Source organism: Rhinopithecus roxellana, chromosome 19, assembly GCF_007565055.1.
Source record: "Rhinopithecus roxellana isolate Shanxi Qingling chromosome 19, ASM756505v1, whole genome shotgun sequence".
Taxonomy (NCBI): Eukaryota; Metazoa; Chordata; class Mammalia; order Primates; family Cercopithecidae; genus Rhinopithecus; species Rhinopithecus roxellana.
In genome coordinates, this window is record NC_044567.1 from 10687719 (window position 1) to 10747048 (window position 59330).

The 59330-nt window shown below is 53.0% G+C and overlaps 2 protein-coding genes across 2 annotated transcripts; both read right to left on the reverse strand.

Annotated features, from left to right (window-relative positions):
* Window positions 1-12705: 12705 nt before the first annotated feature.
* On the reverse strand, window positions 12706-35241 carry LOC104670403 (protein monoglycylase TTLL8-like). Its single transcript, XM_030923318.1, is given in 13 exon segments — window positions 12706-13482; window positions 14187-14610; window positions 15676-15919; window positions 16875-17023; window positions 24105-24267; window positions 24270-24290; window positions 27696-27830; window positions 28298-28412; window positions 29615-29743; window positions 31795-31868; window positions 32657-32795; window positions 33368-33459; window positions 35178-35241. Coding segments are annotated over 13 exon segments (2526 nt in total).
* Window positions 35242-40732: 5491 nt separating this feature from the next.
* On the reverse strand, window positions 40733-58421 carry LOC115892048 (membrane protein MLC1-like). The gene is made up of 9 exons (XM_030923320.1): window positions 58260-58421; window positions 57855-57956; window positions 55503-55607; window positions 54909-54980; window positions 51850-51966; window positions 47669-47725; window positions 45403-45525; window positions 42732-42893; window positions 40733-40807 (listed from the first exon to the last, which is right to left on the reverse strand). The coding sequence occupies exons 1-9, from the start codon at window positions 58419-58421 to the stop codon at window positions 40733-40735; spliced, it is 975 nt and encodes a 324-aa protein (XP_030779180.1).
* Window positions 58422-59330: the final 909 nt, after the last annotated feature.

The following is a 59330-nucleotide window of genomic DNA, read 5'->3' on the forward strand; positions in this document are numbered from 1 at the left end:
CAGTTCAGAACCGCACATTATTTGCACCAAGAAACATTTACAAAAATTAACCACCTAAAGCAATTAATAACCATCTAACGATGAGCATTCCTCCATCTGACGTGCACTCCTGCACCTGATGACATGTGTTGGTGAAAACCTGGCATTCCCTGTTGCAGTTAATAGACTCCTGCCCCCTCTTACCACTGCAGGTCGATGCAGGTGTGTAGCAGCAAGTATAAGACACAAAAGGCATAAAGATCACAAGGGAAGAAGTGAAATGGAATTTATTTGCAGGTGATGTGACTTTGTAGAAAACCCAAAGGCATCTACAAATTGCCAGAACCAAGAGGTGAATTTATCAACACATTGGGACACAGTGTCCATGTACAAAAACCATCACATTTCCCACATTTTAGCAACAAACAATTGGAAAAATAAAATTTCAAATACTATTAATAAAAGTATCAAAATGTATTTGTAAAATATACTTATAAAAGTATCAAAAATCAACCAAATACCTAGGAATAAATGTAATGAAAACTATGCAATAATATTGCTTGGAGAAACTGAAAAATACCTAAATAAATGTTGACATACATCATGTGCAGGGATCAGAAACCTCAATATTGTAGGATATCAATTCTCCCCAAAACGATCTATAGATTTAATGCAATCTCAATAAACATCCCAGCAGGTCTTTTTAAAACCTAACATGAGACTGGACGCGGTGGCTCATGCCTATAATCCCAGCACTTTGGGAGGCCGAGGCAGGTGGATCACAAGTTCAGGAGATCGAGACTATCCTGGACAGCATGGTGAAACCCTGTCTCTACTAAAAATACAGAAAACTTAGCAGGGTGTGGTGGCGCGTGCCTGTCATCCCAACTGCCCAGGAGGCTGAGGCAGGAGAATCGCTTGAACCTGGGAGGCAGAGATTGCAGTGAGCCAGGATCGCACCACTGCACTCCAGCCTGGCGATAAAGTGAGACTCTGTCTCAAAATAAATAAATAAATAAATACTTAACATGAAAATTCAGGCCCGGTGTGGTGGCTAATGCCTGTAATCCCAGCACTTTGAGAGGCCAAGGCAGGCAGATCACGAGGTCAGGAGTTCGAGACCAGCCTGGCCAACATAGTGAAACCCCATCTCTACTAAAAATGCAAAAATTTAGCTGGGCGTGGTGGCAGGCGCCTGTAATCCTAGCTACTTGGGAGGCTAGGGCAGGAGAATCACTTGAACTCAGAAGGTGGAGTTTGCAGTAAGCTGAGATCACATCACTGCACTCCAGCCCCAGCGACTGTGTGAGATTCTGTCTCAAAACAAACAAAGAGGGGCGGAGCAAGATGGCCAAATAGGAACAGCTCCAGTCTCCAACTCCCAGCGCGAGTGACACAGAAGACCGATGATTTCTGCATTTTCAACTGAGGTACTGGGGTCATCTCACTAGGGAGTGCCGGACAATCGGTGCTGGTCAGCTGCTGCAGCCTGACCAGCAAGAGCTGAAGCAGGGCGAGGCATCGCCTCACCTGGAAGCACAAGGGGGAAGGGAATCCGTTTTCCTAACCAGGGGAACTGAGACACACAACACCTGGAAAATTGGGTAACTCCCACCCCAATATGGCGCTTTAAGCAAACAGGCACACCAGGAGAATATATCCCACACCTGGCCGGGAGGGTCCCACGCCCAGGGAGCCTCCCTCACTGCTAAACAGCCAGTCTGCGGCGATCTATCCGCAAGGCAGCAGCGAGGCTGGGGAGGGGCACCCGCATTGCTGAGGCTTAAGTAGGTAAACAAAGCCGCTGGGAAGCTCGAACTGGGTGGAGCTCACAGCAGCTCAAGGAAGCCTGCCTGTCTCTGTAGACTCCACCTCTGGGGACAACGCACAGCTGAAGACCAACAGGGAAGCAGCAGGGGGCCGGTGCAGACGCGACGACTCTGTCTGACAGCTTTTGGGGAGCCATGGATCTCCCAACGCGGAGGTTTAGATCTGAGAACGGACAGACTGCCTGTTCAGGGGGTCCCTGACCCCTGAGTAGCCTAGCTGGGAGACATCCCCCACTAGGGGCAGTCTGACACCCCACACCTCACAGGTGGAGTACACCCTGAGAGGAAACTTCCAAAGGAAGAATCAGACAGGTACACTCGCTGTTCAGCAATATTCATCTTCGGCAAACCTCTGCTGCTGATACCCAGGCAAACAGGGTCTGGAGTGGACCTCAAGCAATCTCCAACAGACCAACAGACAGTCATTCTGACTGTCAGAAGGAAAACATCAACAGGAAGGACACCTATACCACAAACCCCATTAGTACGTCACCATCATCAAAGCCAGAGGCAGATAAAACCACAAAGATGGGGAAGAAGAAGGGCAGAAAAGCTGGAAATTCAAAAAATAAGAGCGCATCTCCCCCTGCAAAGGAGCGCAGCCCATGCCAGCAACGGATCAAAGCTGGTCAGAGAATGACTTTGACGAGATGAGAGAGAAGGCTTCAGTCCATCAAACTTCTCAGAGCTAAGAGGAATTACGTACCCAGCGCAAAGAAACTAAAAATCTTGAAAAAAGGTGGAAGAATTGACAGCTAGACTAATTAATGCAGAGAAGATCATAAACGAAATGACAGAGATGAAAACCATGACACGAGAAATACATGACAAATGCACAAGCCTCAGTAACCGACTCGATCAACTGGAAGAAAGAGTATCAGCGATTGAAGATCAATGATGAATGAACGAGAAGAGCCAAAAGAAAAAAGAGAGAAAAAGAAATGAACAAAGCCTGCAACGTAAAAAGACCAAATCTACGTCTGACTGGGGTGCCTGAAAGTGGGGGAAGATGAACCAAGTTGGAAAACACTCTTCAGGATATCATCCAGGAGAACTTCCCCAACCTAGTAGGGCAGGCCAACATTCAAATTCAGGAAATACAGAGAACGCCACAAAGATACTCCTCGAGAAGAGCAAACTCACAGACACATAATTGCCAGATTCACCAAAGTTGAAATGAAGGAAAAATCTTAAGGGCAGCCAGAGAGAAGGTCGGGTTACCCACAAAGGGAAGCCCATCAGACTAACAGCAGATCTCTCGGCAGAAACTCTACAAGCCAGAAGAGAGTGGGGGCCAATATTCAACGTTCTTAAAGGAAAGAATTTAAACCCAGAATTTCATATCCAGCCAAACTAAGTTTCATAAGTGAAGGAGAATAAAATCCTTTACAGATAAGCAAATGCTTAGAGATTTTGTCACCACCAGGCCTGCCTTACAAGAGACCCTGAAGGAAGCCCTAAACATGGACAGGAACAACCGTACCAGCCATTGCAAAAACATGCCAAAATGTAAAGACCATCGAGGCTAGGAAGAAACTGATCACACTAACGAGCAAAATACCCAGTTAATATCATAATGGCAGGATCAAGATCACACATAACAATATTAACCTTAAATGTAAATGGACTAAATGCTCCATTAAAAGCACAGACTGGCAAACTGGATAAAGAGTCAAGACCCATCAGTCTGCTGTATTCAGGAGACCCATCTCACATGCAGGGACATACATAGGCTCAAAATAAAGGGATGGGGAAGATCTACCAAGCAAATGGAGAACAAAAAAAAAGCAGGGGTTGCAATCCTAGTCTCTGATAAAATAGACTTTAAACCATCAAAGATCAAAAGAGACAAGAAGGCCATTACATAATGGTAAAGAGATCAATTCAACAGGAAGAGCTAACTCTCCTAATATATATGCACCCAATACAGAGCACCCAGATTCATAAAGCAAGTCCTTAGAGACTTACAAAGAGACTTAGACTCCCATACATAATAAGGGAGACTTCAACACTCCACTGTCAACATTAGACAGATCAACGAGACAGAAAGTTAACAAGGATATCCAGGAATTGAACTCATCTCTGCACCAAGCGGACCTAATAGACATCTATAGAACTCTCCACCCCAATCAACCAAATATACATTCTTCTCAGCACCACATTGCACTTATTCCAAATTGACCACATAATGGAAGTAAAGCACTCCTCAGCAAATGTAAACGAACAGAAATTAGAACAACTGTCTCTCAGACCACAGTGCAATCAAACTAGAACTCAGGACTAAGAAACTCAATCAAAACCGCTCAACTACATGGAAACTGAACAACCTGCTCCTGAATGACTACTGGGTACATAACGAAATAAAAGGGGAATAAAGATGTTCTTTGAAACCAATGAGAACAAAGATACAACATACCAGACTCTGGGACACATTTAAAGCAGTGTGTAGAGGGAAATTTATAGCACTAATGCCCACAAGAGAAAGCTGGAAAGATCTAAAATTGACCTCTAACATCACAATTAAAAGAACTAGAGAGGCAAGAGCAAACACATTCAAAAGCTAGCAGAAGGCAAGAAATAACTAAGATCAGAGCCGAACTGAAGGAGATAGAGACACAAAAACCCTCCAAAAAATCAATGAATCCAGGAGTTGGTTTTTTGAAAAGATCGACAAATTGACAAGACCGCTAGCAAGACTAATAAAGAAGAAAGAGAGAGAATCAAATAGACGCAATAAAAATGATAAAGGGGATATCACCCACCAACCCCACAGAATACAAACTACCATCAGAGAATACTATAAACGCCTCTACGCAAATCAACTAGAAAATCTAGAAGAAATGTAATTTCCTGGACAATTACACTCTCCCAAGACTAAACCAGGAAGAAGTGGAATCCCTGAATAGACCAATAGCAGGCTCTGAAATTGAGGCAACAATTAATAGCCTACCCACCAAAAAAAGTCCAGGACCAGAGAGATTCACAGCTGAATTCTACCAGAGGTACAAGGAGGAGCTGGTACCATTCCTTCTGAAACTATTCCAATCAATAGAAAAAGAGGGAATCCTCCCTAACTCATTTTATGAGGCCAATATCATCCTGATACCAAAGCCTGGCAGAGACACAACAAAAAAGAGAATTTTAGACCAATATCCCTGATGAACATCGATGCAAAAATTCCCAAAAAATACTGGCAAACCGGATTCAGCGCACATCAAAAAGCTTATCCACCATGATCAAGTGGGCTTCATCCCTGGGATGCAAGGCTGGTTCAACATTCGCAAATCAATAAACGTAATCCAGCATCTAAACAGAACCAAAGACAAGAACCACATGATTATCTCATAGATGCAGAAAAGGCTTTTGACAAAATTCAACAGCCTTCATGCTAAAACGCTCAATAAATTCGGTTTGATGGAACGTACCTCAAAATAATAAGAGCTATTTATGACAAACCCACAGCCAATATCATACTGAATGGGCAAAACTGGAAAAATTCCCTTTGAAAACTGGCACAAGACAGGGATGCCCTCTCTCACCACTCCTATTCACACATAGTGTTGGAAGTTCTGGCTAGGGCAATCAGGCAAGAGAAAGAAACAAGGGTATTCAGTTAGGAAAAGAAGAAGTCAAATTGTCCCTGTTTGCAGATGACATGATTGTATATTTAGAAAACCCCATCGTCTCAGCCCAAAATCTCCTTAAGCTGATAAGCAACTTCAGCAAAGTCTCAGGATACAAAATTAATGTGCAAAAATCACAAGCATTCTTATACACCAGTAACAGACAAGCAGAGAGCCAAATCAGGAATGAACTTCCATTCACAATTGCTTCAAAGAGAAAAATACCTAGGAATCCAGCTTACAAGGGATGTAAGGACCTCTTCAAGGAGAACTACAAAAACCACTGCTCAGTGAAATCAAAGAGGACACAAACAAATGGAAGAACATACCATGCTCATGGATAGGAAGAATCAATATCGTGAAAATGGCCATACTCCCCAAGGTTATTTATAGATTCAATGCCATCCCCATCAAGCTACCAATGAGTTTCTACAGAATTGGAAAAAACTGCTTTAAAGTTCATATGGAACCAAAAAAAGAGCCCGCATTGCCAAGACAATCCTAAGTCAAAAGGACAAAGCTGGAGGCGTCACGCTACCTGACTTCAAACTATACTACAAGGCTACAGTAACCAAAACAGCATGGTACTGGTACCAAAACAGAGTATAGACCAATGGAACAGAACAGAGTCCTCAGAAATAATACCGCACATCTGCAGCCGTCTGATCTTTGACAAACCTGAGAGAAACAAGAAATGGGGAAAGGATTCCCTATTTAATAAATGGTGCTGGGAAAATTGGCTAGCCATAAGTAGAAAGCTGAAACTGGATCCTTTCCTTACTCCTTATACGAAGATTAATTCAAGATGGATTAGAGACTTAAATGTTAGATCTAATACCATAAAAACCCTAGAAGAAAATCTAGGTAGTACCATTCAGGACATAGGCATGGGCAAGGACTTCATGTCTAAAACACCAAAAGCAATGGCAGCAAAAGCCAGAATTGACAAATGGGATCTAATTAAACTAAAGAGCTTTTGCACAGCAAAAAGGAACTACCATCAGAGTGAACAGGCAACCTACAGAATGGGAGAAAATTTTCGCAACCTACTCATCTGACAAAGGGCTAATATCCAGAATCTACAAAGAACTCAAACAAATATACAAGAAAAAAACAAACAACCCCATCAAAAAGTGGGGAAAGGATATGAACAGACATTTCTCAAAAGAAGATATTCATACAGCCAACAGACACATGAAAAAATGCTCGTCATCACTCGCCATCAGAGAAATGCAAATCAGAGAATGCATCTCACACCAGTTAGAATGGCAATCATTAAGAAGTCAGGAAACAACAGGTGTTGGAGAGGATGTGGAGAAATAGGAACACTTTTACACTGTTGGTGGGATTGTAAACTAGTTCAACCATTATGGAAAACAGTATGGCAATTCCTCAAGGATCTAGAACTAGATGTACCATATGACCCAGCCATCCCACTACTGGATATACACCCAAAGGATTATAAATTATTCTACTACAAAGACACATGTACACGTATGTTTATTGCGGCACTATTCACAATAGCAAAGACTTGGAATCAACCCAAATGTCCATCTGTGACAGACTGGATTAAAAAAATGTGGCACATATACACCATGGAATACTATGCAGCCATAAAAAAGGATGAGTTTGCGTCCTTTGTAGGGACATGGATGCAGCTGGAAACCATCATTCTTAGCAAACTATCACAAGAACAGAAAACCAAACACCGCATGTTCTCACTCATAGGTGGGAACTGAACAATGAGATCACTTGGACTCGGGAAGGGGAACATCACACACTGGGGCCTATCATGGGGAGCGGGGAGGAGGGAGGGATTGCATTGGGGAGTTATACATGATATAAATGATGAATTGATGGGTGCTGACGAGTTGATGGGTGCAGCACACCAACTTGGCATAAGTATACATATGTAACAAACCTGCACGTTATGCACATGTATCCTAGAACTTAAAGTATAATAAAAAAATAAAAATAATAAAAAAATTTAAAAAGAAAAAAAAAAAAAAAAAAAAACAAAGAGACAGACAACCACCACAACAACAAAGCCATTCAAATGACATAGAGTAGCCAACACAATTTTGAAGAAGAAACAAAGTTAGAAAATGTACACTATCATATTTGGTTTTGTTTTGTGTTTTGTTTTTGAGGTGGAGTCTCTGTCACCCAGGCTGGAGTTCAATGGCACGATCTCAGCTCACTGCAACCTCTGCTTCCTAGGTTCAAGCAACTCTCCTGTCTCAGCCTCCTCAGTAGCTGGGATTACAGGTGCCTACTACTCGGCCTCCCAAAGTGCTAGGGTTACAGGCATGAGCCACCGCACCTGGCCCACTATCATATTTGAAAACTTCAAAGACAGTATGGTATTGATATAAGGATAGGTAAATAGATTGTTGAAACAGCATAAATAATCCAAAATTCCTTCAAGAGAGTCTGTTTTTGACGAAGATGCCAAAGTAATTCAGTGGGAGGAAGGATGGTCTTTTTGATGATGGTTCTGGAACAACTGGACCGCCACAAGAAAATCTAAATTTAACGTTTTATTTAGGACGCAAGAATGCAATTCAGGGCGTACACACAGACGGGGTGATCTCACTATGTCTGAAGAACAAAGAGAAGTTTGGGAGTTTTCTTAGAGAAATGCTCTGTGTTGTTTCACAAGCAAGCTCACTAGTAAGACCAGTAAGCACCAGGAGACTTGTGGGGCTCTGACTGGTGAATGATGGCGTGGGTGAAAGTACTTTCAGAGTCCCAGCAGGTTGTTTCAGCAGCTCACAGATAAAACGGTCTTTGGATTACATGGATTGTTTTAGGTGCTGGGCTCATGAAATGTTTAATTTTTGGAGCAGGTGCCAGGTTATGTTCTGAGTGTTTCCCCCTTGCCCCTTGATTCTGAATTAGTTGTGTAGGACAAGAATGAGCCCATTTGTATCACTGGCTTTTACAACACCATACACAAAAATTCACTCAAGATGCATCATTGACCAAAATGTGAAAGTCAAAACCACAAAGCTTGTAGAAGGAATCACAGAAGAACATCTAAATGCCTGAGGGGCTGGACACCCTGTTTACCCTGAGCGATTATTACACACTGCATGTCTGCATCATCATATCTCATCTAATCCACAAATATATACACCTACGGGGCACCCACAGAAATAAAAAAACAAAACAAATTAGCAAAAACTCCAAAAATAAAGGAATCACTAAGAAAGCAAAAAGGCAAACCACAGACTGGGAGGAAACAGTCCCATTGTGCATATCTGACAAATATACAGAAGAGGTGCAGCAGCTCAGGGCTATAATCCCAGCACCTGAGGTCGGGAGTTCGAGACCAGCCTGCCCCACATGGTGAAATCCTGTCTCTACTAAAAATACAAAATTAGTTGGGCATGGTGGTGCATGCCTGTAATTCCAGCTGCTCGGGAGGCTGTGGCAGGAGAATCGCTTAGAACCCTGGAGGCAGAGGTTGCAGTGAGCCGGGATCGCACCATTGCACTCCAGCCTGGGCGACAGAGTCAGACTCTGTCTCAAAAATAAATAAATAAATATAAAGAATATATGAAAACCACTCTTAGTAATGAACCAAAGACAAGCAACCTAATTTTACAATGGTAAAAAGACTTAGTAAAGCATTTTGCAAAGCAAAATATCTGAATGGCTAATGAACAAAGTGCTCAGCACAGCTGGTCACCTGAAAAACACGAGTTAAAACCACGATGAGATACCCGTACACCTACCAGACTGGCTAAAAACACAACCCGACAATACCCAGTGTTGGCAAGGATGTGGGGCAACCAGGACTCTCACGTGGGTGAGAGTGGGAGTGCAAAACACCACAACCACATTGTAAACTGGAAGTTTCTTCTAAAGCAAAACCCAAGCATCCTTCATGACCTAGTGGTGAAACTCTTGGACATATAGCCAAGACAGACAAAGGCACATGTCCCTGTAACGGCTGGCATGGGATGATCAGAGCAGCTTCATTTATCACAGTCCTACACTGGAAGCAAGGCAGCTGTCAGCAGGGGACCAGGCGGGCTCTGGCACAAATGTGCAATGCAATACTGTTCTTCACTAACAAAGGATGCACACCTGTCACACTATACAGCCACTGCACCTCAGAGCGAAGGGTCAGACATGGAAATACACCTGCCTCTCTGCACAGTTGCCACGTCTGAGCGGAGGGTCAGACACGGAAATACACCTGACACTGTACAGCCGCTGCACCTCAGAGTGGAGGGTCAGACATGGAAATACACCTGCCACTCTGCACAGCCGCCACCTCAGAGTGGAGGGTCAGACACGGAAGTACACCTGCCACTCTGCACAGCCACTGCACCTCAGAGCGGAGGGTCAGACACGGAAGTACACCTGCCACTCTGCACAGCCGCTGCACCTCAGAGTGGAGGGTCAGACATGGAAATACACCTGCCACTCTGCACAGCCGCCACCTCAGAGTGGAGGGTCAGACACGGAAGTACACCTGCCACTCTGCACAGCCGCTACATCTCAGAGCAGAGGGTCTGAGTTCGAGATTAGCCTGACCAATATGGTGAAACCTCATCTCTAATAAAAATACAAAAAAAATTAACTGGGTGTGGTGGCACATGGCTATAATCCCAGCTACTTAGGAGGCTGAGGCAGGAGAATCGCTTGAACCCAGGAGGCGGCGGTTGCAGTGAGCTGAGATTGTGTCACGGCACTCCAGCCTGGGCAATAGAGCGGGACTCCATCTCAAAAAAAAACAAAACAAAAACGAAAAAACAAACGAACAAATCAGCTGGCACAGTGTACCTTCTCCAAACAACCAGCACAAATGATAAACAGTATAACTAATAAAAAAGAAAAGAAGTTAACACTCCAGACGAACTCCCATCAGCTAAACTGTAGACGTAAACACAGTGGTTCGCACCTTTAATCCCAGCACTTTGGGAGGCCAAGGCAGGTGGATTGCCTGAGCTCCGGAGTTTGTGACCAGCCTGGCCAACATGGTGAAACCCTGTCTCTACTAAAAATACAAAATTTTAACAGTGCATGGTGGCGGGTGCCTGTGGTCCCAGCTACTCAGGAGGCTGAGGCAGGAGAATTGCTTGAACCCAGGATGTGGAAGTTGCAGTGAGCCAAGATCTCGCCATTGCACTCCAGCCTGGGCGACAGAGTGAGACTCTGTCCAAAAAAAAAAAAAAAGTCTGTTCGTCCCAAGATCTGCAGATTCAAGGTGATCCCAGCAGTTTGCTGTTCTTAAGCCGACAAGCTCCAAGGACAGCACGCACTTCCTGTCCTGCTGGCCGGAGTAGGCCAGGTGACCCTGTCGCCACAGGCATTTTACAGCACAGGCTCTGAGTGCACCGGTACGGTTGCCTGACTGTCATGGAACAAACACATCCCAGGTAGCCACTAGCGTAAGGCCGAGGGGCACGTGGAGCCGGCCTGAGCCCAGCCAGGAGTCTGGAAGCAAGCCCAGCTACTCCTGGCCATGCCCTTGCCTGACCGCGAAACGCTCGTACGCATGGGTTGGAGTTGTTTGCCATGCATGGCAACCACAGCAGGAACCTGACTCACGCACGGACGCCAGCACCCACGAGTGAGAGGCGCCTCAGACACGTGGCGTCGGCTTTGGAAGCAGCTGGTGGGTGGTGAGGAAATGTCACAGCTCTGGAAAGAGAGAAGCCTCTGTAAGGTGGTGTCAAAACACCAGGTTGAATCAACAGTCATCTGTGGGGACTCCGAAGGCAGGCAATCTGCCCAGTGAACTCACAGCACCGGGCAGAAGGGTCTGGAGGGAGAACTCTGGTGGCACGGCTGGTATGTGAGGATCAAAGGCAGAGGAGATCTTTCCTCTTCAGCACGAGAATCCGGCACCGGGCTAAGCCTCCAGCTGCCTCCCGCTGGTGACCTGGTAAAGGGGAACATAAACTCCTTTGGTCGGCAACATTGCTTACTGCAAAACTGCCCTGTGGCAGGCAGACCACGTGGGGACTGGGGAGGTCATTGGTGTCTGGGGGCCACGTCATGGGCCTTCCTGAGTGATCCCCACACCTGGGCATGTGCCCTGCGGGCCATAGCCATGGGGCTGCTGCAGGAGGAAATTCGCCTCCTCTGGGGCAAGAGGCATCTCCGTGAGTGGGTCCCAGCCCATGAATCTCAGTGGGAATCAGGGAGTCGGCAACACCTGCATGCCATCATAAAGACCCCCATCACAACCTCGTAAAGACCCCCATCATGCCATCCTAAAGACCCCCATCACACCCTCATAAAGACCCCCATCACGCCCTCGTAAAGACTTCCATCATGCCTTCCTAAAGACCCCCAACACACCCTTGTAAAGACCCCCATCACACCATCCTAAAGACCCCATCACACCCTCATAAAGACCCCCATCACACCATCCTAAAGACCCCTATCACGCCTTTGTAAAGACCCCCATGACACCCTCATAAAGATCCCCATCACGCCGCCTAAAGACCTCCCCATCACACCACCTAAAGACCCCCACCACACCCTCCTAAAGACTCCCATCACGCAGTCCCAAAGACCCCCATCATGCAGTCCTGAAGACCCCCACCACGCCATCCTGAAGACCCACATCACACCCTTGTCAAGACGCCCATCACGCCGCCTGAAGACCCCCCCCATCGCCAGGCATAGTGGCTCACGCCTGTAATCCCAGCACTTTGGGAGGCCGAGGCGGGCAGATCACAAGATCAGGAGATCAAGACCATCATGGCTAACACGGTGAAATCCCGTCTCTACTAAAAACACAAAAAATTAGCTGGGCGAGGTGGCAGGCACCTGTAGTCCCAGCTACATGGGAGGCTGAGGCAGGAGAATGGTGTGAACCTGGGAGGCGGAGCTTTCAGTGAGCCGAGATCACGCCACGGCACTCCAGCCTGGGTGACAGAGCGAGACTCCGTCTCAAAAAAAAAAAAAAAGACCGCCCCATCATGCCACCTAAAGACCCCCATCACACTGTCATAAAGACCCCCATGTGAGAGGAATGGGCGATGCTGCCCTGCTGGCCAGCTGTGTCCCTGCCCCATGTCCTTCTCAGTGACTCTGAGGCCAAGAGCAGCCTGTGGCAACCCTTGAAGTCTGAACGTTTAGCCGAGGCTCAGAAGAGCCCAATGGGGGCCGGGCGTGGTGGCTCAGACGTGTCATCTCAGCCCCTGAGAGCCTTCAGAAAACCACACACAAGAGCCCAGCAGTCACTTTTGCCACCTCACTCAGCCGGGGAGTTTGGTGCTGTTCATGGAGCTGTTCAAGGTCCTAACTCAAATCCTCCCGACCCGCACCACACCCCAGAGGTATGGAGACAACGGCATCACCTGCCAGGTTCTACAGAAGGGACCCCAGTATCCACCTGTCCGGCACTCCCACTCCCCCCACCCCGTGCCGGGCTGGGACAGGTGACCCAACCCCGCTCCCCGGTTCCCACCGGCACCTCTGTCAGGGGACACCCTGGGCCCCAGCACCGAAGCCTGCCCTGTGCCCTGCTCTGGAGGATGCAGCGGCTGCTGGCGAGGGTTGGCGATGGAGTAGACGGCCCCCAAACCCACAGTGCACCGCGAGCGGCGCAGGTTACCTTTTCCTCCGGGCTGTGGATGTAGGGCACCCTCCACTGTCTTCAGACTCTGCAGCACAGGTGCCAGGGGGTGTGCATTTAGCTGGTTTGGATCCCAGTGTTTGGTGGGCTGGGCTTCGGGGACATCGATGTTTGGGGCCTGACTGTCCACATGGCAACAGGGGCAGGCCGGGAGCTCCATCTCCCCAGCAGCCTTGGTGCGGGTAGGCTGCGGGGCTCCACTGCTCTCGGCCAGCCCCCTTAAGGGTGCCAGCAAGGCCAGGGGGAGCCTCTTCTCTTCCTTCAGTCCCAAGTCTCGCTGGAGAGCTGGTCGTGGGGATCCCTGTGCCTCCAGTGGCTGTGTGTCCAACAGCAAGGCCGAGGCCTTGAGGTTGCAGGCAGGCAGCACTTGCCTCCTGGCTCTCCTCACACTGACGCCTGCCATGCAGAGGTCGGACCCGCTGAATGGGGGCAGCTCAACCACAGGCTGCGGGGAAGGAACAGGTTGTGGGTGCTGGGCTGTGGCTGGGATGGTGGGGTCCATGCAGGAGGGGTCTGCGCAGGAGGGGCTGGTTGGGGCACAGACCCCCATCTGACTCAGGAGTGAACACCTGGGGAGCCGAGGCTTCCTGAGCCTTGGGGGTCAGCCTGGGGGGCCCCACACCCTGGGACTGGGCTGCTCTTTTCCTGAGTTTAGCCACAAAGAGGCCTCAAGAGAGAGGCACTGGCCATGCTTCCCAATGGCTCCAACACATCTGCAGGCACAGGGAGGCCCCCCGAAAGATCCTCGGAGTGGAGGATGCACTGCAGGCCAAAGCGAAGGAGCAGCATAGGGGTCCTGGAGGCTGCAGGCATGGAGCCCCCACCTCTAACCAGTCAGGGCTGGGTGAGACAGGGAACAGGAGGGAGGAAAGGTGGACGGAGGCACTGAGCCTGGATGCCCGGAGTAGCCCCTTCCTCGGTGCTGACGAGGCACTGAGCCCCATGGGAGAGCAGGACAGGCCTGGACCCTTGGCGGGACCGAGAGTGGTCACAGAGCAGGATTGGCGTCCTCCATGGACCCCACGGCGCTGGCGGCCTGCAGCTCCACCCTCGCCCAGTGAGCAGGTGGCAAAGCATCCGCATGGGGGGCAGCCACCAAACCCCCAGGGGATGGCTCCCACCGCCCGGGCAGGGGCGGACGTGGCTCACCTGCCTCCACAGGAGTTCAAAGTTGCCGACATCACAGCTGCGGTCCACGGCCACCTTGATGGTGTCCTCCTGCACCTGTGCACACAGCTGGGCCATGACCGGTGTGGACGGGTGCATGGTGGGGCTGGAGTTGATCTCGATCAGCCAGGGCCTGAAGTCCCTTCCAAGGACGAAGTCGGCCCCGTAGAGCTCAAAGCTGTTCTTGCGAGGCTCCATGTGGTCCTGGGCCACCTTCATGGCATGAATGATGGCCTTCTTCATGGACGGGTAGATGACACTGCCCCACACGGCACCACGGCCCTGGTGCTGCAGGTACTCCTGGAACCTGGCGCTGGTCCACATGTTGTGTGCGGGCAGCAGGGGGCTGCGGCCCACGTCATTCTTCAGGTGCTTCTGGACGGCGTTGTTGCACAGGTGGATGGCACTGTGGTGGGGACAAGGGGCAGGTGGTCAGCTTCCGTCGGCCCAGGAGGGCACCCAAGGCCGGTCCTTCCAGCCGTGCTGCGTCCACCCAGCTGGCTCTAGAGAACCCTGCCCCTGAGGACTCCCACCCTTTGCTGGAGGGGCCCAGTTGGGATGAGTGTTACTGTCCCAGATGGAGAAACAGGGCTCAGAGAGGCCATGGGATTGGCCAGGCGCATGGCTTATGGCTGGAGGCCCAGAAATGGGTGCTGGAAGGAGGCCCTGGCTTCTCACTGCCTGGAAGCTGCTTTTGCACAGGTGAGTTCCTGGACCCCCTCCAGGCCCACTTGACCAGAGGCAGTGAGCAGGTGAGGGTCAAAGCACCTGGCCGGCTCATCCCAAGCCTCTTCTGGGTGTGACTTCAAGCATGACCCACCAGCATGACTGCAGCCCCTTGTCTGGGCTGGAGTTAACTCCCCTGCAAGGTCTCTGTTATATGAGTCTCGGGCCTCCCTGGATCCTCACTCTCTTGAAAAGCAGACCCCCTTCCTGCCCAGCCATCAGGCCCCCCAGCGCCTCACACCAAGCGAGAACCACACAATGGTCAGAGGAAGCCTTGGTGCAGACAGAGGCTGGCAGGCATCACTGTGTGAGCACCACACTCCTGAGGACTCCGCAGGCCCTCGCCATCCTGCCCACGAGGGGTCCCGTGTGAGGTGGGGGTCCATCCACCCCGGGCAGCACACTAGCCTCTACCAGGCGCCCCACACGCCACCGCCCCTGAACCGGGGCCCAGGTGCTGCCCACACCATTCCGATCCCCCTGGGCACAGGCAAAATGTTGCCTTTTAAGATTTTCCAGAAATGATACAGACAGCATGGGGTGTAGGTGCTGGCTTTGAAGGTCAGTGGGCCTGGACCTGTCCCTGGGAGAGGTCATCAGCCTCCCAAGCCTCAGCTTCCCCCCATCTGTGCCTTCGTGGTGGCAGGTGGCGGTGAGGGTCTTGCCCGTGCTGCTTGCTGCCCCAGGCAGGTAGGCAGCAGCCCATTCCCTGGCCTGAGGCATCCAGCTTGCCCACCGCACTGACCTGTCCAGCTTGTCCAGGGAGAAGCGCTGTGTTGAGAACCACAGGTAACTCTCCTTATAGAACCAGATGGTCAGGGGGTTCCAGTCCGTGACGAGGAACCACTGTCTGATGTCGAACTTGGTGTCATAGATGAGCAGTGGCGTCCCGATGTACTTCTGGACCATCCACTTGTTGTCCCTGGGAAGAGGGTGGTCTGCAGCTGCCAGCTCCAGGATCTCCTCCACACGGTCCATGCACACTATGTCTGCAAGAGGCCACCGCTCAACCCAGCATGCCCAGCCACTGTGCAGCGGGACCGAGCTCCTGAGCCCTGGGGCAGGGTCGCAGCTTGGCCCTGAGACCTGCATTGGCTTTATTCAGGGCCAGCAGGCAGCATTGCTGGTGGGGGTACCGGGGACAGGGAAGGCTTAGCACTCATGGATGAGGCTGAAGCCAGTGCCAGTCTCCCCCAGGCTCTCCCCCAACAGAACCAGCCTCTGGGACTCCAGAGGGGACACAGAGATCAGTGAAGGGGCAGGGACAGAGATACTTTTAAAAGGGAGCCAGGAGGATGGGCATGGTGGCTCAAGCCTGTAATCCCAGCACTTTGGGAAGCCGACGCAGGTGAATCATTTGAGGTCAGGAGTTCAAGACCAGCCTGGGCAACATAGTGAAACTCCATCTCTACTAAAAATACAAAAACTTAGCTGGGTGTGGTGGGCACCTGTAGTCCCAGCTACTCGGGAGGCTGAGGCAGGAGAATCACTTAAACCTGGAAGGTGGAGGCTGCAGTGAGCCGAGATCATGCCACTGCACTCCAGCCTGGACAACAGATCGAGACTAAGTTTCAAAAAAATAATAATAATAAAAACAATAAAAAGAAGAGCGTAGACCAGTTTGTGAATACAGAGGAGGAAATCCTGATTAACCCGTCAACCCAGATCCAGCCTTGTGATTGGAACACACGCTGTGAACATGCCTCCAGGTCTGCCCCAACGCCGGAGTCCTGACCCCCACGCCTGCCTCGGCGTTCTGCTCCCACCCTTCCTTCCCTGTGGCATTGTGGGCCTGAGACTGCCCCTCACTCGCAGCCCCTGGCATCAAGTGCAGGCATTGGTGGCTATGAACTCGGTGCAGGGAGCACCCACACCAGGGGACTTATCTCGCCCAGATGAACGTGATGAACTCGGTGCAGGGAGCGCCCGCACCAAGGGACTCACCTCGGCCCCGGGACTTGGCCGCAGGCTTTATAATCCAGATGTTCCGGAACCCGTCGATGTCCGTCTGAGGGTTCACGGACATGATTTGATCCAGCAGACCCTGGCACTGCAAAAAGTAATTTCTTGAATCGGAGATGAAAGCATCGCCACTACAAAGCAAGATCCAGAAAGTGCATGAGACTTGGAGGCCTGGATCCCACCTCACCCACCAAGCAGGCACTCGGCTCTAGGATGGTCTGGGGCTGACCTGGCGGGAAAGGGCTGCGGGTCGGCCCAGGAAGTTCTGCCAACAGTATGGACACCTGAAAACACAGCCCTGTGAGGCTCCTCCAGACAAGGGCTGTGTTAAGACACTGGGGACCCCAGTGTGTGGGTTGGAGCCGGCCACAGTCCCCAAGCAGCACCCTGCCTGGGTGGAAACGGTGGGAGGCACGGGGCAGGAGGTGTAGCCATAGTGGAAATGTGGGAGACAGAGGCCAGGGGCGGACACAGCCATTCCCAGGTTTCACCTGTGGTTGGTGGTGCCTGGGACCGATCCCTGGTAGGAAAGCGGCTGGCCCGTGCAGACATCCTGCATCCCTGCCAGCTGCCAGTGCCACATCCTGTGAGCTCAAGGTCAGTCTGACTCAAGACCCTTTGCAGTCACCAGCTAGACTCAAGAAGTCATCATAACCACAGGGAATAAGGAGAGGGTGGACTAGAGCTGTTTGAGTGGCTTTTAGAACTCGGGGGTGCACTAGAGCTGTTTGAGTGGCTTTTAGAATTCAAGGGTGCACTAGAGCTGTTTGAGTGGCTTTTAGAGCTCCGGGGTGCACTCCTGCTGCCCAGATGGTGGGGGGAAGCCATGCCAGTACCAGCAGCTGCCCCAGAGCCCGCTGGACCCATCCTGCATGGGCAAACTCAGGGCTGTGAAGACCCAGTGTGGACCCCATGACATCCTGACAAGGTGGCCTTGGTGCAGGAGTGGGGGCCAGCGGGGCTCCAAGGACACCAGCCATGACTCTTACAGCCAGCCTGGGCTGGCGTGGGGAGGCAAAGCCCCTGAGGACACAGGACATCAGGGTTCCATTCCCACCTGCTGGGGGCAGCTTGAAGGGAGAAGTAAGGCTGGGGTGTCCCTGACAACAGGGGAGGGGCCCCACCAATGTGGAGCTGTGGCCGTGGTGGGGGGGCCTGGGTGAGAGCCCCTGTGGTGACAAGCCCCTTCCGGGGAAGGACTGAAGGTGATCTCAGGCAGGGGCACCTCCCGGCTCTCACTGGCTGCCACGTCTCCTCTGTAGTGAGCGCCGCACACTCCTGACCCCAGGATGGCAACAGGACTGTGATGAGGACTTGGAGCAAACCGGAAGCAGCCAGCCCCCCACGCCCATGAAACATCCCTGTCTGTACGGCACAGGCCAGCCCCAAACTATTGAGGTCTAAACAGGGTGGGTCACCCATGACGTCCACCATGCTGGTCACAGCCAAGGTCGCCCAGGATACCAGCAAGCTCCCAGTGACATGGGGCTACAGTGACTCACTCAGGAGGATGAGCTGTGGGAAGGAATCCCTCACAGCCTCCCAGCACAGCACAGCCTCGAGCCTGTGACAGCCCTCACATTGGGAGGTGGTATTTGGGCAGGACCACCCTCCCCACAAATGCACACGTCACTGTGTTGCCCCTGCTTTGTGGGGAGAAGGCTGCGAGCAGTGAGGGACAGAGCCACTCAGGAGCCCAGCGGAGCATCATACTGGAGCTGGCAAGGTCCAGGAACTATGAGATGCACACCCCAAACTCGTCAGAGAACAAGCACAGGCCTCCAGATGCTGACGGCGACCAGGGGCCACAGCCAGGGCTCTCTGGGTCCTGATCCCGGGGCACACCTGCCAGGGATCCCAGCTGAGCCCAGTAGGTGAAGACGGACGGGCCGAGGCAAGGCACCGGGGACTCCCAGAGAGATCCCCTCCGGCAGCAGCTGGGAAGCTCCCCTGCACGCACACCCTCCTGACGTGGTTTGGGATGTGTCGGCCACGGGGACTTGCGGGGGTCCGATGCTGCCACCTGGTGGTCACCCCTGGGTCTTCCTTTTAAATCAGGTTTAAGAAAACGCAGTGTGGTGCACCCTGCCATACTCGAAACAAGTCAAGTTGCACAGTGTGTACGTCCATGTACGCTCGTATGCACGCCACCCAGATTGAGACAGGAACGCCTCGGCTCCTCAACAGGCAACAGAGACCAATTACCAGGCTGACTATCACTGCAGACGGGGCTGGCCTGCTCCTGAACTTTCTGTCAATGAAACCACACAATGTGCTCCTTTGTGTCTGGCCTCTTTTCTTTTCTTTTCCTTTCTTTTCTTTCTTTTTTTCTTTCTTTCTTTCTTTCTTTTCTTTTCTTTTCTTTTCTTTTCTTTTCTTTTCTTTTCTTTTCTTTTCTTTCGATGGAGTCTCGCTCTGTCACCCAGGCTTGAGTGCAGTGGCATGATCTCGGCTCACTGCAACCTCCAACTCCCGATTAAAGTGATTCTCCTGCCTCAGCCTCCCAAGCAGCTGCGATTACAGGCATAAGCCACCATGCTTGGCTAGTTTTTGTATTTTCAGTAGAGGCGGATTTCACCATTTTGGGAAGGCTGGTCTCAAACTCCTGACCTCAGGTGATCCCCCTGCCTTGGCCTCCTAGAGTGCTGGGATTACAGGCGTGAGCCACCCCGCCCTGCCTGTGTCTGGCTTCTTTTGACAGGACCGTTAGAGTCATCCACACTGTAGCATGGCTCAGCCCCTCCTTCTTGAACACAGTTTGGCAGTTTCCAGATTTGGGTCATCAGGAATGAAGTCCTTCTGAGGACACATGTTTCCATTTCTCCTGCATAAATACCTCAGAATGGATTATCTGGGTCATTGGGTATGTAGATGCCTAAACATATAAGAAACTGTCAAAGACTTTTCTAAATGAGTTGTGCCAATTTACACTCCCCTAGCCGTGTCTAGAGTTCCAGCTGCTCCACACATTGGCAAACACTTGGTGATGTCAGTTTTTACTCTTTTTTTTTTTTTTTTTTTTTTTTGGACAGAGTCTTACTCTGTTGCCCCAGGCTGGAGTGTAGTGACACCATCTCAGCTCACTGCAACCTCTCGGCCTCCTGGGTTCAAGAGATTCTTCTGCCTCAGCCTCCTGAGTAGCTGGGACTACAGTTATGTACCACTGCACCCAGCTAATTTTTGTGTTTTTAGTAGAGACGGGTTTCACCATATTGGCCTGGCTGGTCTTGAACTCCTGACCTCGTGATCTGCCCGCCTTGGCCTCCCAAAGTGCTGGGATTACAGGCGTGAGCCACAGCACCTGGCCCAATGCATTCTCATTTTTAAAAGCCTTTCATATATCACATGACATATCAAACTAATTTTTGTGTATTTGTGAAGCAAAATTCAAGGTACATTTTTTTTCATATGGCTGACTACTGCTGGAGCACCATTTAGTGAAAAGACCAACCTTCCCCTAATGATCTCAAATGCAGTGACCACAGATGGGAGGATCTATCTTGAGACTCTATTCTGTTACACTGATCCTATCCCAATATCACATCTTCGCTATTGTAAATCTAGAGTAAGTCTTGAAATTTGGAGCACAAGTCCTCTAATCTTGGTTTTCTTTATCAAGTCTGTTTTGGCTTTTCTTAAATCATTCATATTTCTATGTAAATCAGTTCATTAATTCCTCCTGCCTCCTCCCCACCCTGCAAAAGAAATACCTCTCAGGATTCTGGCTGGGATTACATTGACTCTATTGATTAGTCTGAGAAAAGCAAACATGTCTACAGTACTAAGTCTTCTAAGTCATTAACATGTTATACACACACACACACGTTTATTAGGTATTTACTGTCACTTTAGCTTCATAACTTTCAATTTAGGGTCTTCAATGTATTTTGCTATATTTATTTCTAGAGGTTTGTTGTTATTTGATGTTAGTGTATTGTGTTTTTAGAATTTCATTTCACAGTTTGTTGCTAGAACATAGAAATATGATGGAGTCTCGTATATTAACTTTGTACCCAGTGACCTTGCTGATTTCACTTAATTTTAATACATTACCATTTATTTAAATTATTTAAATATTAAATTTTCTATATGATCAATCATATCACCTACAAATAAGAATTTTATTTCTTCCTTTCTGATCTTTATGCCTTACTTTTTTTTCCTGTACTATTAAACTAGTCAGACCATTCAGTCTATGCTGAACAGAAGTCTGATGGTGAGCAACTTTGTCTCATTCTGATTTCAAGGAGAACACTCTCAATAGTATATAACCACTAAGAAATATATTAGCTGTTGGACTCTTAAACTTTCGAATGAAAAGATCTGGCTGTGTGTAGTCAGACACGCCTGTAATCCTGGCACTTTGGGAGGCCAAAGCAGGATTTCTTGAGGCCAAGAGTTCAAGACAAGCCTGGGCAATATAGCAAGACCCTGTCTCTACAAAAAAAATTTTAAAAATAGCCAGTATTGTGGCATGTGCCTGGAGTCCCAGCTACTTGAGAAGCTGAGTTGGAAAGATTGCTTGAACACAGGAGTTTCAGGTTGCAGTGAGCTGATTGTGCCATTGCACTCCAGCCTAGGTGGATAGAGTGAGACCCTATTTCAAAAAAAAGAAGAGTTTTTTCATTTCCAAGTTGGCTAAACAAATTTACAAGGACAGGTATTAAGTTTCATCAATTTTTGCCTCTTGAGGTGATTTTTTTTTTTTTTTTTTGCCTATTGAGATGATCTTACAGCTTTTCTTTTCCATTCTGAAAATGTAATAAAATTCACTGATTAACTTTTCAATGTTAAACCAACCTTGCATTCTTGGAATAAAGCCCATTTGGTTCTGATGTATTATTTCATTCACATTTCACTGGTTTCATTAAATATTTTGGTTAAAGTTTTGTATATATGTAATTATGAGAAATACTGGCCTATACTTGTTTGTTATTTTACTTTTTTCAAGTTTTGGTATCAGGCTTTTCTGGCCTCATAAAATGATTAGAAAATGTTCTCTCCTTCTCTGTTACTTGAAAGCATTTGTGTGTTATTGGAATCAATTTTAATTAATGGATTAATTAAATTTAACTAACTAGTGAAACCATTATGGCCTTGGATCCTCCTTTGTAGGAAAGTTTTTAAATTACAGATTTAGGCTGGGTGCAGTGGCTTATGCCTGTAATCCCAGCACTAACACTTACATAACTGGAGCCCCAGAAGGAGAGAAGAGAGAGAGAACAGGGCAGAAGGAACATCCAGGAAATAATGGCCTAGAGTATTCTAAATTTGAGGAAAAATTCCAACCCACAGATCAAAATGCCCCACAAACCTCAACCAGGAGAAACACAAAGAAACTACTTGTAGAAGCGTTATAATCAAACTGCTGAAAACCAAAGACAGAGAATATCCTGAAGCATCCAGAGGACAAGACATTACCTTCAAAAGGAACAAAACTCATAACTATAGATGTGCCAGCGTGGATGGACCTCACTGACCCCACGTGTATCAGCATGGACGGACCTCACAGACCTCATGGACCTCAAGTGTGCCAGTATGAACAGATCTCACAGACTTCACATGTATCAGTGTGGATGGACCTCATAGATCTCACACGTGCCAGCTTGGAGGGACCTCATAGATCTCATGTGTGCCAGCGTGGACGGACCTCACAGACCCCCACGTGTATCAGTGTGGACGGACCTCACAGACCTCACGTGTGCCAGCGTGGACGGACCTCACTGACCCCACGTGTATCAGCGTGGACAGACCTCACTGACCCCATGTGTATCAGCGTGGACGGACCTCACAGACCTCAATGTGCCAGCGTGGATGGACCTCACATGTTTATCAGCATGGACGGACCTCACGGATCTTACATGTGCCAGCGTGGATGGACCTCACAGATTTCATGTTGGGTGAAAGAAGTCATATACGAGAGAGCACAGACTGTTCCCCAAATGTGAAATCTGAAAACAAAACTGGTTCATGGTTGCAGGAGTCAGAATAGGTGTGACCCCTGTGGGGGTTCTCCCAAGAAAGGTTAACAGTGGCTGACAGGGGACTGGAAACGTCTTCTGTCTCAAGTGGGCTGTGGCTACGCAGGTGGACATGTAAGCAAAATTTCGTCCATATGTACAAATATGATTATACACTGCGTGCCCTTAACTGTAGTTATGTAATCCCTCAATAAAAGGAAAAGAAAAATACTTGATTAATTCACAAGAAGAAGAAAGAAACAAAAGAATCAACACCATCCTGGGATGAAGCATGAAGCTGCTGCAGACCCTCTGAATCAAGTCACTTTCCTGACTCTCCTATTGGCCGGCAGCTGCTCATGCTCCGGGGGGGCCAGGCCCACCCCCGCCCAGCTCCTCTCTCTGGTGGCCACTGCCAAGGGAGTGCAGAACCCCTGGCCCCAGGAAGAACTGGGCACTCAGCAGGGGCAGGAAGGGCAGGGTCAGCCTTTGGACCCCTGGAGCGGTGAATGGTGATGATGAGAGTCAGTGAGCCAGGAGCTCTGGGCCCAGGCACCCCTCTGCCAGTCATTCACCAGCTGCTGAGCTCTGGGCCCAGACACACCCCTGCCAGTCACTCACCAGCTGCCGAGCTCTGGGCCCAGGCACCCCTCTGCCAGTCACTCGCCAGCTGCCAGGAGCTCTGGGCCCAGGCACACCTCTGCCAGTCACTCGCCAGCTGCCAGGAGCTCTGGGCCCAGGCACACCTCTGCCAGTTACTCACCAATGCCAAGAGTGAGGCAGGTGCCCCAGCTGTGAAACAGACAAACCCCACCTGCCTGTCTCGGGCTGTGGGGGGTTCAAATGACATCATACCCTTCTGGATTTTGAAGATACGCAAGACAATGCTACTCCCTAACGGCCCCCTGAGGGGGTATCATCCTCTCGACAGTCATCAGGGGCCTGGTGGGACAGGCAACAGAGCGCCTGGGCTTCCCGACACCTGTAAGGCATCCTAAGATCCAGGCACCCACCCCAATACCCAACAAGCATCCCAGACATCCAGACAGAAGCCCCAAGATCCAGATCGATACCCCAATACCCAGCAAGTATCCCAGACATCCAGACAGGAGTCCCAATGCCAGGACAGGCATCCCAACACTCAATACTCCATAGGTAATGCCCAGACAGGTGACCCAATGCACTGCCCCGGAAGCTCCTGCAGTCCGCACTCACGGCTCCGACACGTGCTGGGGGCCTGTGCAAGTCTTACTGAACGAGGGAGTATTACGGCTGTGTCAGGTCCTCCCACTCAGCCTCGGTGAGGTCCTCCACAGCATCCGCCAACGTGTTGATGTCCTCATGCTCCAGCTGCCCCAGGTAGGCCTGGCACACCTTGCACGCGATATCCACAAGCTGCCCCGGGAGACCCCGAGCTTTGCCTCAGCATTTTCGGCATCTGAAATCCAGACACAGGCTCATGGAGTGGGAACCCCACCCAGGGACAGCCCTGCCCGCCTCGAGGGGTGAGGCCTAAAGCCATGGACAAAGTCCGCTCCACTCCCTCTGTGCCCCAATACCCAACAAGTATCCCAGACTCCCAGACAGACACTCCAATACCCAACCAAGCTTCTCTGGGCAGCCACCCTGGATGTCACGCCTCCGTCTGGGCAGGTGACTTCCTCCCTCCTGAATGGTCCCAACCTCCAATGGTTCTGTGAGTGCTATGTCCTCACAAGAAACACATGGACCCCGTCGCTAGACCCTCAGTTCCTCGGCGGACCCCGCCGCTAGACCCTCAGCTCCTCACAGTAGCAATTACTGATAAGTTCAACGTCATTACAATGAAAAACTTCTGTTCTGTAAAGGACAATATCAAGATGTCAAGACAATGAGAAGACGAGCCATAGATTGGCAGGAAATACTTGCACATATCTAATAAAGGAATATTACCTAGAGTATACAGAGAACTCTTGAAACTCAATGACAAGAAAACATAATTTTATTTTTTATTTTTATTTTTTTAAGACAGAATTTTGCTCTTGTCGCCCAGGCTTGATGGCAAGATCTTGGCTCACTGCAACCTCCGCCTCCTGGATTCAAGTGATTCTCCTGCCTCAGTCTCCCGAGTAGCTGGGACTACACGTGTGTACCACCATGCCCGGATAATTTTGTATTTTCAGTAGAGATGAGGTTTCACCATGTTGGCCAGGCTGGTCTCAAACTCCTGACTTCAAGTGATCCACCCACCTCAGCCTCCAAAGTGCTGGGATTACAGGTGTGAGCCACTGCACCCAGCCAGGAAACAATTTTAAATGAGCAATCTGAACAGTCACCTCACCAAAAATACATACAGATGGAAAACAAGCATATGAACACATGCTCGATATCATATACCACTGTGGACTAGCAATTCCATATCTACAAGTTTTTTCTATAAAATACCCTCAGAAATTCACAAGGAAATGGAGGCTGGGCACAGTGGTTCACGCCTGTAATCCCAGCACTTTGGGAGGCTGACACAGGAGGCTTGCTTGAGCCTGAAAGTTTGAGATGAGCCTGGGCAACACAGTGAGACCCTGTCTCACAACAAAATCACAACAATAATGAGACACTAATACAGACCCAGGAGAATGCTGCAAACAGAACACTGATCACATCAAAGGCTTGTGAGGATGTGGAGAACAGGAACTCTCCCTCATTGCTGGTGGAAATGCAAAATGGTGCAGCTACTTTGGAAGACAGTCTGGCAGTTTCTTTTTTTTTTTTTTTTTTTTGAGATGGAGTCTCACTCAGTCGCCCAGGCTGGAGTGCAGTGGTGCAATCTCGGCTCACTGCAAGCTCCACCTCCCGGGTTCACGCCATTCTCCTGCCTCAGTCTCCCAAGTAGCTGGGACTACAGGTGCCTGCCGCCATGCCTGGCTAATTTTTTGCATTTTAGTAGAGACGGGGTTTCACCGTGTTAGCCAGGATGGTCTCGATCTCCCGACCTCGTGATCTGCCCTCCTCAGCCTCCCAAAGTGCTGGGATTACAGGCGTAAGCCACTGCACCCGGCCAGTCTGGCAGTTTCTTACAAAACAAAGCATACTCTTGCCATACCACCCAGTAAGTGCATTCCTTGGTATTTACCCAGATGAATTCAAAATTCATGGCCACACAAAAACCTGCACACAGATATCGAGAGAAACGTTATTCATGATAGTCAAAACCTGGAAGTGACTGAGATGTCCTTCAGCAGATGAATAGATAAGTAAACAGTGGTGGATCCAGAGAGTGGAATATTACTCAACCCTAAAAAGAAATGAGCTCTCAAGTCATGAAAAGACCTGGAGGAATCTGAAGTGCATATTATTAAGTCGAAGAAGCCCATCTGAAAAGGCTCCATGCTACGTTGTTCTAACCGAATGACATTCTAGAAAAGGCAAAACCATGGAGACAGGAAAAACATCAGTGGTAGCCAGGAGCTCTGGGTGGGGGGGATGAAGAGACAGAGCACAGGGAGTTTTAGGGCCAGGGATCGTCTCTGTCTGATGTTGGAATGGTGGATACACGGCATCATACATTGTCCAAACCTGTAGAATGTATAACACCATTTGGGTTACCATGATGTGTCACTGCAGGTTCACCAACTGTGTTAAAATCATTAATTAGGCCGGGTGCGGTGGCCTGTAATCCCAGCACTATGGGAGGCCGAGGTGGGTGGATCACCTGAGGTCAGGAGTTCGAGACCAGCCTGGCCAACGTGGCAAAACCCCGTCTCTACTAAAAATACAAAATATTAGCCGGGCACCGGCTGGGCACCCAACTACCTGGGAGACTAAGACAGGAGAATCGCTTGAACCCAGGAGGCGGAGGTTGCAGTGAGCCAAGATCACGCCATTGTACTTCAATCTGGGTGACAAAGCGAGACTCCATCTCAAAAAAAAAAACATTAATTAGGAGGCCATCAGACTGAAGTGGCCCAAGTGACCTGGTCTCCGACAAACGCAAACCACAACCTAACTCAGAATTGAAAACGAAACTTAAACACAGCCAATCACAGGCAGCTAGCTGGGAACAAGTTGTCACTCAGCACAAACAAGGCCACAGCTCCAGTGTTCACCAGTCAGAATTTATTTCCTCCGTTTCCACGTTTACCTAGAAGGGTTTTCCCCTCGGTGGAGCCCTGCAGCCGTCTGATTGGCACAAATCACTGTCTGCTCAAATACACTCTAAAAGTTTAATGCACCAACGTTCATCTGTCAACAGCTGAAACGCACTGCTTTGGCGGGGGATGCTGGCAGTGGGGGAGGCACGGGGGCAGCGGAGTGTGGCAAATCTTGTACCCTCTGCTCAGCTGTGCTGTGACCTAAAACTGTTCTAGAAAGTACATTTTATTAAAACCAACCACCACAAAATAGATTTGGGTTTTGTCCAAAAACACGACGGCTGGTTCACATCCCTGTACCACCCAGGGGCGCCTCTCCCTGGGGCTTCCTGTGTCCTCTCCCATGGGGCCCCTTTGGGGAGACTCAGGATGCGGCATCGTGGTGGCCGTGGGGCAGGGCAGGCTTCTGACCACAGGCTGGAACCACGTCCACAGCATGGGACTGTGGTGGTGAGTGTGGGACTCGGATGTCCCAGGGCTGCGTTAACAGCCAGGTGCTTTACAAACGGAGTGACTTTGACGTTTAGCCCCACAGTTAGAAGAGAAAACCCATTTGCCATGAGAATCGAGAGAGTCTGAGGCACCGCTGCATCCGGTCCCAGCTGCCGCGACCCTCAGGACTGACCACACCCAGGAGGCGGGAGGGCCCCCGTGGAGACCCTGAGCTCTGGTGGCCTGGCCCTGCCCTGGCCCTGCCCTGCCCCGGCCCAGTGCACCTTGCCTGCTGCTCAGGTCGCTGCTCCCGGCCTCCTCCCTCCGGCCCCTGGGCTTGCTCCTGCCGCTCCTGCTGCAGCTCTGGTGGCTGACCACCCACTTGAGGATGCTGGATTCCATGGTGTGCCAGAAGTCTTCTGAAAGGACAGCACGGCCTCGCCCCATCTGCCCGAGCCGGGACTGGGGACTGGAAATGGGGCCAGGGCAATGGATGCTCCCCGACCCGCCCCACTTCCCACCCTCATGGCCGGTGGGGCCCAGGCCTGCTCCCACATCCCCACTCTGCCCGCCCTTCTCCCTGCAGTGCCTCTGTGACTGCAGCCATCCAACTGTACCCCTCGGCCTCCAACCATGGAGCCGGCCTTGCCCCAGCTGCTCGCCGCGCTGTCCACAGGCCTAGTGCAGAACCACACACTCCCTGCCTGCCTGCCCTCCCTCCCCGGGGTCCCTGGCCCCTGTACTGCCACGACTATGGCCATGGGAGGCTTCTCTCTGGTCCTCTGTCCTCAGATCCTGCCCCATCAGTCTGTCTCAGCGCCAGGGGGATCTTTCTAGAAGCCTATCTGCTGACCGCACTGGGGTCTTCTGCCATCTCCTCACTTACCCAGGAATTCCTGCTGCTCGCTCTCGGTGCAGAGGCTGTAGCAGCATGGGAAGAAGGAGTCGGGGTTGGCCAGGACGTACCAGGGCAGGCTCCACATGTTCACGCACAGCCCTATCTCTAGAGACAGCTGCACGTTAGGTACGAGGAGCAGCTCAGCTCAGCTCTGCCTCGCTCACAAGGCGAGGACGGGCTGTCCACCTCGGACTTGCCTGGCCATGGGGCACCACACAGCACCCCTAGGGCAGATCCCTTCCCCTCCCCAGACACACGGTCCCCCAGGGCCCCAGGCCGTGCCCTCCAGCCGGTCCCAGCAGTCAGTACATGGATGTGCAGGCCAGGCTCAGACGCATCCTTGAGGCAGTGGGGGACGTGGCAGGTCCCAGGGAATGGGGAGGCTGCAGCTGAGGGCACCGAGGGCAGTGGGCACTGGGGCTCCCTCCAGGCCCCTAAACAGGCCACAGGGTGTCCCACAGCTCAGGCCCCAGGAGAGTGAGGACCGGCTGCAGGACCGGGAATGCAGCCACACGCCCAGCACTGCCCACACACACGATGCAGCACTCGCCGTTAGAGGCATATGGTGAAGTCCCCGCACCCCAACGTCTGGTCTGTCACCCTGTTAAGGAAAAAAAGTGGCCGGCCCCCAGAAAACACAGCACACGCTGACTGGCTCTGCACACAGGGTCTTTGAAGGACCCGTGTTTCCACAAGCAGCACTGGCGCTGGCCTGACCCTGGGGTATTAGGTGCAGCAGGGAGCCTTGTCCCGCACCTCCGCCCCACACTGTGCTGAGGCAGCCACACCTGGACTGTTGAGAGGGACCTCTGTGCTGGGGAAGCCCCTCTTCCCGGACCCCTCCCTCAGCAGGGTCCCCACACCCTGCGTTCTGGGCAGGCCCCAACCCTGGGCCTTGGTGGGAAGGGTGTGGCAGCTGCCTTGTGCAGGGCTGGAGGCCAGGGGAGGCAGGGGAGTGCCCAGTGCTGGGGGTAGCGGCACCTCTTCCCCTTGGGACCCACACCCTGTGGCAGCCCCCACTCAGCCCCATCTTTGGCCTCTGTGCTCTGAGGAGAGGGCTTCTGTGGCCCCGGATTCACCCAGAGACACAGAGCAAAGGGCACAGGGGTGCAGGGAGTGGGGTGGGCACTGAGTGATTCTGGTCATGGCCTTAGACCAGGAGTCCTGGGAGGCGCCCAGGAGGTGGCTGGTGGCTGCCGATGGCCACCCATGGTCACTGACCAGCCACCGAGGATCCCTAATGGCTGCAGAAGCCCCTCCCCACCACCCTTGCCAACTCCCGCTATGCCCAAGCAGCTGGCTCACCTTGGTGGTAAAGGAGACTGTCTTTGCGTAGTGGTTCAGCATCTGGTCACAGGTCAGGCTGTGATAGTCAATGGCATCTCTCTTGATGGTCCAGAGGAGGTACAGCATCTCGTTTTTTACCAACCTAGACTGGCAAGAAGAAAGTCTTTATTGATGCTCAGCATCCAAGGTTCACACAGCCAGGACAGGACGGAGCAAGGCAACCATCAGTGGATACATGGCGTGCAGCGTGAGGATCCCAGCTGGGCTCTACTGCAGGCAGTAGTGCTCCTTGTGGTCCTCCTGTGTACGGGATGTGGGGTGCAACCAGGACCATGCAGGGTTTCCACGGAGGGGCCTCGGGCTCTGGGGAGCCACCCCTGATGTGGGGCTGCAGGTGGGGCCTGAGCCCTCCGCATGAGGTCCACGTGGGTGTGGGGACGCACCACTTGCCGAGATGACACGACACTTCATAACCCAGAGTTCACAGTCCCCAGGACGGAAGCCCCCAGGCCTGCACCATGGGCCCTGCGCACCCCTCCCTGAGCCCCAGGCTCTGGCCTCCTGCTCCTGCCCTGCTGATAGAGGGGCTGGGCGTGGAGCTGGGGGCGTGTGGTTGGTGCTTTTCTGTTTACAAAATAGCATCTGTTAAGTCAAAATTCCAACCAGGCTGGGTGCAGTGGCTCACGGCTGTAATCCCAACACTTTGAGAGGCCAAGGCGGGTAGATCACCTGAGGCCAGGAGTTCGAGATCAGCCCAGCCAACATGGTGAAACCTCGTCTGTACTAAAAATACAAAAATCAGCCAGGCTGGTGGTGGGTGCCTCTAATCCCAGCTATTCGGGAGGCTGAGGCAGGAGAATCACTTGAACCTGGGAGGCAGAGGTTGCAATGAGCCGAGATCGCACCATTGTACTCCAACATGGGCAACAGAGTGAGACTCCATCTCAAAACACGCCCCCCCAAAAAAAAATACGTGTGTGTGTGTGTGTGTGTGTGTGTGTAAATAATAGCACACTAGCTGCTAACCACTAACCACTGTGTACGGGGTGAGAAACATCATCATCAACAGAGGCGAAGTCCCCCAGCCACTCCCACCAGGTAACTGTAACCTGCAGCTGTCTCTCCTCCAGGCACAATGAGCAGAGTGTTGCTGTCTCTCCGGAATGCATGTGTTACAATCCTCACCCCCAGGGCGATGGCATAAGAGGCGGGCTTTAGGATTAGGTCATGAGCCTGAGCCCCTTATGATGGGCTTGCACCCTTACAAAGAGGCCCCAGAAAAACCCTCGCCTCTGTGTGAGGACGCAGAGAGAAGCCAGTTGCCCGTGAAGCAGGACACTCTCAGAGAGCCCAGCCACGCTGCCCCTGACCCGGACTCCAGCCTCCAGAACAGTGAGGAATGTTCTGTTGTGTCCACACCACTGCCCACGGACCTGTGGGAGCCGCTGGAGCACCCATGACGCTCTATGGGAAAGGCACTGACTCCAGGAACCTGGAAGGACGAGCTCATTGGCCATGTGGGAGGCGCCTCATCAAGTCTGGGCCCATTTTTCTATTTGTCTTTTCATTGCTGATTTGTGAGTTCTTCACATATTCTGGACATTTGATCTTTTAAATTTTAAGTACTGCAAATGTCGCCTCCCACTCTGGTTTCTCTTTCGTCCTCTTTATGGTGGAGGGTTGGGAGCCCTCAGGGCCTAGGCTGGGCTGGGGAGGTGGGGAGGGGCATACTGCCGTGGTGCTGGAGACCCCAGCTCACTTGCTGGCCAGGCCCCATCCTGCAACACTCTGGCCAAGCTGCCCAAGCCCTGCTGGGCCTCAGTGCCCTCAGCTTTCACGTGCACGTGGCAAGCCAGCCTGGTGTGGGTGGAGGGGAGCTGGGAGGACAGGGTCCACTCACTGCACAGTGGCTCATCCAGCACCAAAGGGCTCGCCCCACCCCTGGGGCAGCCAGGCCCTGCTGCCCGGTCAGGGGGCCCTGCTGTGACTGGGGCTTTGCCCCCGCTGGGCTGCCATCCCCCCAAGACATGGGCGAGTGGGCATGGAGCAGGGTGGTGGTGTGAGAAGCCTTGGAGAGGCGCAGCTGACCACGATGCATGCAGGGGATGCCCACGATGCACGCAGGGGATGCCCACGATGCACGCAGGGGATGCCCACGATGCACGCAGGGGATGCCCACGATGCATGCAGGGACGTACCATCACGTTGTGGATGTCGTCTGTTTTCTCCAAGGCCATTTCTTGATTTTCTTTGACTTTGCCACATGTAACATCTGCCAACGAAACACGGGGGAGGCCTGAACATGGAGCCTCAGCCAACTTCCCGCACTGTGTCCGTTACCACCACCGCAGGCAGGACAGCAACTCATTTACTTCCAGAAACCTTGCTCCAGGTGGGGCCTTTCCCTGGTGGAGCAGGTGCCTTTGTGGGTCCTGAGTCAGGCTCGGGGCGCTCGGGCAGCCCCCACACATCCAGTGAGCGTCCACTGCATAGAACCTCCCCATGGCTGTGACAGGGCTTGGGGGCCTAGGATTCCTGGAGGCCCAGGTGTCCCTGGGTGTGGAACAGTGGAGACAGCCCGGGATGGGGGTGGGAGTGATAGAGGCTGAGGGGCCACGGGCAGGGGTGGAGGAGGAGGGGGACATTTGATCCGGGTCTCAATGGGGCCAAGAGGACACAGACACAGCTGTGCAGATGTCAGCCAGGAGCAGCCAGCGCCATGGGGGCCTGAGGAGTGGACTTCGGGGACCTGGGGCTGGAGGAGGGACGGCCGGGGCCAGGCAGAGAGAGGATGACAGAAATCGCCCAGGCAGGAGGAGGCCTGGGCGGGGGCCACAGGGACTCTGAGAACGGAGCAGCGCTGGGGACTTGAAAGAGTTTGCCTGGCACAACAGCCTGGGGTGGGGAGGCCAGGAGGGCGATGGAGACCTGGGGTCGGAGACACCCCATCAGGCACACCAGAACCGAGGGGCAGGCACCACAGTCAGGCCAGTGCCGACTCCCCCTGCCTGTGACAGACACACACGCCCTGAGCTGAGACGTGCGCCTCCGATGAGCTACCAGTAACCCCAGCGCCTTCGTCCTCGACATCCGGAATGACCTTGGGCAAAAAGTGGAACTTCTTCTCCACCCAGCCCTTCCTTCGCAGAGCGGCCTGGACCACCGGGTAGTGTCTGTAAATAGAGAAAATCTTCTTCTCCTAAAATGGCAACAGGATATTTTATTTTATTTCAATCATTTTTGGGGAAGAGGCAGACTTTGATTGCATGGATAAGCTCTTTAGTGCTGGTTTCTGAGATTTGGGGGCATCCATTACCCAATAATGTAATTTTTTTTTTTTTGAGATGGAATCTCGCTCTGTCACCCAGGCTGGAGTGCAGCCTGGCCAACATAGTGAAACCTCCATCTCTACTAAAAAATACAATCTCTACTAAATAGATCTCTACTAAAAATTAGCTGGGCATGGTGGCATGCACCTGTAGTTCCAGCTAATCGGGAGGCTGAGGCACAAGAATTGCTTGAACCCAGGAAGCAGAGGTTGTGGAAAGCTGAGATTGTGCCACTGCACTCCAGCCTGGGCAACAGAGCAAGACTTCATCTCAAAAATAAGTAAGTAAACAAAAGGTAACGTCAGCCAAGTCCCCACAGGGAGGAGGCTGCAGCTCGGGGACACAGTGAGTCAGAGACCAGACTGACAGATTCCAAGTTTCAAAACAAATGTCCTTTTAAAAAAGTGTCCCGCCTCCCCACTGAGTCCCAAGGAGCATTTACCTTGATAGCTTTTTCTGTTAACTGCCTTGCTATCTTATATCTGTCTAATCTGAAGGAAGAAGCCAAGTCTTGGGAAATTCCTTGTTTTAATTCTGCAAAAGAGAAAGAGGACATCAAATCAAAGGATAAGGCATCCAAGGCCGGGCGCGGTGGCTCACGCCTATAATCCCAGCACTGTTAATCCCAGTACTGTGGGAGGCCGAGGCAGGCAGATCACCTGAGGCCAGGAGTTCGAGACCAGCCTGGCCAACATGGTGAAACCCTTCTCTACTAAAAATATAAAAGTTAGCTGGGTGCGGTGGTTCAGGCCTGTAATCCCAGCACTATGGGAGGCTGAGGCGGGTGGATCACCTGAGGCCAGGAGTTCGAGATCAGCTTGACCAACATGGTGAAACCCCGTCTCTACTAAAAATACAAAAGTTAGCCAGGCGTGGTGGCTCATGCCTATAATCCCAGCTGCTAAGGAGGCTGAGGCAGGAGAATCACTTGAACCAGGAAGTGGAGGTTGCAGTGAGCTGAGATGGCGCCATTGCACTCCAGCCTGGACAACAAGAGCAAAACTGTGTCTCAAAAAAAAAAAAAAAAAAAAAAAAAGACATGCCTCTGACGAGGCCAGACATGAAATGGCATATTCTGAGGGGCGCCATCCATAAGCCAGCAAAATTCATCCACAGTCCACAGTGATGGAGACCAGAGCCGTGAGAGAGGGCGTGTGGCCGAATGCTGGTCCACAGAATGGTGGTAGAAGTGTCAGAGGTGTGTGAACCAGAGCAGCTCCATCTTGAATAGGGGCTGGGTAAAATGAGGCTGCATTCCCAGATGGTGAAGGCGTTGTAAGTCACAGGATGAGATAGGAGGTCGGCATGAGATACAGGTCATAAAGACCCTGCTGATATAAAACAGGTTGCCGTAAAGAAGCTGGCTAAGACCCACCAAAACCAAGATGATGATGCCAGGGACCTATGGCCGTCCTCACTGCTATACGCCCACCAGTGCCATCTCAAAAAACATAGATTGAATTAAATTAAGAAGTTCTGATTATCAAAAGGAAGCATGAAGTGACTGATAAGGCTGCATCCATCTGACAAAGAGCGTGTATCCAGGACATACAGAGAATTCCTCCAAGTCCATGAGGTCACAGCGCAATTTCACGGTGGCCTGCAGACCCAGAACCGCACTCCGGAAGGAAGAGCTCCAAATGGCCAATAATCATGTGAAAAACAGCTCAACACCTTGAGCTGTCTGGAAATGCAAATTAAAACCAGTGAGATTTAATTAATGCAAATTAAAACCACACCCACCAGAGTGCCCGGAGTGGCAGTGAGGACACCCACTGCGGGTGGGGACGGCGGAGCTCTCAATTGGGCCCTAAATGGTTGGGGGACCTTCTAAAGCTAAGCATGTGCCTGCCCTGTAACCTAGCCATTGACCCCTAGGGAGCATTTACCCACCCAACGAAGACAAGCCTGAAGAGGGCAAGGGCAGGAAGGAAGAGAAACGCGAGTACAGGGCCCCCCATGACCCACCAATGGAGCCCTTCACACCCACACGTTTAATTTCCCAGTTTCCCAAGAAGCTGGACAGCAGGATAGGGGTGCAGGAGGCAGGAGCCAGCACCCCACAACACTCCTGGGGTACTACGCCTGGACCGTCCAAGAGAAGGCGCCGGGTTCTACAGCTCAGTGAAGTGCCCGCCCCCGGATTCCCCGATTTCCTGGCAGCAGGCTGCAGCCAGCATTGCCTCTGAGCCCGGGAGCTGCAGCACTGCTCTGGGCGAGTGGCTGATACGCAGGCAATACACGATACCTACTATTTCCTTCTCTCTCGTCTCCGTTGGAAGAAGCCGACGATAGCCCCTTCCTTTCTGGCTCCATGCTGGCCTCCGACAGCTTGCTCTTTGCTCCTCTGGCCCCTAGAGGAGAGGATGTGGTGGTTATGTGGAAACCCGGAGGGTGTAGGGGCCCTGGGGATGAAGAGGGTTCTGAGCCCCACACTGAGGGTCAGGTCTGGGGTTGGGAATCAGGTCTGGGTTGGGGTCAGGTCTGGGTTGGGGATCAGGTCTGGGTTGGGGATCAAGTCTGGGTTGTGGGGTCAGGTCTGGGTTGGGGTCAGGTCTCGGTTGGGGGATCAGGTCGGGGTTGGGGTCGGGTCTGGGTTGGGGTCAGGTCTGAGTTGGGGGGTCAGGTCTGGGGTTGGGGTCAGGTCTGAGATGTGGGTCAGGTCTGGGGTTGAGGGTCAGGTCTGGGTTGGGGGTCAGAACTGGGGTTGGGGGTCAGGTCTGAGATGTGGGTCAGATCTGGGTTGTGGGTCAGGTCTGGGTTGTGGGTCAGGTCTGGGTTGGGGGATCAGGTCTGGGTTGGGGTCAGGTCTGAGTTGTGGGATCAGGTCTGGGGTTGGGGGATCATGTCTGGGGTTGGGGGATCATGTCTGGGGTTGAGGGTCAGGTCAGGTTGGGGGATGATGTCTGGGTTGGGGTCAGGTTTGGGTTGGGGGATCAGGTCTGGGGTTGGGGGATCAGGTCTGGGGTTGAGGACCAGGTCTGGGGTTGGGGGATCATGTTTGGGTTGGGGTCAGGTTTGCGTTGGGGGATCAGGTCTGGGGTGGGGGAATCAGGTCTGGGTTGGGGGTCAGGTCTGGGGTTGGGGGGTCAGGTCTGGGGTTGGAGGATCATGTCTGGGTTGGGGGATCAGGTCTGGGTTGGGGGTCAGGTCTGGGGTTGGGGTCAGGTCTGCATTGGGTCAGGTCCAGGTTGAGGGTCAGGTCTGGGTTGGGGGATCAGGTCTGGGTTGGGGTCAGGTCCGGGTTGAGGGTCAGGTCTGCATTGGGGTCAGGTCCAGGTTGGGGGTCAGGTCCAGGTTGGGGGTCAGGTCCAGGTTGGGGGTCAGATCTGGGTTGTGGGTCAGGTCTGGGTTGTGGGTCAGGTCTGGGTTGGGGGGTCAGGTCTGGGGTTGGAGGATCATGTCTGGGTTGGAGGATCAGGTCTGGGTTGGGGGTCAGGTCTGGGGTTGGGGTCAGGTCTGCATTGGGTCAGGTCCAGGTTGAGGGTCAGGTCTGGGTTGGGGGATCAGGTCTGGGTTGGGGTCAGGTCCGGGATGAGGGTCAGGTCTGGGTTGGGGGATCAGGTCTGGGTTGGGGGTCAAGTCTGGGTTGGAGTCAGGTCTGGGTTGGGGTCAGGTCTGGGTTGTGGGATAAGGTCTGGGGTTGGGGGTCAGGACTGGGTTTGGTATCAGGTCTGGGATTTGGGGGTCAGGTCTGGGTTGTGGGCATCAGGTCTCAGTTGGGGATCAGGTCTAGGTTGAGGGGAGGTCTGGGTTGGGGGGCAGGTCTAGGTTAATGAGGAGAGGTATGGGGTTCTGAAGGCAGACGGGAGTGGACAGTTGTGGAGTTCCCAGAAGATGGGGGAAGGTGGGGAGAACAGCTCTGGGCTTTCGAGTGCGGGCGGGTGGGTAGAGTTGGGCAGGTGTCGAGGGGCAGTTCTGTGGTTCCCAGCGAGGATTCCAAGTCTGGGATTCCTAGAGGGAGGCATCTAGAACTCGGAAGCCCGGGGCGGGGATGTGGGGGGCGGGTCTGGGGTTCCGAAGGCAGGTGTCGGGGAGGGATCCGGTCTGGGATCCGAAGCGCCGACGAGCCTGGGGTTTCGCGGTCGGGGGGTCGTGCTCACCGGGGACCTGGTCAGTGGCTCGCACCGCGCTGCCCGGCGTCCTCGGGTTGCCCGGGGAACGTGCTGGGGCGGCCACGCGCATTGTGCACCCCCGGTGCGGCGGCCGCTGGGCCCGGGGCCTGGGGCTGTGCGGCGGCGGCGGCCCCGGGGCGTGGGGCTGCGCAGGCGGCGGGGAAGGCGGGGGCGCTGGGGGCTGCGGCGTGCAGGGAGCGCGGGCCCGGACGGGTAGCAGTCGGCGGCGCTTGGGCTGGGCCCAGGTTGGGGTCCGGTCCCGGGCGGCTGTCGGAGCAGGCGCGGTTGCGGGGTCCGGGGCGCGGGATGGTGCGCGCCATGGTGTCCCCGGGGGGAGGGCCCGAGTGTAACCCCAGGCCATGCGCTGCGGCCCGGTGCCCCCATGTGAAGGTCACACTCAATCCCCCACCAGGTCACAAAGACCCGCGGGTCACATCCTGCCCCTCCCTCAGGCCTCCCAGGCCCGCCGGGCCTTCTCGCCCTTCCCGGGGCCCTCACTCCACCCCGTCTCCCTGGGCCCTGCCCCACGCGAGGCTGGAGCGGCGGGGTGAGGACGCCGCGGACGCTTCGCTCCTCCCGGGCTACGCCCTGCGGGTCCTGGTTGTTGGGAGCGATGGGGTGACTGCAGCAGCGCCCCCGTCCTGCGGTGGAAACTGGGAGGGCCTTGTTGTCCGCAGAACCACTCGTGGGGTCCCACGCCACTGTCCCCCGGGTGTTCTGAGCCCACCCAGGTCCACACAGCCCGTGTCCTATCCCCTCCGACCCCGCAGATCAGATCACCCCACTCCCCCATCACCCCGCCAGGGGTAGCTCGTGTCTCATCTGGCACCTCAGGGTGGGGGTAGGAAAGACACACCCGCCCCACTAGGACCCTCACTCATGGCAACTTTCCAAAGCCTAGATGTCTTTATTTGGTTTTGAATCAACTTTATTTTGCATTTAACTTCCCAAGATACCCCAAAAGGGAGGTTCTGCCCCGACTCTGAAGGGACTGGTGGGTGACTTGAAGGGCAGGGAGTGGTTGTGTCCCCCGGCTGGGGTGGTTCCTTTCCAACTCCCTCCCTCTTCCCCCAGGAATGCCACTGGGCTCTCCCCAGCTCCCAGTACTGGCCTCTAGGGGTTACACAAATCAGTGAGTGAAAAGCTGGCTGGCCCTCCCTTCACCCGGCCCTCCTCCCTGTGTCCCAAGGTTTCCAGTAGTGAGAGAGCCGACCCTGCTGAGACCCAACATTAAACAGCCACAGCCATGTCTACAAGGCAGCGTTTATTGCTCAAGCGTATTAAACCAAAACATAGATTGAAAGAGACAGTTCTTTTAAACCCCATTTGTCCGGATTTTTTAAGTGCCCTAAAATAAGAAAGTGGAAGCCAGTAAAAACGCTCCAAGTGCCTAATTCTGGCTCTGAAATTTGAGCTCTCTGGTCTACCCCCAAGAAGACATCAGTACTGTCCCTGTGGCTCCCACCCCATTCCCAGGAGCAGACCCCACCGGCCTCCAAGCTGCAGGGAGGTGGGAGTGTCCTGCAGACGGGGTGGGGTCTGCATCCAGTGCCAGTAAGAGTGGCCTCTCCTCTCCCACAGTGGCGCTTGTCTGGGACCGTGGCCAAAGCGTTTGCCCTGCCCCTGTCTCTGTCCTTCAGGAGCTGCTGGGGGCTGCAGAGAGGGACTGCCTTGTCCCCTCTTGGAGCAGCTGGGGAGCCGTCTTGCCTGCATTCCCCTCGAATGGTGGAAAATAATGATCCCACTTGTTGTGAACACCATGAAGGTATCTTGGCAGCCAGAGTTACTCCTGCTCAGCAGTGGGAAACCCGGGAGGGTCCTCAAACCCCCTAGCAGACAGCCCCATCCAGCTGCATCTCCCAGGCCTCCTGGTTCTTTGATCCTGATGGCCCCAGGCCACAGAATGCATCTCTGGGCCTTTCCAGCAGCCCATGGGGGACCAGTCAATACACCCGAAGGCAGTAAAGGGAAAATGTTCATGTGTTCTCAGACCAGAAGGAAAGAAACAAAACCACTGTGAAGAAAAACACCTGCTGGAAAGTAATGACCAAAATAACAATATTCCTAGTTTTACAGTCACCCCAACTCACTGCAGATTTACTGCTGTGTCAGCTGGGAGGATCCAGGCACCCTCGGGGAAGAGGAGACGCAGGGAAACCCACTCCTGGCCATGGCACTACCCAAAGCCAGTGTTATTCTCACACCCAGCTGTCCCTGCAGTCTGGCAGGTGGGCAGTGACCGCCTGGGATGTACCCTAAGACCCCAAAACAGCAGAGATGGAGAAGACCGCTGGCCCTGGGGTCTTCTCAGTGAGGATCAAGACAAAGTACTTGCTAGGAGGTAGAGGGGGCTGGGTGAACCTGTGAGGATTCCTGGGCTCTGACCTGATCTGTCCTGCATTTTGAGTAATGGGAGCAAACACAGAAGGGAGGGGTTCAGCTTCCCCTGGTCACTGGGGCCAGGGAGTCACCGGGGCCAGGGAGACATGGTCCAGCCTGTTTACAAAGCCTTAGATGCAGTCCCAGCCCCAAGAACACTGCCTGTCACAGCAGCGGCCACGTGGCACTCCAAGCTGGGCATGACAGTGCCCAGGATGTGGGCAGTAACCGGGACATGGGCCAGCCACTGTGGTGGCGGATTCCTCTAGAATGACTGGGTCTATGTAGGAAGACAGGGCAGGCGACCCAGTGTGGACCGGTGTGGATTTCACCTGGGAGAGCAATGGCAGCCCATGTCACTTGCGCCTGGGCTCTGGAGGAGGGGCCCCCACAGCTCCCGGGCCAGGACAGAGGTGCCCAGCCTTGTTCTCACTGTCCAGGAAGAGCCGCTGGGCAGGCTGAGCCTGGGGCAGGTGCACCTTGCAGGGAAGTAGGTAAGATCCCACTGGGCTGACTGAGCACCCAAGATAGACCCGAAGAGTAGAGGGAAGAAGCCGGGTCAGAGTGGGCAGGAGACACGGGGACCCACAGTCTGACCCCCAGTCAGGTCCAGAGAGCCCATTCCAGCCCAGGCCATGAAAGAGGCAGGACGCGGAGCTGGGGCCTGCTCAGCGGTGGGGCTCTCAGAGATGGAGCCAGGGGGCCCTTCCTCGGCCTGGGAAGCTGCGGCCATGCTCCTGCTGTTAGGACATGGGAGCCCTTGGCACTGACTGATCTGACTGAGACACAGACTAGCCAACATTGGCCTATTTTAAAATTAAACTACCCTAGGAAGTGAAAACCCCACTGCAGCCTGGTCTGTCCTCACACAAGGGAAAAGAGGTGTTAGAAGCAGTAGCTGGCCGGGCGCGGTGGCTCAAGCCTGTAATCCCAGCACTTTGGGAGGCCGAGATGGGCGGATCACGAGGTCAGGAGATCGAGACCATCCTGGCTAACACAGTGAAACCCCGTCCCTACTAAAAAATACAAAAAAACTAGCCGGATGAGGTGGCGGGCGCCTGTAGTCCCAGCTACTCGGGAGGCTGAGGCAGGAGAATGGCGTGAACCTGGGAGGCAGAGTTTGCAGTGAGCTGAGATCCGGCCACTGCACTCCAGCCTGGGCAACAGAGTGAGACTCCGTCTCAACAACAACAACAACAACAACAACAACAACAACAACAACAAAAAAGCAGTAGCTCAGGGCGATTAGGGGTTGTGTGTTTCCGTGCTTGGGGCCAGGCTGGGCACTGCCATCCAGTTTCTGCGTCCGGGGGTCACTGGGCCATCTGCACCACAATGGCTCTCCAGGCTTTCTCCTTGTCAAACTCCTTCAGGGGCCTCCTAGCCACCTGCGACCAAGACAGGAAAGGTGTTACTTCACCGTGGGAAGCTGGACACGCCACTCGGCCACAGGCAGCAAGCAGCCAGCATTCTTTTAACTTCAGAAGTTTTCTTTGAATGCGAAGGAAGTGGGGGAACTAACCCCTGGGCCTCTATGGAAAGACAAAGGACTTTACTCCCTCACTGTCCCAGAAACGCCTGCGTCCCCACACACGTGGTCTCTACGGAGCCTGGGATGGAGCAGCCCTTCACTCGGCCCCTTGCCCTGGCTCTGGGGCGAGGGGCGGGGGAGGCCGCCCAAGGGTGGGCATGTGCCTGACGGCCGAGGAAGAAAACACTTAAGGCAGAGGTGACCAGATGCCTCCAGGCACAAGGGAGGACAGCGCCAGCCCCAGCTGACTACCTGAGCCCCAGCCGTTCATCCTGCGCCCCAGCCGCCCACCCTGTGCCCTAGCCGTCCACCCTGAGCCCCGGGACCAGCAGTTCTGGGATCTGGGGAAAGCACCTCATGCATCCGACTCTGGGCCTTGCTAGTCATGACAGAAACCCAGGTGGGTCTCATTTCAGGCCCAGGGACTGCCGTCCTAGCAGGGAGATTGACCACAGCCAGGCAAAAGAGCAGCAAAGCAGCTGAGGAGGCAGGTGAAGGGAATGTCAGTGGGGAGCGTGGAGGGTGGGGGCGACTGGGTCAGCTGAGAAATGAGCCAAGGGCAAGAGGGCGTCTTCCAGGACTTAGCAGGCACTGGAGGCTCTGCACCAAGACTCTGAGGCCAGTGGTGTGCCGAACACAGGAGGGCAGGGTATGCAGGGCAAGAGCAGCGGCCGGTCCGCTCAGGGTGGCCTGGAGGTGGGGCAGGACTCAGAGCCCCGCTGAGAGGGTGGCCTGGAGGTGGGGCAGGACTCAGAGCCATGCTGAGTGGCCACCCGGGTGTTTGGGTATCAAGCTGACAGTCCTCGTGGTCACTGAACCTGAGGGTCATCGGGCAGGTTTGCCCAGGGGAGCACTGCCAGGCCCTGTAGCTCGGTGAGGAGAAGACGCTGAGCCTCCGCCTTTCAGTTGAGGGGGCAGCGAGACAGTAGGCAGGGCCCAGGGGAACATTGTTCAGGTGGTGACAGCCAGAAGTTGTTGACACCCCAGCTCCACAGAGCCCCACGTGCCAGGCTGTGTGGGCAATGCCTTCCCTGCAGAACCGTGTCCGCACCAGAGGCCAGGGGAGGAAACTTCATGACCTGTCAGAGTCCCCACAAAGCCCTCTTCTGTGTCTCTAAGAGCAAATCTGAAAGCATTAAGTCCAGAATATTTCCCAGGGATGGTCTGCGCTTACCAAGGCTTTGTGTTTGTATTTTTAAAAGACATTTTACGGCTGGGCATGGTGACTCACGCCTGTAATTCCAGCACTTTGGGAGGCCGAGGCAGGCGGATCACGAGGTCAGGAGTTCGAGATCAGTCTAACCAACATAGTGAAACCCAGTCTCTACTAAAAATAGAAAAATTAGCTGGACGTGGTGGCGGGTGCCTGTAATCCCAGCTACTTGGGAGGCTGAGGCAGGAGAATCGCTTGAACCCGGGAGGAAGAGGTTGCGGTGAGCCAAGATCGTGCCACTGCACTCCAGCCTGGGTGACAGAGTGAGACGCCTTCTCAAAAAAAAAAGGAAAAGAAAAAGACATTTTATTTCTTCGGGGTTTTTCTGGGGTGTTTTAAAAATACAAAGTGGCACAATGAGCCTTCAAGGGTCGTGGTGTGTGGCCCTTGGAGGCCCTCACCAGGACAGGTGCCCCCACCGCAGGCCTCTTACCTCCCCAGCAGGCGCTCCAGTGGACCACTCACCTCCCCAGCGCCCCCACACCCCCACAGGCCTCTCACCTCCTCAGCTAGGCACCCCTGTGGGCCACTCACCTCCCCAGAGCCCCCTCCCCTGCAGGCCACTCACCTCCCCAGCCAGGCGCTCCTGCGGGCCGCTCTGGGTGTCCCAGGACGCGCCCTGCAGCCTTGCACTGACCTTGAAGCGCACACACTGGATGGCAGTGCCCGTGTTGAGGCCGGCCTGCAGCAGGAGCACCAGCAGCAGCAGCAGGAGCACGTTGTAGGATGGCTGCAGGTGGAAGGAGGTATGAGCAGGGTGGCCCAGCCGCCCTCCAGCCCAGGAGACCAAAGCTCCCTCGTGCCTGCAGCCTTCACAAAGAGCAGGTGTCAGGCTTGAGTTGGAGCCACAGTAACCCAAACGCACTGTTATTTCAGCAACCTGATGATAATCATTCTAGCTCAATTAATGAGGTCAATTCTGCTTTAAATTCCATCAGCTTGTGTTCAACAGACAGGAATAAAAGTGAGTGACCGAACCACTGCCAGGCCCTGTGGACAGTGCTGGCTGCTAGTGGTCAAGTCGCTCCACCCCTCCTGCCCCAACACCCACAAGGCTCAGTCCTGGAGCCAGCAAGACCGTCTGCAGGAGGCAGAAGTGCTGACCATTCTGTGTCAGCAGGATCCTGAGCAGAGGAGAGAGGGGGCAGCCATCCTGGGGGGGGTGGGGGTACAGGCCCCCAACAGCTTCACCCCTGAGCCCCAGCTGCTGGGAAGGAAAAGGCAGGAGGCAGTGCAGTGAGCTTGGCAGGGAAGAGGATAGAGGGAGCGACCAAGGATGCAGGGAGCCAGAGAGTGACTACAGAGTACCCAAACCCTCTGTGCCCATGGATAGCTTTCTAGTGTTGGACCAGGAAAAACAAAGCAACTACATCCAGGAACGATGAAGGAATTCAGAAGAGCTCTGATCCCCTTGGGTATCAAGGAAACACCAGGATAAATTATTAAGTTTAAAAAAACAAGCAAGGGGCCGGGCACAGTCGCAGGAGCCTCTCATCCCAGCACTTTGGGAGGCCAAGGTAGGCGGATTGCTTGAGCCCAGGAGTTCAAGACCAGCCCTGGCAACAGAGTGAGACCCGGTCTCTGAAAAATAAAATAAGTAAATACATAATTAAAAAGTGAGGTACATGGATGAGCACGGTGGCTCACGCCTGTAATCCCAGCACTTTGGGAGGGCAAGGCAGGCATATCACTTAAGGTCAGGAGTTCGAGACCAGTCTGGCCAACATGCTGAAACCCTGTCTCTGCTAAAAATACAAAAATTAGCCGGGCCTGGTGGCATATGCCTGTAATCCCACATGCTCCGGGGGCTGAGGCAGGAGAATCACTTGAATCCAGGAGGCAGAAGTTGCAGTGAGCCAAGACTGTGCCACTGCACTCCAGCCTGGGCGACAGCGTGAGACTCTGCTTAAAAAAAAAAAAGCAGCAGCGAGTACAGAATAGCAATTGTGATTCTAGTGTACACGCTGTTTTGTAAGAAAGGAAAGAAAATTATCATCTGGTTGCCCATAAGGGGAGCAGGTCAGTTGGGCGTGAGACCACAGCTTCTCTGAGCTCATCTTTCAGAGTTTGGCTTTTGAACCACATAAATATTTTATATATTCAAAAAATGCCATTTTAAAAAGAAAAAAGCACCAAGCCCTAAAATGGAATACAACCAGAGCCATTAAACTTAATGGGGCATCAAACCCAAAGGATAACCCCACACAGAAAGGGGCCGACTTTGCTGGCGTGTGGCTGTCCCATCCTAGCAGAATGCATGCTGAAGGCAAAATGGAAGCCTCAGGCTCACTCAGGAGATGGCACCGGGGTGGTAATATTGTCTCTTGTAATCGTGAACAATTATATGCATATTGTCAGACAACATGAAGTAGCAGATATATTAAATGTCACGGGAAACAAAAAATATTTGGAGTAGGAGTGGGGGAAGCAAACATAAGAAAAGTCAAGAAAAAACCCCAGGCCAGGCTGTTGTAGCTCACATCTGTAATCCCAGCACCTGTGGGAGGCTGAGGACACTATCCCCCATCAGACGGTGACTCCATCCCCCAAGCAGTGACTCCATCTCCCACCAGATGGTGACTCCATCCACCATCAGACGGTGACTCCATCCCCCATCAGACAGTGACTCCATCCATCAGTGACTCCATCTCCCATCAGATACTGACTCCATCCCCCATCAGACAGTGACTCCATCCCCCATCAGCACACCCATGTTGACGTGGAGCAAAACAGCTTGAATACAGGTCTTCTAATGATTTGGGTGGCAAAACCACTTATATTGGAAACAAGAACAAACAAACAAAAAAACACACCAGGTATCTAAGAAATACCTGTAGCTACACATGCCTGAGCCTTAAAAGTCGTGTTGGAGATAAGCTCCTACTGGGCCAACTCAAAGTCATGGGACTTTGAATTCTCCTTCAATTCACCCATTAAACTCAATGCAGTTCTGGTGCAAATCCAAAAAGCGTGTCTCACAAACTCAGGACAGATTCTAAAATGGGCTCAGGGACAGAAGGGGTCCCAGGTCCCTGTGAAGCAGGTGGTGGCCCCAGATCCAGGGCGGAATTGAGGCCCCGAGGCCCTGGGGCCAGGCTGCCCAGGAACAGTGGAGGAGTCCCCGCCTGGAGCTGCCCCTGAGGCCGGGGCCCACAGAGTCCTAGGCAAAGCCAGCAAGGGCCAGGCCAACACGCAGAGCACTGCATGTCTGGAGGGCCCCCAAATAAAACACAACTCACTTCTATGGCTGGCGGGTAATCTTTAAACATCTCCACGATTCTCATGACGCTGAATGACAGATATCCAGAGGCTGTGAACAGCAGCAGAGACGTGAGGCTGCTTATGGCTATCAGCACCTCCACCTGGAAAAAAGCGCGGGTTGCAGGGCCAGGGCCGGAGCCCGGGAGCCCAGGACAGGGGGCGTGGCCAGGGCTCAGGGGGGCGTGGCCGGGTGCTCAGGGGCGTAGTCCCAAGCTGGTTCCCAGCATGGCTCCTGCTGAAACCTCTGCCTTTTCTTTTTTCTTTTTTTTTTTTTTTTTTTTTTTTTGAGACGGAGTCTCGCTCTGTCACCCAAGCTGGAGTGCACTGGCCAGATCTCAGCTCACTGCAAGATCCGCCTCCCGGGTTCACGCCATTCTCCTGCCTCAGCCTCCTGAGTAGCTGGGACTACAGGCGCCCGCCACCTCGCCCGGCTATTCTTTTTTCTTTTTCTTTTTCTTTTCTTTTTTATTTTTTTGAAACGGAGTCTCTCTCTGTCACCCAGGCTGGAGTGCAGTGGTGTGATCTCGGCTCACTGCAACCTCCGCCTCCCAGGTTCAAGCAATTCTCCTGCCTCAGCCTCCCAAGTAGCTGGGATTACAGGCGCCTGCCACCATGCCCAGCTAATTTTTGTATTTTTAGTAGAGACGAGGTTTTGCCATGTTGGTCAGGCTGGTTTTGAACTGCTGACCTCAGGTGATCCACCCACCTCAGCCTCCCAAAGTGCTGTGATTACAGGCGTGAGTCATCGCGCCCAGCCTGCCTTTCTTTCTTTTCTGAGATGCAGTCTCGCTCTGTAGCCCAGGCAGGAGTGCAATGGCACAATTTCTGCTCACTGCAACCTCTGCCTCCTGGGTTCAAACAATTCTCCTGCCTCGGCCTCCCGAGTAGCTGGGATTACAGGCATGCGCCACCACACCCGGCTAATTGTTTTGTATTTTTAGTAGAGACAGGGTTTCACCATATTGTCAGGCTGGTCTCGAACTCCTTACCTTGTGATCCACCCACCTTGGCCTCCCAAAGTTCTGGGATTACAGGCATGACCAGCCTGCCTTTTCATTCAAAGCACAGTTCCATGAATTTTTAAATATTTACTATCTAGGCATGGTGGCTCACATCTGTAATCCCAGCACTTTGGGAGGCTGAGGAGGGCAGATGACCTGAGGTCACTAGTTTGAGACCAGCCTGGCCAACATGGCAAAACCCCCATCTCTACTAAAAATACAAAAACTAACCGGGTGTGGTGGCACATGCCTGTAGTCCCAGCTACTTGGGAGGCTGAGGCAGGAGAAAACTTGAACCCGGGAGACAGAGAGGATACAATGAGCTGAGATCGCACCACTGCACTCCAGCCTGGGTGACAGAGCAAGACTGTCTAAAACAAACAAAACCAAGAAACAAAAAACATTTACCTGCAATTCTCCTCTCTTGAAAAAATAACCCTTCGGCATGGGTCACCTCCTTCACTGTTCTGAAGTCTGTCCTGTCCTTTTAACCCACCCCAAATTCCCGTTTGACCCGTCAAGTCTCAGAGACAGCCTTCACTCATGCCAAGCACGGGCAGTCACCTTGCAAAGCACTCAGGGTCCACGTTTTGGCAGCAGTCATTAATAATCGGCCAGTTCGTATTCCACCGCTGCCAGTTTGTGGCAGTTTTGGCCGGGCGCGGTGGCTCACGCCTGTAATCCCCAGCACTTTGGGAGGTCGAGGCAGGTGGATCACCTGAGGTCAGGAGTTCAAGACCAGCCTGGCCATCATGGTGAAAACACGTCCCTACCAAAAATACAAAAATTAGCCGGGCGAGGTGGCAGGCACCTATAATCCCAGCTACTCGGGAGGCTGAGGCAAGAGAATCGCTTGAACCCGGGAGGCAGAAGTTGCAGTGAGCCAAGATTGTGCCATTGCACTCTAGCCTAGGGACAAGAGCAAGACTGTGTCTCAAAAAAAAAAAAAAAAAAAAAGAAATCGACCAGCCTTAGGAGGTGCAGATGATGCTCAGGCACTGGTCTCCTTCTGTGGTTAGGCATGGAGAGCGCTTCCAGAGTCTACACCACCTTGCTCAGGTCTGCCTGTCCCTGGGAAGAGTCCCTGCTGGGCAGGCCAGCCTCCACCTCCCACAACCTCCACCTTCCTCAGCCCACAGGCCCTGCAGCCGGGTCCCTACAGTCTGGGGCTGGAGGCTGGTCACATGGCACCAAGGGAAGGCGGGGCCAGGCCCTGGCACCTAGGGGTGAGGGGTTCACCTACCAGACACTTGCTGGGACACTCTGCTGTCACATGACTGGCAATGGCACTTGGAAAGCACTAGGAGAAAGAAAAAAGGAAAGATTTTAGGGGAAATAGTCCAAGAAGTCAAATTCCAAACATGTGCTCTCCCACCAGTGACCCCTCCATCCAGGCTGCCTGGCTGGTGCAGGGCTTGCGTTGGGGGGGCGGGGGCGGTACCCAAGGGTGCAGCTGGGGCAGGGACGGGTCTGCAGGGAAGCAGGGGTAGCCTCTCAGAGGTTTTGTGTGCTCTCTGTTCCTCAACCATTGGTTTAAAATTGTAAGCCTGTAGGAAAGCTGCCAGAGCAGTGCAGGGGTCATCTGAGGCATCTGAGGCCCCAAAATCACCAGTCCTTGACAGTCACATCTGTGCTCTCTTCAGCTCTCCCAGACAGCCTGACGCCTGAACACCTGAGTGTGCTGGCTTAGCCCAGAGCGCTCGTGCGCACACCCGAAGCAGCACCACACACGTGGGGCCGATGTGGTCCATGTCCAGATTATTCCACTTGTCCTCATCATGTTCTCTTTTTAAATTTTTAAATTTTTCTTTCTTTTTTTTCTTTCTTTTCTTTTTTTTCCTTTTTTTTTTTTTTGAGACGGAGTCTCGCTCTGTCACCCAGGCTGGAGTACAGTGGCCGGATCTCAGCTCACTGCAAGCTCCGCCTCCTGGGTTTCCGCCATTCTCCTGCCTCAGCCTCCGGAGTAGCTGGGACTACAGGCGCCCGCCACCTCGCCCGGCTAGTTTTTTGTATTTTTTAGTAGAGACGGGGTTTCACCGTGTTAGTCAGGATGGCCTCGATCTCCTGACCTCGTGATCCGCCCGTCTCAGCCTCCCAAAGTGCTGGGATTACAGGCTTGACCCACCGCGCCCAGCCTCTTTTTTTTTTTTTTTAAAGACAGAGTCTTGCTCTGTCACCCAGGCTGGAGTGCAGTGGCTCAATCTCAACTCACTGCAACCTCCGCCTTCCAGGTTCAAGCCTCCCAAGTAGCCGGGATTACAGGTGCCCGCCACCACGCCCGACTAATTTTTGTATTTTTAGTAGAGATGGGGTTTTGCCTTGTTGGCCAGGCTGGTCTCGAACTCCCAACCTTGTGATCTGCCCGCCTTGGCCTCCCAAAGTGCTGGGATTACAGGTGTGAGCCACCGCACCTGGCCCTGATCATGTTCTTTCTAGAACTGTTTGTTTGTTTCTTCCTGATCCAGATGCAGTCGCCATTGTGCTCATAGTCTCCTCATGGGTCTCTGTTAATCGGGGAGACCCTCAGCCTCTGTCACCTCCGTTACCCGGACGCTTCTGGGGACTGCAGCCCATCAGCTGCAGTCAGGCCTCCGTGTGGGACAGGATTTCTTCACAATGTGCCTTGGGGAGCCTTGGAGGAGCCTCTGCAGTGCCCCAGGGTGTGGACTGCCCCTTCCTGATGACGCTGACTTGACTCACTGGGTTAGGGGGATCTGCGGGTTCCTCTGTTCGATGGGCGCCTCTTCCTTTTTATAACCAAGAAATGCCCTTTTCCCACTTATTGTAAGGAACCTGCCTTAGTTCCACATAATGTGGGCAGAGGGAGGACGCATGATCTTCGTCCTCTTCATCGCCCCGCAGGCGTCCAGGTGCCAGCATGCGCCAGCACCCCAGCCCAGCCTGCTGGGGAGAGGGCTGCATCAGCCAGGTGAGAGGGTGGGCAGGACAGAGACAGGCTCTGAGCAGGGGAGCCTGGGCAGCTAGGGGAAGACTGGGAGTTGAGGGGCTGCCTGTGCAAAGGCTCTAGGCCGTCTGCAGTGGGGGGTGTGGCCCTGGCCAGGGAGGCTGAGGTGTCAACACAGGGGTGTCTCCTGGGCTTGGTGCTTCTGAAAGGGCCTTCTACCTGTAAGCAGCCGTCAGGGCACAGGAAGGGATGGTGGCTTCAGGGCGGCCTATTCAGGGCCCCAGTGAGCCACAAGAGGGTGGGAGTTTCCCTGTTTACCCAGAACGGTCACTCCGACCCCTGCCCTAGAGGGCCAGGAAGCTCAGCCATAAGGGCTGGGGCAGCTCAGTCAAGGGCCCTGCCCTCGAAGGGTCCGGATCTGCAGCCCAGCCCCCAACTCCCGCCCCGGGCACCTGGTGCAGGCCCTGGGCGCCTCTGCCACACCCAGGCCAGACTCAGGCAGGCGGAGCTGGCTCCCCCATCACGTGCACCTCAGTGCTCTCCCCTCCTCCTAGGGTCTCCCAGGCTGCTCCTGCCCTGAAGAGAGGATTGGGAGTGTGGGTGGATTTAGGGACACCCAGGAGGCAGCACCTGATGGGCGTGGGGTGCTCTGGGGAGAGCAGAGCAGCGCCCGGGACAGGAGGGGTCTGTGGGGTGGGAGGGGCCGTGTGATGAGGGCTGACTGCAGGGACAGGGAAGGGGGTGAGGCAAGTGCCTTTCATTCTCAACTTTTGCAGGTATGTGGTCTCCATCCTCCCTTAGCTTCGGGATGTAATCCCTGTATGTCAGACCCCAGGGTCAGATATGCACACCTGCAGGCGTCATTCTCTCTGTACAGACCTGCCTGGGTGGGCACCCACATGAGTTCTCTGTCTTGGCAGCCGGCCATGGTCCTGCCCCTTCTGGTCAGCAGCCCACTAGGTTGGGCACTGGTGCCCTGGGGGCATTGCTCTGAGCCTACTCACCCCCAGAGGGAGCTGAGCTACAGCTGCCACCAATGGGATGTGTACACCCGGCAGGTATGGGCCTTCTCGGCAGTCCACCCGGCCATACCACACCCAGGCAGGCGTGGGCCCCTTCTCGGCAGTCCACCCAGCCATACGGCTCCCAGGCAGGCGTGGGCTCCTTCTCGGGGCAGTACACCCGGCCATACCACTCCCGGGCAGGCGTGGGCCTTCTCAGGGCAGTCCGTCCAGCCATACTGCTCCCGGGCAGGCGTGGACCCCTTCTCGGGGTAGTTCACCCGGCCATACCGCTCCCGGGCAGGGCGTGGGCCCCTTCTCAGGGCAGTCCGCCTGGCCATACCGCTCCCGGGCAGGCGTGGGCCCCTTCTCGGCAGTCTGCCCAGCCGTACCGCTCCCCGGCCTTCTCGGCAGCTTTAGGAAGAGCCCACACCCTGCTGCCCAGGAGGAGTCCGTAGCTGATGCTGGGTGCTCACCATTCCTGCTCATGTACATAAGAGAACAGGGGCAAAATCTAGAAATCCACATAGCATGAGACAAACCAGGGGCTGGCCGTCAACACCAGTGTGCAGGCCACTACATGGCAAGGTGCCGAGGACCTCACGGGGTTTCGTCCGGAGGCAGGTGGGCGGTGGCTCTGGGTGGGCCACAGGCCGTGAAGGGATCTGGCGTGTAGAGGGGTTGCTCTAGATTCAGTGTTCTAAGGGAACACACCTGTGATCCCAGCACTTTGGGAGGCCGAGGCAGGCAGATCACTTGAGGTCAGGAGTTCAAGACCAGCCTGGCCAACATGGCAAAATCCCGTCTCTACTAAAAATACAAAAAAATTAGCTGGGCGTGGTGGTCCACACCTGTAATCCCAGCTACTCAGGAGGCTGAGGTGGGCAAACTGCTTGAACCTGGGGAGGGGCAGAGGTTGTAGTGAGGTGAGATTGCGCCACTGCACTCCAGCCTGGGCGGCAGAGTGAGACTCCATCTCAAAAAATAAATAAATAAACAAAATAAATAAATAAAACAGTGCCTATGTATTGAGCATGTGGCATGTGCTAGGTGCTGTGTGACACATCTGCTATGGTAACATTTAATATAAAGTAATAACAGAAATATGCTGTTTTGTATAAAAGACATGTTGTAATATAAATGCATTATATATTAGAAAATTGTATAGAATAATAAACATCTATGACCTGACATTCATATGTTTAAAAACTTAGAATAATACAAATAATTGTTTTTTTTTTCAGGAAAAATAATATAAAATAATCATACAAACTAATATAAAAGCAGTTAATTCTTTGACTCATTTAATCCTTAATTCCCCAGTTCTTCTGAATTGGGGGCTGGCAAGGACCCTCTGTGGTGCCTCCCTGTCTGAGTGCACCAAGACTGAGCTTGGGGCCCAGCCACGCAGGATCTGAGCAGCGTGGCCCACAGCGGTGGCGGGCGGGCCAGGGGGGGTACTCACGGCCAGAGCCACATGGCCCGGAGCGGTGGCAGGCGGGCCGGGGGGGTACTCACGGCCACTAGGATCCAAAAGAACGTCACTGAGAGGTGTGGGCCTGAGACTGAGTCATCCACGTTCAGGGCAATGATCCCCCTGAGGACGGCAGAGATGCCTGCGATTACCTCGATGACCTGGAGGGGACGGGACAACACCAGCTCATGGGGGCCACCCCAAGGAAGTGGAGACACCCCCAGCTTCCCAGAATGCACTGTGCAGACACGGACCCCCAGGAGCAGGGTGCGGTGGGCTGGCCCCGGCTCTAACCATGGAGGAGCCCACTTGGACAGACCCCCAGCCTCACCTGGCCCAGCCCCCCTGCCCTCAGCTGCGGATTTCACGTCCCTCCTGGGGTAAAATAGCTGAAGAGGTGTTTCCCCCATTGCTGCTTTTGTCTACAGAAATTGAGGATATTGACCTGACAGTGGTGAGGGCAGAAAACCAAGACCCTCAGACCCCGGACACCATTGAGGGGACTCGGGAAAACAGGCCTGGGGCAGAAGCAGCTTCCCATAGGACACGCCCACCCACCGTGCCATGTGGGTTTGCCATTGCCATGGCAACACTGGACGCCACCACCCTTTTCTGTGCCAACGATCCAACCACCTGGACGTTACCACCCCTTTTCTAGAAATTTCTGCATAATCTGTCCCTTAATTAGCATATACTTACAAGAGCGTATAAATAGGAGGCAGAGCTGTCTCTGAGCTGCTGCTCAAAGCACCCTGTCGGCTGGGGAGCCCTGCTCAACTGCCACTGCAATCAAAGCTGCTGTCTGTCACCAGCAGCTCACCCTTGAGTTCTTTCTTGGACAAAGCCAAGAACCCTCCTGGCCTAAGCCCTGGTTGTGGGCTCATCTGCCCTGCACCATCAGGGCTGCAAACAGCACCAATAGACCCAGGGAGGGCTGGGGAAGAAACCAACGCCTGAACACCTTCTCGCACGAAGGATCTCTGTGAGGCGCACATGCAGAGCTGTGGCCGGCAGGAAAGCCAGGCGTGAGGAGCCGGCCAGCAGGGGCCTGGGGGCCAGACAGGACCTGGGCAGCCAGGCCTCGCATCCAGAAGGCACAAAACTCCAGATGCACAAAGAAAGCTGAATTCCCAGCCAGGCACGGCACCTCACGCTTGTAATCCCAGCACTCTGGGAGGCCGAGGCAGACAGATCACGAGGTCAGGAGTTTGAGGCCAGCCTGGCCAACATGGTAAACCCTGTCTCTACTAAAAACACAACACTTAGCCCAGCGTGTTGGCGCATGCCTGTAATCCCAGCTACTCGGGAGGCTGAGGTAGGACAATCACTTAAACCCAGGAGGCAGAGGTTGCACTGAGCCCAGATCATGCCACTGCACTCCAGCCTGGGCGACAGAGTGAGACTCCACCTTAAAAAAAATAAATAAATAAAAAATGAAGCCGAATTCCCACCTGACAGAGACCATGACCACCAAGCAGAAAACTCAGGAAACAGAGAGACCGCCCATGAAGGACAGCACCTGGGCCTCCGCAGATGCAGACGGTGGAATAAACACGTCCTCGGGGAAACTGTCAACCTGGACCTCTCTCCAGGCGAATTGTCACTTAGGAATGCGGAGAACCAGCCCAAACTGGAGAAGCCTCTCGAAAACCGACTTCTAAAGAATGAAGCAGAACAGGACCAGGCACAATGGCTCACGCCTGTAATTCCAGCACTGGGAGGCCGAGGCGGGCAGATCACCCGAGGTCAGGAGATGGAGACCAGCCTGGCCAGCATGGTGAAACCCTGTCTCTATTAAAAACACAAAAATTAGTTGGGTGTGGTGGTGGGCACTTGTAGTCCCAGCTACTCCGGAGGCTGAGGCGGGGGAATCGCTTGAACCCGGGAGGCAGAGGGTGCAGTGAGCTCAGATTGCACCACTGTACTCCAGCCTGGGCAATGCAGCAGGACTCCGTCTCAAAATAAAAGAAAAAAAAAAAGAAGCAGAACGGAAATGGAACCTAAAAGAGGACTGAAATGCTAAATAAAGGGAAGCAAAGGCCCTGGGAAATGCACAGGGACCAAGTCAAGCACATAGGAGGCTGTCCCATTGTTGGAGTCAAAAGGTAAAATGTCACTAAACATCACACGCTAGACAACAAGGCCAAGGCGGAGGCAAGCAGGACAGATGTCGCATGATCCGTTTATCAAGGAGCGTGTTCGAATATGATGGGCAACCGCCAAAAGGATACTGAAAAGTCTCCCATCCAAAATTAGAGGGAAAAGGAAGGATGGAGCCTCCGCCAATTCAAAAGAAGGCAGGGAAGTAGGGAAAAAGGCAAAATCGGAGAAAATGGAAAACTCAAAAGATGGTGAAAGTAAGTAGAAATTTATCAGTAATAACTCTCAAAGGAAATGGGCTACATTCAAAAGGCTAGGGAGATAGAATGACATAAGATAAAGAACAAAATGCAGTTATGTGCTGCTTATAACAACTATACCAAAGTATAAGGCAAGAGAAGTTGAAAGTAAGAAGAAGAGAGGCCGGGTGCGGTGGCTCACGCCGGTAATCCCAGCACTTTGGAAGGCCTGGGTGGGTGGATCACTTAAGGTCAGGAGTTCAAGACCAGCCTGGCCAATATGCCGAAACCCCGAAAACCCCGCCTCTACTAAAAATAGAATAATTAACCGGGTGTGGTGGCGGGCCCCTGTAGTCCCAGCTCCTCAGGAGGCTGAGGCAGGAGAATCGCTTGAACCCGGGAGACAGAGGCGGCAGTGAGCTGAGATCGTGCCACTGCATCCCAGCCTGGCTGATGGAGTGAGACTCCATCTCAAAAAATAAGAATAATAATTCCTCGGGGACAGCAGTGTCAGCACACCTATAGCGATAACAAACTCCCCCCTAAAACTTACAGAACCCCAGTAGCACCTTTCATGATAAGGTACATTGTTACCAATGAAAGTAGTAACAGACCAGAGTCTCCACAGATGAGGCACACGCTGCAGTGCAGTCTAGACAGCCAGCTCTTAGCCAACTCAGAATAGAAATGTGACGTTTAATCCAGCCTCAGTCATCCCCGACAGAGTATGAGAGAAAAGAGAAAGAAAAGGGAAGTTTTCTTACTGAATAAGATTTCAGGACCCGAGCAGGAAATGGCACTTCGCCCAGAATGTTGGTGCTGTCAGACATGGAGCCCTACGAAGAAACAGAACTGTCATCCCAGGCGTGCGGGCACAGGGACTCGGCACTGCTGCTGGCATCCGGCCACCGTGAGCAGTGGGCCAGGTCGGCCTGTGGTGTAGACGCGAGACAAACCTTGGAGTCGCCCATGGATCTCTGGGCTTGAGGAAACGTTCACACACATGGTCCTTGCACACGAAAACGCGTTTACAGGTATTTTAGCAGATGTGGTGTCTCCTGGTGATCCCCTCGGATAAGCACCGAGCACCGGACTGAGCTTAGGGGGAGGGGAAGGGTACAGCATCTGTCCTCACCTCCCTGTAGCCAGTGGCCGCCAACCCCTCACTCAGCTCCCGACCTGCTCCTGGCCGGGGTTTCTAAGACCCAGGAGAGCAGGGTCTCGTGGGAACACCCTGGAGCAGCCCAGATCCGCCTTCCGAAGGTGACGCTGAGACCCACCCTGCAGATGGGGGTGCGACTCGCTCACCCTGGGGCAATGCCTCTGCACCCCCTGCCCTGTGGTGTCAGAAGCTGTACCCACCTTCTTTTCTTGCAGTATGCCTCGCTGGACCGTGCAGATGTGATCACCCTGGCTGCCATGAGCAGCTCCAGCAGGAGCAGCAGGATAAGGTTGAAGTTGATCTGCCAAGGGGCACACACGCTTCAGCACCGGGCCCGCCTTTCTCACGCCACTGTGCTTCAGTGTCCACGGGGCCACCTCACGGGCAGGCTGCGCAGGATTCTCGGCCACGGTCCCCACTTTTCCCATCCAGGGCCGGCTGTGAGGCACTGTGGGCCGCACAGTCTCTCTGTCTCACATGGGTCTTTGGGGTCTTTTGGTTTTTAAAACCATTCTTAGTTCAAAGGCTGTACAAACGCAGGCCAGGGCTGGATTTGGCCTTGGACTCTGGTCTACCGACCCCAATCTGGACGTTCCTTGTTCCCACAAAAGCCTGCACAGGAATGTTTAGAGCAGTTTCATGTATGATTGATAAACTCTGAGAACATAAGGTTTTTTGGAGGGTAATGAAATTACTGTGGGCCCTGACCATATTGGCAGTCACATGAATTTATATGTGTGTTGATACTCATAGAAGCATACATTTTAAAAAGTCAGTGTAGCTGTCTGACAATCTGACAATTTTTATTTTTATTTTATTTTATTTTTTTTGAGACGGAGTTTTGCTCTTGTTGCCCAGGCTGGAGTGCAAATGGCACGATCTTGGCTCACCACAACCTCTGCCTCCCAGGTTTCAAATGATTCTCCTGCCTCAGCCTCCCGAGTAGCTGGGATTACAGGTGCCCGCCAGCACACACGGCTAATTTTGTATTTTTAGTAGAGACGGGGTTTCTCCATGTTGGTCAGGCTGGTCTCAAACTCCTGACCTCAGGTGATCCACCCACCTCAGCTTCCCAAAGTGCTGGGATTATAGGCGTGAGCCACCGCACCCGGCCTGACAATTTTTTGAAATACATTTTAAAAAGAAAGAATGCAGAACCATATTCAACCAAAATAGAGCCTCGAAATATATGAAGTCATAACTAACAGAGCCACAGGAAGATGGAGATGCACCAGCAGTGGTGGGGAAGGACTTGAAACACTTTTCTTAGAAACTGACAGATCAGGCAGAGGGCAGTGGCTTCTCTACTAAAAATACAAAAATTAGCCAGGCGCAGAGGCTCATGCTTGTGATCCCAGCACTTTGGGAGGCCGAGGTGGGCGAATCACCTGAGGTCGGGAATTCGAGACCAGCCTGACCAACATGGAGAAACCCTGTCTCTACTAAAAATACGAAAATTAGCCGGGCACGATGGCACATGTAGTCCCAGCTACTTGGGAGGCTGAGACAGGAAGCTTGACCCCAAGAGGCGGAGTCACAGTGAGCCAAGATGGCACCACTGCACTCCAGCCTGGGCAAGGAGAGCGAGATTCCTTCTCAAAGAAAGAGACAAAAACAAAAAGGCAGTGTAGGTGTTCCCACTGGTTTCTCCTGTGTCTGCACTTTTTTCCTGCCCAACGGGAGTGGCCAGGACATACTCAAGGCTCCTCCAGCTTTCCCCAATCATAAAGTGAATTCCACATGTCACACAAAGCAGGAGGCCCTCCTTGTAGTATCTCAGATGAGGTCCTGGTTTCCTTTGAGACGTTTGTCTTTTTTTTTTTTTTTTTTTTTTTGAGACGGTGTCTTGCTCTGTCTGCCAGGCTGGAGTGCAGTGGCACCATTTCGGCTCCCACAACCCCTGCCACCCACAATTTCCCATTTTTGTTTAGAGGTGCATAGAGCAATTGTCTTACACAGATTGGATGAAACATGGTATTATGTTACTGTTAATTTTTTATTATTTTTTTTTTTTTGAGATGGAGTCTCACTCTGTCGCCCAGGCTGGAGTGCAGTGGCCGGATCTCAGCTCACTGCAAGCTCCTTCTCCCGGGTTTACACCATTCTCCTGCCTCAGCCTCCCGAGTACCTGGGACTACAGGCGCCCGCCAACAAGCCTGGCTAGTTTTTTTGTATTTTTTAGTAGAGACGGGGTTTCACCGTGTTAGCCAGGATGGTCTCGATCTCCTGACCTCGTGATCCACCCATCTCAGCCTCCCAAAGTGCTGGGATTACAGGCTTGAGCCACTGTGCCCAACCGTTACTGTTAATTTTTAAGGACCATTGCAAAATACATTGTTTACCAATAAATCTGTCCAGCAGAATCACAAGACTTCAATAAAGACAATTATTTCTTTAGATGCATAATAAAACTCTCAACATTTATCAAATTCAAGAGCTATGAATAACATTTACCAGCTATTTCCAGCTCCACAAACATTTGCTGACACCATTCGTGGGGGTGGGGCTGTGGGTGTCAGGCCTCAGCGCGAAGCTCGCGTGAACTTACATTTATTGCTGATGGGTTCAGGATTAGTTTGCATCCAAACCAAATTAAACACGTAGTGGTCACAGCAAATGTGGAAACGAACAATATCTGAAAGTTGGGAATCTGAAAAACAAGGCAGGAGGGGTTTTTCCTTCTCTGAATAACGAAAGAAAAAAGGTAACAGATAAACCACACTTGAAGCCATTAACTAAAAATTATCCTGATTAGGACACAATGGTGGGGAGTCCTGCATGCTCACCCTGCTCTCCCCTCCGTGTGGCAAAGGCTGGGCTGGGCAGGAGCTTCCACTGGTCTGGAGGCAACCTCAGGGGCCCCTCTTGGTGCCACAACAACCGTGTGTGGGCACACACACAGGCACACATGGGCACACTGTCGGCCCCTCTGGCCTTTCTCCCTGGCAGAGGCTGGGTGCAGGCTGCAGGTGTTCCTCCTGGAGACGGTGAAGCTCACAATTGCTGAGGGGATGCACTGGAATGAAACCAGAATCCAATGAGTCCGCCGCTCACCCAAGCAACTGAGACCCTGAAATACTCTAACATTTGCGCTTTCCGAAAGGATCGGAATCATATTCAGAAAACAGTGTTGCCAGCCCACTCGACACAGTGGGTTGGCTTGACTAGAAGGCCCCCAGGTACTTCTCAGTTTTAATTTTTTGTTGAGATGGGGTCTCACTCTGTTGCCCAAGCTGATCTTAACTTTGGGCTCAAGTGATCTGTTCACCTTGGCTTCCCAAAGCACTGGGGTTACAGGTGTGAGCCACTGCACCCAACCCCCAGGTACTTCAAAATAATTTATTCTGAAAAAAGTTTTTATTTTTCTGATGTGCTAAAAAGATATTTGTGAATGAAGACTCTTCCAGCTGGATAAGCTTTGGAAGTCTAGAATGTAACTCAATGCAGGCACAAGACCATGGTCTTTTGCTGAAAATCACCCAAAAAGGAAAAAGTATCAGCCAGGTCAGTGGCTCACACCTCTAATCCCAACTACTCAGAAGGCTGAGCTGGGAGGATCTCCTGAGCCCAGGAGTTCGAGGTTGCAGTGAGCTGTGATTACACCCTGCACTCCAGCCTCAGTGATAGAGCGAGACCTTGTCTCAAAAGAAAGGAAAGAAAGAAAGAAAGAAAGAAAGAAGAAAGAAAGAAAGAAAGAAAGAAAGAAGAAAGAAAGAAAGAAAAAGAAAGAAAGAAAGAAAGAAAGAAGGAAAGGAAAGAAAGAAGAAAGAAAGAAAGAAAGAGGAGGCCGGGTGCAGTGGCTCACACCTGTAATCCCAGCACTTTGGGAAGCGGAGGCAGGTGGATCATGAGGTCAGGAGTTTGAGACCAGCCTGGCCAACATAGTGAAACCCCATCTCTACTAAAAATACAAAAAAATTAGCCTGGCTTGCTGGCGGGCACCTGTAGTTCCAGCTACTCAGGGGGCTGAGGCAGGAGAATTGCTTGAACCCAGGAGGCGGAGTCGCAGTAAGCTGAGATCGTG

What these genes read in the sequence shown, in the direction of transcription:
- LOC115892048 (XM_030923320.1), bottom strand. Translation starts at nt 58,421, where the DNA reads ATGATTCCGATCCTTTCGGAAAGCGCAAATGTTAGAGTATTTCAGGGT. An exon ending in ATTACCCGCCAGCCATAGAA is followed by an intron (nt 42,894 to 45,402) that starts GTGAGTTGTGTT and finishes TTCCACCTGCAG; the next exon opens with CCATCCTACAACGTGCTCCT. An exon ending in AGGAGCGCCTGGCTGGGGAG is followed by an intron (nt 40,808 to 42,731) that starts GTGAGTGGCCTG and finishes TCTTGGTCGCAG; the next exon opens with GTGGCTAGGAGGCCCCTGAA.